The sequence below is a fragment of the Sphaeramia orbicularis genome, chromosome 12, assembly GCF_902148855.1.
Source record: "Sphaeramia orbicularis chromosome 12, fSphaOr1.1, whole genome shotgun sequence".
Classification (NCBI taxonomy): domain Eukaryota; kingdom Metazoa; phylum Chordata; class Actinopteri; order Kurtiformes; family Apogonidae; genus Sphaeramia; species Sphaeramia orbicularis.
Window position 1 is genome coordinate 74552433 of NC_043968.1, and position 57511 is coordinate 74609943.

General features: G+C 34.6%; 1 protein-coding gene across 1 annotated transcript; it reads right to left on the reverse strand.

The window, feature by feature from the left end:
- Positions 1-23215: 23215 nt before the first annotated feature.
- Positions 23216-56173, reverse strand: oacyl (O-acyltransferase like). The gene is made up of 15 exons (XM_030148385.1): positions 56014-56173; positions 45895-46028; positions 45739-45817; positions 43015-43150; positions 39779-39939; positions 38379-38603; positions 35956-36058; positions 35758-35859; positions 35454-35619; positions 29887-29966; positions 29656-29766; positions 29440-29563; positions 25766-25952; positions 23434-23576; positions 23216-23326 (listed from the first exon to the last, which is right to left on the reverse strand). The coding sequence occupies exons 1-15, from the start codon at positions 56171-56173 to the stop codon at positions 23216-23218; spliced, it is 2022 nt and encodes a 673-aa protein (XP_030004245.1).
- Between the last annotated feature and the right edge of the window lie 1338 nt (positions 56174-57511).

Consider the following 57511-nt stretch of genomic DNA (forward strand, 5'->3'; position numbering starts at 1 on the left):
CTTTGTGGACTGTGTGATTTGGGGGAAGTGGAAAATAAATCACATTTTCTTTTATATTGTCCTCTATATGATGAACTGAGAGCCCCTTTGATGATATGTGTATCCGAAATCCTGATTTGTTCTGGAGCACTGATGATGACAAGATGAAATGGTTGTTTAGTTCTAATATACAGGGTGGGGAAGCAAAATTTACAATATTTTGAGGCAGGGATTGAAAGACAGTGTATGACCAGTTAGTTTATTGAAAGTCATGAGAATTTATTTGCCACAAGAAAATGTACATAATAGAAAATGTTTTTATTCTATGTGTCCTCCTTCTTTCTCAATAACTGCCTTCACACGCTTCCTGAAACTTGCGCAAGTGTTCCTCAAATATTCGGGTGACAACTTCTCCCAATCTTCTTTAACCCTTTCATGCACGAATTATTAATTAATCAAAAATTTTTTCCTGAGTGTTTTTATTCCTCTTTAGGCATGAAAAAAAACAATGCGATTAAAAATTTTCTTCTGAAAAATAAATAATAATTAAAAAAATAACAATAATAATTTGAAAATTAAAAAAAAACAAAAAAAAAAAAAACATAAAAAATAATAATGAGAAAAAAAATTCTTATGAACCTATTTTTCATGAAGTTGCAAAAATGTCCACTCAGCTGGACACCACACGTTTAATTTTTGACACGCAGAAATATGTATTTACTGATAAATTGTGTGAAAACTATGAGGACGGCTCGTGATTCTGGGGCTTTATGCTCAGGAGAGATCTACATAATGTTACCAATTCATGCCAGAAAAGATATGTAGTGTCTTAAAACTTTAATAAAGATATGTGTAAAAAAACAACAACAATGAAAAGAACAACAAAATCCATGAATATACCAGAGAACAGCTGTAGAATAGCTGTCCACTGTGGTGACCAGTGTGCATGAAAGGGTTAATAGTATCTTCCAGACTTTCTCGTAATAGTTTTGCTCATAGTCATTCTCTTCTTTCCATTATAAACAGTCTTTATGGACACTCCAACTATTTTTGAAATCTCCTTTGGTGTGACGAGTGCATTCAGCAAATCACACACTCTTTGACGTTTGCTTTCCTGATTACTCATATGGGCAAAAGTTTCTGAAAAGGTATGGATAATAGTGTTAAGTATGATTATGACATCAATATATGTTTGGTTTCAAAACAATTGACGTAGTGCCTGCTGAGAAAAAACAACTAATTGTTCATTGTTTGCTTCCCCACCCTGTATATAAATTAGCATTATTTGTTTGTAAAGCCTGGAAAAAGCGGCAGATGTGTTTGTTTAGGTCAGCATTTTGTTTTGTTCATATCTATTGTGCCTATTGTCTGGTGTTTGATTTTTGGTTTGTATTTTTGGTGTCTTATAAGCCCATGTAAGGGCTGGGCATGTTTGTTATGCAAGACACAATAATAAAATCATTCATTCATTCATTCACGGTGTCCAGCTTGGTGGACATTTTTGCAACTCCATGAAAAATAGCTTCATAAAATAAAATAAAAAAATAAATAAATAATCGCATTGTTGTTTTTTTTTAATGTCCAAAGAGGAATAAAGAAAAAAAATCTTGATTGATGTTCTCATAATTCATGCATGAAAGGGTTAATATAAATACAGAGCAGTTACGTTGGAATTAAACAGGAATTAAATGCGCTCTAACCTTAAAAGCACAATAAAGCTGTCGACACTTGTGTGACTGAAGGCAAGAACGTGTTGTTCAATTTCATCTCCAATCTCTTGCGCCAAAATAGATCCATCCTCTGACACACACACCCCCCCCCCCCCCCCCGGACCTGCAGCGTCTCAGACTTATCTGTGTGAACTTCTTCAATTTAAAACCAGACTGACGACACTCAGGATCACACTTAAGAAAACTTTGAAATAAGCCGGCGCAAAATGTGACATACCAAAAGAAATTGTACATAAAAGCAAAGTATTTCTCCAAACTTCATTAGAATAAACATTTAAAGGATGAACTTTTATCCTTGGCAGACAGTCTTACGGGACTCATGCAGTAATCCGGTGGCATTCAGAGTGTGAGTGTCGACCTATCAGCAGCCGTGTAACAGAGAAAGCAGCGTAGCCCAGTGTTTACCATTCCCAAACAACCAGGAACAAGTGCCTCACAAGTCACCTCGCGCATGAATCACAGACGATAAATAATTTCTATTAACGCCTGTGACTTTGGTAGCAGTTGTCCAACCAACGATGGGGATTTCCAGCCGTGCATGAATAGAAGACACGTACCTTTTTCATAGCAGTGAAGTCGAGGTAGGACTTTGAGTTGGAGCTCAGGCGGAGTGGACGGACTCGGGGTGTGAGTCTATTTTTAACTGTCGTCCCCCCACAAGTACAAAGTCAGTTACCTGATATTGTAGACATGTGCCGATCTTGAACATTTAACACTCGATACCTATATTTACCGGCTGTTTCAGGGATGGCCTACTTTTTTACTCATGGACTTTTAGCTTCATTAAAAATAAACAGTGGGAGCATTTAGACTGGTGGTTGTCGTATTAACCCGTAAAGACCCAGTGCTTCTTCTGTGGCAGTTTCCAAATTAATTTTTCCATCTATTTATTCATTTTTAATTGATTTTTCTCCATTTATTATGATATTATTAGTGCTGGGCAACAATTGAAATTCTTAATTGCAATTAATCGCGTGGATTTCTGTGATTAATCATGATTAATCGCATAGTTATATGCAGGGGGGGGTTGCCGGCATCAACAGCGGATATTGCCTTTAAGTGATATTTCAGACTCAAAGTACTATGATGATAAAAAAAAAAAAAAATTCCACACTGCAGTGCTTCCGAACAACTGTGTCCTTCTCTACCCCACCGTCTGAAGACATTTAAACTGAAAATGTCCATGGAAAAGACCGCTACTTTTCTCCATGTTTATGTCCCCACCAGTTGTGAGTGACTGACTGGAGTCTTAAGCCCACCCCAAATGCTGTCATTGGTTGAAACGCAGGATGACGCCGATTGTCAAACCAACCCTGATCAACCTCCCCCTCTTCCTGTGACCCATGGTTTACCTACGTGTATTCACAGAGCGAGAGCAACGGACTTTCAAAATAATATGTGATGTTCAGTTGTTCAAAGCAAGCAAAGGGGGCCCTCTAGTGGTTGGAATAAGTTGCACTAACGTATGTTTTGTACTTGCGGTGTTACCGTAGTCAGTTCAGACATAAGAAGGAACTAACAGACACGTTTCTTTCACTCTGTTTGTATGGTCCGAAAAACGTTTGCCTGTGAGTATTTTATGTTCAGTTGTTGTACGAATGAATTGTATAAAATATCTCTGATGTGAACCTTTGTTGCTGGATAAAAAGACGCTGTAAATCTTAAATTAATCTGTAAATACTAATCGTTAGCGTGTCTATGGATTTTCCCATTCAAGTTAGCATCGAGCTAGCGATCTTTTTCCCATTCATTTAAATCAGGGGTGTCCAAACTTTTTTTCAAGAGGGCCAGATCTGATAATGTGGACATTGCCAGGGGCCAGTGGTCCCTTCAGACATTTTTTAAACAGTAAAAATTACATATAAATGTGCTGATCTACAACAATTTTATTTTCATTGTCACAATATCATTTTTTAAAATGGCAATGTAACCAAATCTAAGCCACTCAGGTGTGAACAAATTAAAAAAAAAAACAAAAAAAAACAAAAACAATTCTGCCTTCCTTTCACATCTGGGGTCAGATCACAGAACAAACCGTGTGGAGTATCTTAAACTTCCAAGTTAACAAAAATCTTAACCCCACATTCATTTTAAACATGACTTACATGAGTAATCATTACTCATATATTACTCAGTAATGCAAAGTCTGTTAACGTTTAAGATGTAAACATATGACCCTTACTCTCGTCTTTCACAAAATCATTCAGAAAGTAATATTTGTGTCACATCTACAAGTACATCACACCAGCAGTTAGAGGCAACTAACCTGGCAACTTGGTAGCCTGTCCTGGTGGTGAATTCATTGAACTCCCAGGTTCACATGAAGAGTCACTGTTGTGAGTTTAAAGCAGCTTGAATTTGCTTCACTTTTTCGGAGCGCTCACTCCCTGCTAGCTTGTCGTATGCGTTAGCATGTTTTGTCTGCTCGTGTCTCTTTACATTGAATTCCTTAAACAAGGCAACAGTCTCTTGACAAATTAGGCAAACATAATTGCCTCGATTTTCAGTGAAAAAAAATTGTAATTCCCATCTCTCCTGGAAGCGGCGGTCCTCACTGTCAACTTTCTTTTTTTTATTTACAGGTGCCGTGGTTAGAAATTAGCGAAAAAGGTTCACGGCGAGGTCACAGAACCAGATAGGGTTAAAGTGGTGCTGCCACCATGAGGTGAAAGGAGAAACTGCATTTTGAACCTTTTATGATTCATGTACTCGGTTCAACAGTCCAAGAGGGCCATAAATAATATAATATAAAACCCAAGCTGTGGGCCGTACACTACCAGGCAAAAGTTTGGACTCACCTGGTTTTTCTTTATTTTTATGACTATTTCCATTGTAGATTCTCACTGAAGGCATCAAAACTATGAATGAACACATATGGAATTATGTAGTTTAAAAAGGTGTGACAAAACTCAAAGCATGTTTTATATTTTAGATTCTTCAAAATAGCCACATTTTACTTTTATTACTGCTTTGTGCATTCTTGGCATTCTCTTGATGAGCTTCATGAGGTAATCACCTGAAATGTTTTCCAAAAGTCTGGAAGGAGTTCTAAATGATGCTGAGCTCTTGTTGGCCATCTGTGGTCCATCTCATGTCATTTAAATAAGAAGGTGAGTCCAAACTTTTGCCTGGTAGTGTATAAAATCTGACCGTGGGCCGTGATTGGCCCCCGGGCCGGACTTTGGACATGCCTGATTTAAATGTATAATGACATGTAAATGTACTAAGGCAATGAACAGAACTGAGACATATTTTGTATGTATGTTGCAGTTTTACAGTGAGTCTCAAGTAAAAGATTTGGAGAGAAGTTTTGGGCGTCCAGCTTTTCTTGGGAAACCAGTTGTCTATCTGCCGAGCTAATCGCTACACGCACACAAGCAGAGGCAGAAGAATAAGAGTTATAATAAAACGGCATTAACGCGAGATAACAAAAAAATTGTCGGCGTTATTTAATGAATGTGCTAACGGTAATAACGCATTAACTTTCCCAGCCCTAGATATCATACTCTGTAATTTGTGTTTTTTTTACATTTACATTTATGCATTTGGCAGATGCTTTTTTTCCAAAGCAACTTACAGGGGAAAAACCAAAATAAAAGAATAAAATAAAGAAGAGATTAAAGACATAGAACAGCTGTACAATTAAAAACAGTGTCGTACGGAAGAATAAAAAAGCAAAACCTCTCCATTTATTATGATGTTATACTCTGTATTTTCTGTGTTTTACATTTACATTTATGCATTTATTTGGCAGACGCTTTTTTCCAAAGCAACTTACAGGGGAAAAAACAAAATAAAAGAATAAAATACAAGAATGGATTAAAGACATAAAACAGCTGTACAATTACAAACAGTGTCGTACAGAAGAGTAAAAAAGCAAAATGATAGACTAAGTATAAATGATGTCTTTTCCTTTTTTTAATTTTCTGACTATGTAATGTTCATAGAAGCTCAGATTAAAGTTGTGTTTTATTATATCAGAAACTAAGAAAACTGAAGAAAAGGTGACTTTTTCAACAAAATATATCATTAATTGAACATAAAACAAGTGTGTCCATCCACTGCCGTCGTTCCAACTCCATGGGTTTTACTGTAGTTCATTTAGTTGGCTATTTAACTATTTTTCCTTCATTTTTAGTTTTCTTTCTTATTTTCTCCATTTTATTTATTATTTTGTAAATTTTCTTATTTGTTTTTGTTCATCTTAATTTATTGTATTTGTTTTTGTTCTCTTTTTTGCCTATTTTGGTGCCATTCAAGGGAAATAAAAAGGCTGTAAAAAGTTTTATAAAAGTTTCATTAAAAAAAAAAAAAAAAAAAAAAAAGTGAAATATTCTACATTTTCAAAATGTTACTGGTAAAATTTCTTTTTGTGTCTAAATTTCATTTGTGAGCAAAAAGTTGCCAAAAATTTATCAAATGTGAAACAAAAAACAAAACAAAATGGCAACATTTTTTTGTTTGGATTATGTTAAAAGGGCTAATAAACATTTCAATTCCAAAAAAATGTAAATTTTGTGACTAGTTTTTAATGGGTCAGGTTTTACAGGGTTAAGAATTTTCAAGGGCAAAGACAGAAGGAAATCTGAGTAATAAAGCAGGTATAAAAGTCTGACGTTTGCTCGGTCTTCGCTGTGAATAGAAGTCATTTTACAGTTTGGTTTTCAGTGTCTGATGTATCACATTTTTACGTAGGCTAAATATAACCACTGTAAAACCCGAGCTTTACATTTTTAGTCTTATATAGAGTATGCGCATAGAATTCCAGTTGACATTTATGCTTTTAAATGTACAATTAAAACTAAGCCAGTGAACACCACCTGTAGGCTCAAGGTGAGGGTGTAATATCATGATGAAATTCTAGTAATTGACAAACTGTCATATTCAAAGTCACATACATGATTCTATTCTCATTACTATTACATATACTCATTCCTTTCTCTCTGTGTATTGTTTTTCACCTTTTAGAATACATTTCCATCTCGCTCTTACAAAATAAGGTGAAATGTGCAGAGGTAATGACAAGGTAATTATTGCTGTTGGTGACGTACATCATACGCAGTACAGTGAGCTGTTTCTGCACAACACCAGATGTGGCTTTATTATATGACAAACTGGCTCTTTCTCAACTTAAACATACAAACATATCTTTTAATTTGACAAATGTTACTGTAAATGGTGACAATATTAAAATGGAAATAAAAAAATAAAATAAAAAATGATCTCTCTCCACTGATGCTGTTCATATTTGTCTGATTTTAGGTCCCATGGGACACAGTGGAAAAGATGGCACGACTCCATACAAGTCTGAGTTAAGGGATTTAGACTAAAACCGGACCAAAACCAGACCAGATACAGAATGGGATCATTGTGGTCTGCCTATCTCGTCACTATCACAAACACTAATGTAAATTAGGAACCACAGTTTGTCACCACATATCCTGTATCATTAAAGTCTCACAATGCTAATACTGCACTGTTTAAGCTAATACTGTACTGTTAATACTGCACTGTTTAAGATAATACTGTACTGTTAAGCTAATACTGCACTGTTAAGCTAATACTGTGCTGTTTAAGCTAATACTGTACTGTTAATACTGCACTGTTTAAGCTAATACTGCACTGTTTAAGCTAACACTGTACTGTTACTACTGCACTGTTTAAGCTAATACTGCACTGTTTAAGATAATACTGTACTGTTAATACTACACTGTTTAAGCTAATACTGTACTGTTAAGCTAATACTGCACTGTTAAGCTAATACTGTGCTGTTTAAGCTAATACTGTACTGTTAATACTGCATTGTTTAAGCTAATACTGTACTGTTAATACTGCACTGTTAAGCTAATACTGTACTGTTAATACTGCACTGTTAAGCTAATGCTGTACTGCTAATACTGTACTGTTAAGCTAACGCTGTACTGTTAATACTGCACTGTTTAAGCTAATACTGTACTGTTAAGCTAATACTGTACTGTTAATACTGCACTGTTTAAGCTAATACTGTACTGTTAAGCTAATGCTGTACTGTTAATACTGCACTGTTAAGCTAATGCTGTACTGTTAATACTGCACTGTTTAAGCTAATACTGTACTGTTTAAGCTAATACTGTACTGTTAATATTGCACTGTTTAAGCTAATACTGTACTGTTAATACTGCATTGTTTAAGCTAATACTGTACTGTTAATACTGCACTGTTAAGCTAATGCTGTACTGTTAATACTGCACTGTTAAGCTAATACTGTACTGTTAAGCTAATACTGTACTGTTAATACTGTACTGTTAAGCTAATACTGTACTGTTAATACTGCACTGTTTAAGCTAATACTGTACTGTTAAGCTAATGCTGTACTGCTAATGCTGTACTGTTAATACTGCACTGTTAAGCTAATGCTGTACTGTTAATACTGCACTGTTAAGCTAATACTGCACTGTTTAAGCTAATACTGTACTGTTAATACTGTACTGTTAATCTAATACTGTACTGTTAATACTGCACTGTTTAAGCTAATACTGTACTGTTAAGCTAATGCTGTACTGTTAATACTGCACTGTTAAGCTAATGCTGTACTGTTAAGCTAATACTGTACTGTTAATACTGCACTGTTAAGCTAATACTGTACTGTTTAAGCTAATACTGTACTGTTAATACTGCACTGTTAAGCTAATACTGTACTGTTAAGCTAATACTGTACTGTTAATACTGCACTGTTAAGCTAATACTGCACTGTTAATACTGCACTGTTTAAGCTAATACTGCACTGTTAAGCTAATACTGCACTGTTTAAGCTAATACTGCACTGTTAAGCTAATACTGCACTGTTAATACTGCACTGTTAAGCTAATACTGCACTGTTAATACTGCACTGTTAAGCTAACACATGTTCATTGAACATTATTATTTCTGCAGCACAAACCTTCCATGCTCCAGTGTTGAGTTTCTCTTATGTTCAAATGTATGTTGCATGGGGTGTAAGTCAGTACGAACCCGCTTTCCCGTAGGACATCAGGTACTAATTTGCTCTGACTTTTGCAGACATTTTTGTTGACAAATGAGCTGCATTTTTCATCATCTTGCAGCATTTTTTCTGAGGCTCACGGTTAATTTACCTTCTGTGTACACGTGGGTCAATGACATTGTGCATCACATGTTACATCACTACCTGGGTAAGTTACAAAGCAATATTTTTTAAACTTTATGTGGAAAAATGCAGGGAGTATGAAATCATGCGAGGCCAGCATATTTCACCTATTTTGTGCGGAAATATTCGATTATTGCGGTGAATATGTGCTCTTTTTGACCCCCGCATAATGTGCATTATTTGCTTGACTATGACTATGAATTGTGTGATTGCATAATCACATTTTTCTGGAGGGACTGTTTTATAGTCTATGCTTCACGCCTCAGATCTGTGTTCAAAGCTCATGGATGAGAAGATTGGTTTAGTCTGATCATTTTATAAACATTTGATCTGATGGTCTTATGACATACTTTATTTGTAGTGTTTAATACATTCTTTCTGGTGTAAAATGCAGTTATAGTTCATTTTATTCACTGCAGTCAAATGTCTGCACACACAACACCTACTGTAGTCTTTGTCTGTCCTTGCAGAGACACCCCTGTAGATATTTCTGGGGATTCTACCATTTATTTTCTTTTTTCTGGTTAATGTTTGTTTTTATGACGTGAGTTCTTCTGAGGGTCTAATGCAGTGATTCCCAGCCTTTTTTGTCTTGTGACCCCAGTTTAACATCACAATTTTTGGTGACCCCAGACATTCAAAACGGAACCTTTTTTTTTTTTTTTTGTTTGGTAAAATTAATTTGTTGTTAATCACGTAATAGTTTGCTATATTATGTTGCAAATAAATGTTAATTTTAGATGACATTTAGGCTATATAATGTATATTATTGTGGACGGAGGCAGAAAAAACAATAACTCAAACTATAAATTATGAAAGAGCTCCAGGATCTTAAACTGTCCACAATGAACATTTTAAAGATAATAAAGAGTACCACAGTGCTTCGCTGTCAGCTTCAGAGTTTGTCATGTCTTTTATGGATTGTGATTGTCTCTGTAAACTCACCATATATTTTTTAATAGTAAGTTTTTATTTTTATCAATTACTAGAAATTTCAGGCGACCCCATTTGAATTCCAGGCGACCCCACATGGGGTCCTGACCCCAAGGTTGAAAAACACTGGTCTAATGACAGAAGGTCTTGTATTTTATTTTAGTTCGTTTTTTTTTTTTTTTTTTTCTTTCCAGTTGTAAATCTGTTTGAGACAGTTCTCTGATTTGTGATACAAGGCTGAATAACTGAATTAAACTGAACTGAATTGAGCCCCCTTTTCATAACACAACTCAAATATTTCCCAGAATACAAAGAACCCTAATATACTTTTCTTCAGTCTGATAAAGGACATGTTAACACCTGTGAATGCTCTCCATACTGTTGTTTATGATCATATCCCACCTGTTGCCCTGCGTTATGTTTTCCGAAAACTGATCACAAAATGTTTCATAACATTCATGAAGGACAGTTTAACAACCAGCAGTAGTCTATAGGCATTGCGTCACTGTTCTTACCTCAGAATAATCTAGTTGTAAATAGAGGATTAAGCACAGAGACCCTCCAATAAAACACTGATGTCTTCAGTCTTAAAAATAAGACAATATGCTGTTAAGTATTTTTAGTTGCCGTGTTTGTGAGAACACTGATACTCCTACAACTTCATGAGCAAAGTGTTACAGGACTATTGTTAGTTTGTGTGTAAGATATCAATGACAAGTCTTATGAATGAACCCCCTCCCCTGAAACCCACCCATACATACACTGCACTACAAAATGTATTAATACCAAGTACAATAAACATGGAGTGTGAGGTTAGAAACTGTTAAAATGTTATGTCCTTTAACTGTTTTCGTGTTGTTATGTAACCTTTGACGTCCTCACACCTGTTCTAGTGGTGGGTTGTAAATCTACTAAGCAACGAAGGGAATATTATTGGACCATTGGTGTAAGTGGACGGTGACAGCGAGGGGTGGGAGACTAATGTGAATATCTGTTTATACATGAAATATTTGTCAGAGCTCAACTTTATGTCATTTAGTTTAGATATAAAATGAACCAAGACTTTGTAAAATCCAGTAAATGCATTATTTATAGTTACGATGCATTGTTTGGATGGGATTTCAATGAGGCAGGTGGTGTAAGTTTGTAGCTGTTGGAGTATTTGTTTGTGTGTGTGGCTGTGTTTGTCTAAAGTTATGTGCTCCCTATAATATGAATCATTAAATTTGAGAGTAAACATTTGTTTTAAGGTTAGGGTCAGGTTAAAGTCAAGGTTAAGGTTAAAATTAAAGTAAGAGTTATGTTTTCGGCAGGCTGTGGTCAAGGTAAGGTCAAGATCAGAGCAAGTCCCTGAGAAAGTCATGTCAGTCTACGCAGTTGTACCTAGGGATGGGAACTGAGAACCGGTTCTTTTTTTTAAAACCAGATCCCAGTAGCTCGATTCCTTGGAATCGTTTGCCTGCCTGCTTAACAATTCTGCTTATCAATTCTGCCTTTGTTGCGCATGTGCGATGACGTCACATTGTTTTGGTCTGAACGTAGCCAACATGGTGCTGAGGCAGAAACGGTCCAAAAAGACAACACCAGGTCCACTGGAACACTGTCAAAGCTTCCATGTCTTCAAAAGGGTGGAATCCCTCCAATCTGCTCAAACATTTGTCCACAGCATGTGAATCATTTACAGGAATGTCACGTATTTGATTCTCTACTTAGCAACGCTTGTGAATGTAGCGGCAGAGTGAACGCCAGGCCCAGTTCTGGTTCTGGTGTGGGCAACAAACGCTGTATCCCCTCAAATACAAGTTTCCGAAGGTAGGGGACAGAAAATGAGGTGCACAACAACAGGAGACGAGTCGAGTTGAACCGGTTCCACGAGGTAGAAATGCGACAACAGAGGAATTAGTAAAGCGTCTTTAGTTTCACTTTCACTGCACGCCGCTACCCCCCCCCCACACACACACACACAAACTGGGCCCGGCGTCATCTGTTATTATTATTTGTACATAGTGTATATGTTATATTTTCTGTGCAGAGATGGAAATATAAAAGACAGTTAATGCAACACACACCTGTTTGTACTCTTTTATTGCCTCACCCAATGAGAATCAATAAGGAATCGGATCGATAAGCAAAATCGATAATGGAATCGGAATCGTTAAATTCTTATGGATTTCCATCCCTAGTTGTACCTGAATGCATATATTATTTTACATTATATTTAATACAAAAATCTGCATGTAACACAGTCAAAAGGACACGAAAATTATGCGCTACTATTTTTTAAAAATATCTTTATTCTCTCACAGGTACATTTTGTGAATTTAACTAATTATGCAAGGCAGAGTGTTTCACAAAAATGACCACTGTTGCAAAATCATTTGCAATTTATATGTGTTTAACTGGGCAGGTTCTGTATGTAATGCAAGTGGACACGATGGATTCCACACCAAACCTAGAATGAGACTGAGATTGATGAAAAACCCACATGTGTGGATTAGAAAAACCACTAGGATCGACACATTTAACACAGTGTCTTTTTTTATAGTCTATATAAGACCATTTCAAGCGATGTTTTCAAAATAAAACCCACTGACACCTAGGTAGTTTTTCATGTCCCGATTTCAGTCATATTTTTCGCCTCAAAATTTTATTAAAAATTCATCAGTTTTGGGATGGCTCAGAGGAAGAGTATAATTTTTTTGCATTCATCTGAAGTCATCATTAGGTCCATCCAGGGGGGAAATATGTCTAAATTTCTCTTTTATTATTGGGTCTAAAAAGCTGGAAAAGTGCCAGATACCAAAATGTACCCAGTTTCATAGAAGCACCCTGATACATGGACCAGTTTAGTGAAACAACTTAACAAACAGAATGAAATCTGAATATTAGTATGACCGATCCATGACCCAGATTTTAGGGATACTGCCCAGGATGGAGGATTCAACCAGTGGGTTCGACAAGGAGTCACAACATTGTGTCTTCTGATTAATAACTCTGAATTTCTAAATTTCAAAACCATATCAGAAAAAATTGTGAAAAATAAAGTAGAAGGAAAAAAAAAAAAAAAAAGACAATCGAGGAACATAAACACAGACTGTAGAGAGATAGCGGACGAAGCCTCCATGATGTCACCCACCTGTTTATGGATGGTCATTTTGAAACCTTGAGCTCAATCAATTGTCTTTTTGTGGAAAAAACACTTATATTAGATAAGAGGTGGAGCTTAAGAGAACTAGTGTTGAAACAAAGTGCATTCAAGGTCTCTGGGTGGAGTAAGTGGAATGCTGCTCAACCAATCAGAATACTTGCTGCATGCCATGTCATTCGAATGATAAATAACCCTGTAAATATCTTTTAACCCTCCGGTATCCGGGTGTGCTTTTTAGGCACACTTTGCACTTTGTTTTAAAAAACTTCATATTATTTTTCACAATTTAAATAAGGTTAGAATTCAAAAGTTGTTCATTTTTGCATGGTCTTTAAAATTCTGGCCACCAACTACAATGTGCACACTGTAAACTAAAGAAAATTACAAGACCAGCATCTGTCTCCCAAGTGTGCCTAAAACGCACTATTTCTGCCATTTGATATGTATGATTAGGGCTGACCTTGATTTACAAAAATAAAACAAATTAGAGCAGAAAAATAAATCAATATATAATATTTAATAGTTTGATTTATAGGTGTGCATTTTACACACACTTGGTGACAGATGCTAGTATTTTTGAACATTTGACCTAGCGACAAAAATAATAATGCAAATTAACCCTTTCACGCACTGTCCACCCCAGTGGACAGTTCTTCTCCAGCTGTTCTCTTGTATATTAATGGGTTTTGTTGTTTTAGTTCAATATCAGCCAACACAGTGGACGCTTATGTACCATCCCATACACTGTAATTCAGATCATTACTGTAACTTTGCTGTTCTTGATAAACCTGATCTGCACTAACATGTTTGAGTGTAAATCAATTGTTATTTGTTAGACAAGAAGGTTTTTTTTTTTTTGCATATTATCTCCATGAAGTGAGTAATTACTAGCATTAGAATATGTTAAAATGTGAGAAGACATCAGATTAGCAGCATTAAAAATGTTTTTATTTCATTGTTTTCATATCACTTTCTGATATTGGGTTTTAAACACATGTTTCTTTACTTCAAAAATTAAATGCATGGATATTTTTGTAACTCCATAGAAAAAAAAAAAACTCAATCACATTGTTTTTTTCATGGCTAAACACTGGAGAAAAAAATCTTGACTAAGGTTCTCATAATTCGTGCATGAAAGGGTTAACTAATGTTGGAGTTAATCATTGACATATGCCAGGCTGCAAAAATCAAATAATATGTGATCCAAATTTATTTTTTGTGTTTTTTGCATCCAAAAAAATTGTTTGTTTACATTACAAACACGGCATTTAAAGGGTTAAAAAATGTGACAATTATTGAGTATTTGGTATTTTTATTTACGGCTCAAGTTGATGAAATAGAAAAAAAGTGTAAAAGAATTAAAAACAAACTGTATGAACATTTTTTTTTTTTTTTTTACATTATTCCACAGGTGTGCGAAAAAGACACACTTGGTGCTTAGTAAGGGCCTTACTGGACGGGATACCAGAGGGTTAAATACAAGAACAAATGTGGAATTAAAAAGGATTAAATTCACTTGCAGGACTAATAATCAGTGTTCATTGCCTTTTTTTTTTTTTTTTTTTTTTTTTTTTTTTTTAACATGTGACGGCTACGTTTTGGTAGCTACATGCATTTGACTACACATTTGAAAATGCTCCAACAGCCTCAGCCATCTTGCACCATCTCGAGCATGTTGTTGTGGGGCTTTGGATTGGACGTGGCTCTGTGGAACCATGCAGTCATGGAGAGAAAAGTGTCAGCTTACCAAAAGCAAGATATATTTTTACACCATGTTGTTGCACAGTCTGCCCTCAGTCTGGCGTCTGCTGCCTCCTTCCCTTAGAACTCTGTGAGCAGGAGGTGAAGAATGGTGCCACACATGTAACAAGTGTGCGTCATAGCCACGTTTTGTTTTTGTAGATGACTGGGAGAGTCAGCTAATGGATGCTTTTCTAGAAGCAATTAAGGAAGGAATGCCAAAGCAGCTAAATAAGATGTATGAGACACATCCACAATAATCCAATGTTATGGAAGAAATCCCAACCCATATTTGGTGTTGAGCATACTGAGCACAGTGTCATCTAGCCTGAAGGATGGTTCATATATGTACAGAGAATACTGAAAATGAATTAATGACAAATAAGAAAATTAAAAAATAGTGATTTTTAACCCATAAAGACACAATTTGACTTTTGTCGCAATTCACAAACAAATTTTTCTCTGTATTTACCCTTTCTTAACTGATTTATCACCGTTTATGGTAATATTATCCTCTTTATTTTGCACATCTTCAGTAAAAATCAGGTATTTTTCTATATTTAATCTACTGATCATGTAGATGTTCATGAAATCTCAGAGTAAATTCAAAGGTTATTTTATCAGAAACAGAGAAAACTGAAGATAAAATGACTTTTTTTTAGTAAAATATATCTTTAACTGAACATAAAACCAGTGTGTCCATCCACTGTCATTGATCGAACTCCATGAGTTTTACTAGTGAATCAATGTTGTAGGAGATGACGATGTTTCCATGGTAACTACAGAGCCTCTGAACGTCCAAAAGGGTCATATCTGATGACCATGAAAAGACGATGAACTGCATTTTACACCAATTATTTACATGTATTGATAGAATTAGTGGATCAACAGGTATTAAACAGTTTAGATCAGTGGATGGTTTTGGTCAGTGGTGGATGTTTGGGTCTTTATGGGTTAAATGCCAAAAAGACCCACTGTAAAAAAAAAAATCTGTAATTTAACAGAATTTTCACTGTTTATTTTACAGATTTGTCCTGTATTTTTAAGATACAGGAAAATATCTGTGAAATTACAAAAATAGACTGTGATTTTACATGTCAAATGTAAAATAACACAAAAAAAAAAATGTAACTGTGGATAACCATAAAATTTAAAATTTTTAAAAGAAATTTTTTTCTTTTTTCACAGAAAAATACAGTTAAGATACATTTGCAAATGTATCATAATTTCACAAATATTTATTTTCTATTTATGAGATTAAACTGTTAATTTTAAGTTTAATACTGTAAAAAATAAACAAATAAATAATAAAAGGAGATAAAATTACTGACAATTAACCGTAAAAGAAGTATTTGTTCTGTACGTTTAACAAGACTTGTTTGTTAATTGACAAATATCTTGTGTAATTACAGGTTTCAAAACAAAAATGTTAAATAAATGTGTTTTTGTGAATGTATAACATGTATAAGCACTGATAAACTGTCCAAATACAGTTTTTATCAATGGATTGTACTACTTAGTCTCATTGAAAATTATTTATAAATATATTTATAGGTAATTTGATTGTTTTAATACATGAAAATATTCTTTATTAAACATTAAAAAAAAAAAAATGCAAAATATCATGTAAAATTAGAGCAAAAAACTGCATTTTAATTATGGAAAATTACCATATTTTTATGAGATGGTTACTTTCCGTTATTTTACAGTATTTTTTCGGCACCCCTGCTGCCAGAATATTACTGTTTTTTTTTTTTTTTTTTACAGTGTACAAGTAGATAACGCTAGATATACAATACACATAGAGTTGCGGAAAAAATTATTAGACCACCAAAAGTCATCAAAAACAATGGTTATGCAATCCAGTACTAACTCCTGTATGAATCATGTGACTAAAACAGACAGAAAAGAAAACATGGAATGTCTAAAAGCACTGTTTTTGTCAGTACAATGCCATAGATATTGATGGAAGAACTGAAGTGATTTTGGTTATTATCAAGAAAACATGGAAAAGAAATAGATATCAGCTCTGAAATTAAACTAGTATGAGCTATTTTTGTTGTTATCATTATATTTGTCCGAACAAATGTACCTGTTGTTGGACCAGGCATTAGTGGATCAAAAGGTATTAAACAGTTTAGATCAGTAAATGGTTTTGGACGACGGTGGATGTTTGGGTCTTTATGGGTTAATATTTCATCCTGGTATAATGATGCGTGGATACTGAAGATAACGACTGAATTTACATAAAAGCAACAGGTTCTACGCTAAAACATTTTGCAGTAGTCCAGTTTCACCATGTGTTTTTACCACTAAAACCATCTCTTCAGAAGAGTGTGTGTGTGCAGACCAAGGTTCTAATAGTTTTGGATTTTTCATTATAGTTTAGTTTTATTTAGTTTTGACTTTTTTTTTCTCTAATTCAGTTAGTTTTAATTCGTTTTTAGAGCAGGTTTGCTAGTTTTATTAGTTTAAATTTTTTTCTAAATGCTTAGTTTTAGTTTAGTTTTAGTTTAATTTTATTATTATTTTTTAATATCTTTTATCTTCTTCTCCGTCGTATTCAAATAAATCCCAGACAGGACTCTGCTGCTTTCTCCCAACTTTAGTCTCTATGTTTCCAGGTAGAGTGGGGACAAGAAGACAACTCTAAACCACAAGTGACGACAAGTGACGGACCGTTAAGTACCGTATGGTCCCGCGAGCTAAAATTGCTAGAGCGAAATAAATCGATTTCGTATCAATCCGACATTGACAAAGACAAAAACGAAGGGAATTTTATCCATAATTTTTATACATTTTAGTTAGTTTTGTAAACACACAATACAGTTTCACTTAGTTTTCGTTTTTTTCTTTTAATTATAGTTCTTATTTTTTTCAGTTAACGAAAATGTTTCTTCAATTCTAGTTTTCGCCATTTCATTAGTTTTCGTTAACGATAATAACCTTGGTGCAGACATCAACACTTCTTTCTTTGAAGCTGCTCACAGGCAATATTCGATGCTCCACATGCCACGGTGACAGAATGGACATGTACAAATGGGCTTTTGCGTCATAAGAAACTGAAAACCTTCATTATGATCTCATCGGCTGAGTCACAGTCACAGTAAATTCTGACTCACTGCCATGAGTTTTGCCGTGCAGTCATGTTCCTGTGTAAGTGTAGTGTTTCTTATTAGGACAGTTTTTATAAAGGGAAGGAACGTTGGCAGTGGAGCCAAATGAGCTTATGATCAGAGACATGAAGCCAGCCAGTCACACCAGTCCTGTGCTATAATAAATTCACCTATAGTTCAGTAATGGAAGCCGCTTTCTCTCAACAGATTTCAAATAAAAGCATGGAGATGGATGCCATTGTGGTTTTAAAGCAACACAATGGAACTTTTACTTGTGGGGTCCCCCTAAAGCAGTGGTTCCTCACCTTTTTTGGCTCGTGACCCCATTTTAACATCACAAATTTCTGGCAACCCCAGACATTCAAAACGGAAACTTTTTTTTCTTACTAAAATTAGGGATGTCTGATATTGGCTTTTTTGTCAAAAACCGATATGCCAATATTGTCCAATGCTTAATTTCCGATTTTGATATCTAGCGATACCGCTGCCGATATATGTGGGATATTAAACTAATTTTAGGTAACATCACATATCTCCTGTCATGGAATTAACACATCATGCCTAATTTTATTGTGATGCCCCATTGGATGCATTCTCAAATGCAACAAGGCTTTCAAAATGTAAACACTGTCTGTGCAAAGAATACATACTTCAACTTAAGTTGTGGAAAAAAATGCCATATTTACACTGAACAAAAATATAAATGCCCCACTTTTGTTTTTGCTCCCATTTTTCATGAGCTGAACTCAAAGATCTAAAACTTTTTCTATGGACACAAAAGGCCTATTTCTCTCAAATATTGTTCATAAATTTGTCTAAATCTGTGTTAGTGAGCACTTCTCCTTTGTCCTTTGCTGAAATAATCCATCCACCTCACAGGTGTGGCATATCAAGATGCTGATTAGACAGCAGGATTATTGCACAGGTGTGACTTAGGCTGGCCACAATAAAAGGCCACTCTAAAATGTGCAGTTTCACTGTATTGGGTGGTCCAGGGGGGTCAGAAAACCAGTCAGTATTTGGTGTGACCACCATTTTCCTCGCACAGTCTTCTTCATGAATTCTCTGAAACAGCTTTGGAGATGGCTTATGGTAGAGAAATGAACATTCAATTCACAGGCAAAAGCTCTGGTGGAGATTCCTGAAGTCAGCATGCCAATTGCATATTCCCTCAAAACTTGTGACATCTGTGGTATTGTGCTGTGTGATAAAACTGCACATTTTGGAGTGGCCTTTTATTGTGGCCAGCCTAAGGCACACCTGTGCAAAAATCCTGCTGTCTAATCAGCATCTTGATATGCCACACCTGTGAGGTGGATGGATTATCTCAGCAAAGAAGAAGTGTTCACTAACACAAATTTAGACAGATTTGTGAACAATATTTGAGAGAAATAAACCTTGTGTGTACACAGAAAAAGTTTTAGATCTTTGAGTTCAGCTCATGAAAAATGGGAGCAAAAACAAAAGTGGGGCATTTATATTTTTGTTCAGTGTATTTATTTTCTCTCCCTCCCTCCATGAGTCTATTACAGTGTGGCAACTCTGCTGTACAATTTTGAAAACTGCACATTTCTTTCAGCTACAAACAATGCTTCATTTACGTGTCGGTAAATGCTGGCGAAATCAAGGCATTATTTTATCGGTTTTAATGATAGGCAAAAAAAAAAAACGATAATGATATTCACTGATATTACATTTTTATGCCAATATCGGGCCGATAATATCGGTGGGCCGATATTATCGGACATCCCTAACTAAAATTAATTAGTTTTTGATCATGTTATAGTTTGCTATACTATGCTGCAAATAAAGATTAATTTTAGAGGACATTTAGTCTATATAATGTATATTATTCTGGACGGAGGCAGAAAAGCCAGGTGTAGATTTCTGCACAAAGGGAGAATTTTTTTTTCCTTGGTCAGGATATGTACAGTCAGTCCAGCTTGGATTTACAAGGCTGACAATTAATACTGAACAAACAAGAACTCAAACTATGAATTATGAAAGAGCTGCAGCATCTGAAACCGACCACAAAGAACATTTGACAGATAAACAGAACCACAGTGCTTCAGTTTCAGACTCACAGTTTGTCATGTCTTTTTTGGATTGGGATTGTTTCTATCAACTCACCATTTATTTTTTATTGATAAGGTTTTTTTGTTTTGTTTTGTTTTGTTTTATGAATTACTAGAAATTTCAGGCAACCCCCCTGTGGGGTCCTGACCCCAAGATTGAAAATCACTGCCCTAAAGTCCCGAAACAGTATTGTCTGTCTGAAGAAAACATAACCTCCACCGTTACACTTGGTGGAGGTAATTAAGTTATCAGTAGCCGCCGTAGCATTCAAGAGTAGTATGAAGTGCATTTTGGGATATTTTCACAGCCATGTCTACATAAGTCTCCAACCAGTGCATCCTTGGTTTAAGCTAACTGACAAGAACAACATACAGGTATTCCATGCCTACTTGGTTTATGTAAACTTTAAATTGGAGCAGTATTTACTGTGTGAATGATGATGTTTCACGAGATCTCCAGAAAGGAAGAACAGACAAGAACGCATATTGAGAAACAGCTTATTTCTTTCTTATTTCCTGTTGTCGTCCATTACCATAACCATGTATATGTGGACTAGAGTTCATAAACCTTTTACTACTCCTTTAGCACGTAATTCAGCTTCACCACTAGACATCACCAAATACCACACACTGACTTGAAGTAATGACTTCTCACCTCAAAATTGAACTTCAGATGAATAATATCAGCATAGTCTTTTGTAGAATGATGAAAACCTTAAAACAACACGTAATGGTCAGCAGTGTCTTTGTTGGAGAAAGGGAACTTTGTTATGAAGAGGTTAGAGTTCACTGTTTAGTTAGCTACATCAGGATTTCAACATTATTTGTGAGAATGTCTTTAAAAATAGTATAATAAATTATAAATGATAAATGCTCCGAACTCAGATTTTTCACAAGACACAATATTGCAAGGTTGGAGCTGTAGCTCATTGCTTTCACATTTCATTTTGGTACTTATATTTTGAAATATACTAAGATGAATTATTTTCTAGTGAGATTATTTTATAATTTCACAAAATAAAGTGGTGGGCTGGTGAATGTTGCCCATAATAACCTGCCGTGGGAGTTCATGGAGGATCATGTTCCCTCTGTTCTGCTTTTTCCCAGATACAGAAAACATTTCATTCTGAAGTTTGGGCTACAAGGATAGACACTGATACCCTCTACAAGAATTAAGCAGTTTGGAAAAAGAATTAATGAATGAACTATAAAAGCACTCAGAGAGTGCAGACCTCCGCCAAGGTAGATCAGCCCCCCGAATCACCAACAAAATGTAATCATTTGTTCCTTGTGCCGGTATCAACATTTCCTGAAAATTTTATCAAAATCCATCCATAACTTTTTGAGTTATCTTGCTAACAGACAAACAAATCCAACGAAAACCCAATGTATTTGTATGCAGATGACATATTGTTATATTAACATTTTCTCTGCTGATCATATGTGTTTGAATATAAGTTACTATAGTATACGAGATGTCACTCAACCTAAAGGGTCATATTTGTCTAAACTTACTTTTAATAGTCTGTGGAGCATTTATTTGTGTATTTGGACCCTAGTAACAACAAGTTGGACTGGTCCTGTTATATGGAGACTCTGCACAAGAAGGGGCAAAGTAGACTTTATTTCCTACGGAGATTAAAGTCTTTCAAGATCTCCAAGCCTCTTCTGTGCAGCTTCTACCAGACTGTGGTGGCTGGTGCCCTGTTTTTTGGTGTGGTGTGTTGGGGGGAGGGAGCTTGCATTTCTGACAGAAACAGACTGAACAAACTCAATAAGAAAGCGAGCTCCATCACTGGGACTGGACTGGACACAGTTCAGCAGGTGGCTGGGGTGAGAATGCTCAGGAAACTGGACTCTATTTTGAAGAACGCATCTCACCCACTGCACCATCTGGAGGTGTTCAGAGAGAGCACCTTCAGCCACAGACTGATTCCCCCTCGGTCCAGGACTGAACGCAGTAGAAGGTCCTTCCTGCCTGCTGCCATTAGACTTTTTAATATCGCTGTGTGATAAATTATTGTATGCTGTGCATACTTAGGTGTTTGGGTTATTGTGTTATTTACATTACTTGTATTGTACATATTATATATATATATATATATATATATATATATATATATATATATATATATATATATATATATCTTTTATTCTATTTACTTCTTCGTTCCATTGTTGGTTGTTGTGGGATGTTCATGTGATGGGTCAGTGTGTTTTTCTTGTACTGCTGCTGTAGTAACGAAGCAATTTCCTGCAAAGAATCAATAAAATATCTATCTATCTATCTATCTATCTATCTATCTATCTATCTATCTATCTATCTATCTATCTATCTATCTATCTATCTATCTATCTATCTATCTATCTATCTATCTATCTATCTACAGGGTGTTCCATAAGCCTCCATACATAGGAGACATAATACATATGGTTCTAACATGTATTTCTTTATATTTCTTCTTTATAGTTCTTCAGCAGTGGAGGACACTCATTGAAATGTGTTTCCGATAAAATGGCAGTCATATAGAGCATATTATATAAATAAAAATGGTTTATGTCAAGAAACGTTTATTTTTCCTATGTATGGAGACTTATGGGACACCCTGTAGTTCAAAAAGTTTGAATTTGAACCCTCCAGGTGCTGCTAAGGTATCTTTATATTTATTTTTGGCCTTTTCCAGTGGATTTCTACAACTTGTTTTAATTCCTGCTTAATTTGTTTCACCTATAACTAGTTACGTCACGACATTTGCACAAACTGTATATGGTCATGACTTCAGATGAACATTTCTCCAGTTCGATGTAACTGTTTGTCAGCAGCAGTGGTTGTAGTCCATACTGAAAATATGTCCAAACTTTGAGCCAATTATCTAAAATGTTCAGTTGTTGGTTGAACAGAACAGAGCAGCACAGCCAACAACCTGGGAGGGGCGGGGGGGGGGCTTAAGTGGCTCATGTGCATTTAAAGGGCCAGCACTCCAAACCACCTTTCTGGTGTCATTACTCAGAAATAGCGTTGAAGATGGACCTGTGGAGTTGAATTAATGAAGAATTCAGACCCAAGCAGAGCATTTACAGTTTATGTAGACCACAGGGAAATGTTGGAAAATAAAGAATTCTATTTAAAAAAAAAAAGAGCAAAATATCACTCCTTTAAAGGTTAAAAGTAAAAGTTGCTAAAAGAAAAAAAAATTGTAAACAAAAAAAAAAGAGAAAAAAAGTAACCTTGACCTTTACTATTGTATCAGATTGCATCGTACAAGCAAGAGTACAGACGAAGCTAACAAAGCACAGACAGACAGGATTTAAGGTGTTAAAACCCCCAAAGTTCTTTAATATGTGCTGATTTATCTCTTTGTCATGTTCAGTTTTAGGAGAAGGTATGGTTTTTCCACCAACACAGTAAAGGCATAGCTCAGCACCAATGTGAGCATCAGGTGACCAAAAAACATGTACATCTAAAAATGAGAAGACACACACAGACATCGTTAACTTAATTAAGGAACCATGATTATGACATGATAGAATACATCAATGAATGAAATATGTAGCATGAAATACTTACAAAGTTAATGTTGGTGTAGTGAATTGGAGTTTCCTGCAGGCCAATATAAATGATGATGAAGACCGGATGTGTCAAATAACAAGCAAAACTGATGTTGGAAAGTGGAATCCAGAAACGCAAAGACAAAAGGCTCTGGATAAAACCTTGAGAATGAAAGAAAAGATACTTATTATATACATCTTTTAAGGTTTTCAGTGTAAAAAAATATTTCCTAAATATATTCAGCATTTAAGTATTTATTTTTCTCAACCCTCCTTGACAGACATGTTTTTAGAAGTTAAATAAAATACATTCTAAATACTATGGAAAAGCTGTAACTTAATGTTACCCAATTATTTTTTTTATGAAAATGAAAGGATTTTTACCTCTGAATTTTATCTTTGGTTACAAAGGTAATATATAAAACAGTCACTTCAAATTTATAAAGTCTACAAGAAGTTCCAATCAAGTCTTTTATCAACTCAAAATACACACATGAATAAGGTTAATGTTGGGGTTAAGTTTAGCTTTCTTTATTATCCCTGTAGAGAAATTAGCATTTTACCCATTCTTATCCACACAGCTTAAATTATACAAACATACATTATAGCTGAACTACCATTACAGGTTAACTATGCAAATTCATTATAATTTTTTATAGTTTGTGTTGAACAATAATTAATATTACAGATTTTAACATATTTCAGTACCTAATGGACCTTGTTAACTTGCTGACAGTGTTTAGAAAGGTGTAATTTTAGGCCAAACTTCACCCCTATTTAAATTTCTTAATCATGAAGATCACTAGATGACTGTTAACATTTCAGTTTGCAGATTACAGAAGGATGAAACAATTAAAAAGATGAAAGATTAGAATGTGTTTTTATTGAGGACTAAAAACATTGTGGGGATGGAGTTGGACTCTTATGGTGAGTGTCAGAGAAGACAATGTTGTCCAAGATCAAGACAATGTTGGTCAACTCCACTCACCCACTCCATGACAGGAGGACGTCCAATATTAGACTGATTCCACTCAAATGCACCACAAACCACACAGGACATGCCTGCCTGTGGCCGTCAGACAGTTTAAGTCCTCATTATAACCACATCATTTTTAATAACACAACAGTAGTTTTGCACACTTAGTTATGTATATTTCTTTAATTATCATATTGATAATATATTGTCTAGGTCATATCGTACAAATTGCTGTTGTAATTGTGTCTTAATAGAATGTTTATATGTTTATATATTCATTAACTGAACCCGCTTTATCCTCACTAGGGTCATGGGGGTCGCTTGGAGCCTATCCCAGCTACATAGGGGCGAAGGCGGGGTACACCCTGGACAAGTCGCCAGTTTATCGCAGGGCTGAACATATAGAGACAAACAATCACTCTCACATTCACACCTATGGGCAATTTTAGATTAACAAATTAGCCTATCAGTGCATGTCTTTGGATGGTGGGAGGAAGCCGGAGTACCCGGAGAGAACCCACGCAGACACAGGGAGAACATGCAAACTCCACACAGAAAGGTCCCACCCCCCCGTCGACTGGTGTTGGAATCGGAGTGCTAACCACTGCACCACTGTGTCGCCCCATGTTTATATATATATATATATATATATATATATATATATATATATATATATATATATATATATATATATTTTTTTTTTTTTTTTTTTTTTTGTATTGATAATGTCTGTCCTGCTACTTTTAATTATACTTGAATGGAGAAATGTTAACACACAATAATTTCCTCCTGGGATTATTTAACCCTGTAAATCCTGAATCATTAAATTATTGACAGAAAATTCCAGTTCTTTGAAACTGGAGCCTTTATTGGTCCTTCTGAACAACCCAAATATATTTTTTCCAAATATCAATTTCCATGTATGAGTTTCAATTTTGTATCATATTTGATACATCGGGTCTCAGTGGTCAAATATTATTATTTTTGAATAAACAAAAACATAAATAACACACAAACATGTCTAACAAATTGGTAATTCCTTTTCAAAATTGTCAAAGTTCTTCCTCTTTCCTCATAGTGTCACTGGAAAGGCCTCTGGTGAATGAACTCCTCCCCCTGGTGGATTATCTGTGTATTGCATGTATCTAATTGTATACATCAGATTTTTCAAGAAAAAAATATCACACTGATCATGTAGAGGGCTTCAAAACTCACGTATCAAATATGATACGTTTGGCGTTATATGGTGATGCATTATTATTCTGCTAGTTGTGCACATTGAAACAAAAGTCTATATAACATCTGTGCTTGGGTTTAGTTTCAGAGGGTTCATTATGTTCCTCAGGCTTTCAGGGATACCCATACTTTTACTGACCTCCATAGCCCTCTTCACATGCCAGTATAATCCAGGCAATAGCCAGTGCCCACAGCGGTCTGTGCAGTCCCTGGTAAAGAGCATGTGGCACAGATGGAAAGGCTGGAGTCTCCTTGAGGATGTAGGCTAGTCCAACCAACAGGGCCAGGACCCACAGACAGCAGAACCAACCAAGCAGCGCCTGCCACTGACACAACAGCAACACACCACAGTGAACATGTCAGAGTGGGGACAGCTTTTGATGGCATATGGTAAAAAAAAAAATAATAATAAAAAAAATTGCAAATTGCAATTTAGCCATAAAGCCAACCCAGACAGACCCAGTACTACTTTTGTGGCAGCTCCAAAATACTTTTTTCTTTTATTTTAACATTTCTTAATTTATTTATCACCTTCGCTTGTAATATTATCCTCTGTATTTTGCATTTTTTCTCCAGTGAAAACCAAGTATTTTACTGTATTTAACTGACTGACCATGTAAACGTTCATAAAAGCTCAGATTAATGTTGAGAGTTATTATATCAGAAACAGATAAAACTAAAAAAAAAAAAAAAAGACTTTTTCAGCAAAATATAGCCCAATATAATTTCAGGTGGGCTGAACCAATAAAATAATAATGGTGAAAAATGCACAATTACCTTATGAAAGTGTTTATTTCTACATAGTATCCTTTAGAAATGTGAATAACTTGAACAACCTGAAGTTTCTTAACCCATAAGGACCCAGTATGACTTTTGTGTCAGTTTCCAAATGAATTTTTCTCTCTATATAATCTTCCCTAAGTGATTTATCACCATTTATTATAATATTATCCTCAGAATTTTGCATTTTTTCCACTGAAAATCATCTACTTCCTATGTTTAATTCACTGATCATGTAGATGTTCATAAAAGCTCAGAGTAAATTCAAAGGTTATAATATAAAAACAGAATAGCTGAAGAAAAAGTGACTTTTTCAGTAAAATCTATCATTAACTGAACATGAACCCAGTGTCCATCCACTGTCATTGATCCAGCTCCATGGGTTTTACTGTTTTAGAATCAATGTTGAAGATGATGTTTCCACGGTAACTACAGCGCTTCTGAGCGTCCAAATGGGTCATATCTGATGACCGTGAAAAGATGACGAACTGTATTTTACACCAATTATTGACATGTATTGATAGGATTAGTGGATCAACAGGTATTAAACACATTGGATCGGTAGATGGTTTTGGTTGACAGCAGATGATTGGGTCTTTATGGGTTAAACAACTTGAGACAAGACTAGACTCATGCATCCCTTCTTATGTGCGTTTACAGACTTAAGAACATCTAGTCAGTAGCAACAGATTTGGACCAAATCTAGATCTTCTCAGAGGTGGAGGTTGATATAAAAACAGTATATTAACAGCTGTAATGACCAATTACTGTGCATTACTGTGAATACATCACTGCATCGTCCATCTTTACATCCTACTATATAATGCACGTTTCGGCCCCGCACTGTGTCCCATCGATGTGTGATCGATGTTTGTTGCAGCACAGGAGGGCGTTTGCACAGGTTTTCCTCAGCCTTCACAGGCCCAATCGCCACCGAACTCGCCAAATGAATTGAAACATTACCTGACTATCTACTAGGCACAATTTTATGTCCGTATTCAAATGTTGTGAGGTATGCTGGGTGATTTTATCCGTCCTGGCACGCTCAGCCAGGCACAAGAGATGTGACGTTCGCGGACGAGTAGAGTCTTTTTAACAGCTCTTTTCAGTGAACGAGAAGAACCGATTCGTTGTGAGCCATTCTTTTACATGCCGTTCTTATATTCAAATTACCCACGCTGCCTTCATGCTTCATCTGTGTGTCCATGAGTCTGAGTTGTCCACGCTGCCTTCACCTGAACAACTAATGACATGTCCGAATTTGAGTTGTCCCAGCACACCCTATTCACTTGAACGCAGCTGTGTGTGCAGCTAATTTAGGGGAGGAGTTATCAGTGAGAGTCTGATTGATTGGACTGGAGACATTTACTGCTGGATCAGGGAGGAACGACTGAAAAAAGTGGAGATGTGGGATAAACTGGAGGAGCATCTTTTTCCTATAAATGCAGATATGCATTCATGTGGTGGAAAAGCCGGGCCCTGGTGGACCCCAGCCTCACCACCGTTATAGTATGAAGTACCTGTCTGCTGTTCTACTCTATGAAAGTGACCCGTGAAACACGCTCACAAATCTGTTTCTTTTTACATATTTGAAGGTTTTTCAAAAAAAAGTCACGCAATAATTACTTTCCCTGGTAACTAATTACATTTACAGGGTGGGGAAGCAAAATTTACCATATTTCGAGGCAGGGATTGAAAGACAGTGTATGACCAATTAGTTTTTTGAAAGTCATGAGAATTTATTTGCCACAAGAAAATTGACATAATAGAAAATGTTTTTATTCTATGTGTCCTCCTTCTTTCTCAATAACTGCCTTCACACGCTTCCTGAAACTTGCGCAAGTGTTCCTCAAATATTCGGGTGACAACTTCTCCCATTCTTCTTTAATAGTATCTTTAAGAAAGTCAACATTGCTGTGTGATGTTCTATTGGTAGCATGTTCTAAAACGCCCCAAATAGCAGAATCCAGAGGGTTTAGATCTGGGCTAGAAGGCGGCCATAAACACGATTCCCAAAAATTGCTATAGTTGGATTTGTTGCTGTTGTCAACAAGTGTTTTGGTGTTCTTGTGTCAGATTTTAACTTCAAATCATATTTTACTGCATTTCTAACGGTCTTGTTGTCTACCTCAAGTTCAATTGCCATTTTTCTCATGGATTTGCTTGGATCCTTTAGGATTTTGGATTTGACAGCTTTAATAAAAGCTTTGGTACATTTTTTGTTGCTTCCTCCACTTCCAGACTTTCTCGTAATAGTTTTGCTCATAGTCATTCTCTTCTTTCCATTATAAACAGTCTTTATGGACACTCCAACTATTTTTGAAATCTCCTTTGGTGTGACGAGTGCATTCAGCAAATCACACACTCTTTGACGTTTGCTTTCCTGATTACTCATATGGGGAAAAGTTTCTGAAAAGGTATGGATAATAGTGTTAGGTATGATTATGACATCAATATATGTTTGGTTTCAAAACAATTGACGTAGTGCCTGCTGAGAAAAAACAACTAAATGTTCATTGTAAATTTTGCTTCCCCACCCTGTATGAAGAAGTAATTCTGTTACTAATTCAATTACTTTTTCAGAAAAGTAATTAGTAGCGATAACCAATTACTTTTAAAAAGTAATTTGCCCAACACTGGTGGTTATGCTGCCTTTCATGACATTTCTACTCCCACCAGACGATGCTACAATGTGAAGGCTGCAGTTCACGACCGCTGTATGAATTTAATCATGCTTGACAGGCCAAACAAATACATGCTCTTCCCTACATTCCTCGCATGTTGCCTCAAATTATTACCTGCACAATACACGATTAAATGATAGTTTACAAATGGATAGTGGTGGTGGACAGCTTCTACTTATCATGCTATTGTACAATGGCACCACGGGTACAATGCCACTAGTACATAAAAATGAGAAATCTGCAGGAGGAGGGGGAGTGTTTTTAACCTCTTGCTTTTTTTCTGATTCCTGCCTGCTGCAGTTTTTATTTTAGGTAAGTAAAATGAACTATGTATGTCGGATATTCTCACCTTTTGCTTTAAAAGCGGAGTTTTCTTTGTTGTCATGTAAATTCCGGTCACCACCCCTATTAAATACGGTCCATATCTGGTGTAGGGTCTGACATAGTAATACAGGACATAATTTTCAGATGTCCTGCAAAACAAATAAAAGGTTTTCTCATCTTTCAGTGGCACAGGAAGAGTATTTTCTACTGTTGCATGCTTTAGTCCATTGGTCCGCCTTACATTGTGGATGGCTGGAACACTGGCAGTTGCATTACTGCAGTTGTAACAGAACTGGCTGCAGTGGTCATCAGTAGAAGACCACCTGCCACAAACGCAAACGCATCTCTGTTCCTAATAAACAAAATGGACACAGACAGAGTAGATATTAGAAGTCAGGTCAAATTAAAGGATATGGTGTGAATTTCGTGCAGGTGTTAATCAAATCTGAATAACAGAAGACAGTGGGTGTACAGTCTGTAGATGTAGACCAACAGAGGAGTGGTGGCATAACACTGGAAGTCCAGGGACAGGTACCATGTCCAAGGAACACACTGTAAAGACAATGAGCATGGGTTGAGTCAGTGCGGAAAATGTCCAGCCATCTGAACCTCTATATCAGGGGTGTCAAACTCAGGTAGGTTCAGAGGACACATACAGTCCAACCTGATCTAAAACTAGCCAAAACAGTAACACAATAGCACAATAACCTATAAATAACTAGAAAAGCACTCAGAGAGCGCAGACCTCCGCCAAGGCAGCTCAGTCTCCCATGCTGTGATCTACTAAAAATAATACCTGGACTTTGGACTTAGACCCTTAGCATTGATATTATTGTCTTTTTTATTGTGTTTTCCTCTATTTCATGTAATGTTCTCTCCTAGTAAAGACATATATCGGTTGTTGTCAAATCAATTCTATTTGTATGGATCAAATGTTTTTATTTTGGAAGATGTTACCTGTATGTCATGTACACTGCAAATTTGAAAAGGCAAATTTAACACCCTCAGAGTTGAAATTAACACCGAGCCAGGGTTTATATGGGAACCACCGGTTAAGTGTTAAATTAACACTTTTGAAAGGGTTAAAATGATTAACACTATGACAGTGTTCAGACAAACTCTTTAAGTGTAAAATATTAACACCACAATAGATGAAAAGAACACTAGATTAGTATTCAAAGCTCATTAATTAGTGACACCAACAGAGTTAACCATTCAACACTGCACCAGTATTCAAGTAACATTCTGTGGTGTTAAATGTAAATTTAACTAGTGTTTACTATACTACTCATAAGGTGTACATTGTCCACTGGGATTAACACAATTAGAGTTAAAAATGTACAATCTGTTAGTGTTAAGTCTAACCATCCACCACACATGTGCAATAATCACTCCAAAAAGTACTGCAATAAAAAAATATATATATTTATCAGGCCTGTAACAGTACACGTACCGAACCAAACCGTTTCGGTACACACCTGTTCGGTTCGGTACACAGCTGTACCGAAACGGCACAGTATGTTGAAAAAAAGAAAAAGGAATGAAAGACATTGTTTGATGCGGAACTTTAAATCCATGCAAGTTTCACACGGACATATTGAAGGACGTACACATTGACCCGAAATACGAAATAGCGACTAATATAAGGTTAAAAAAAAAAAAACAAATATGATGTCAACCTGGAGGGAAGAGACCGAAGACACTCTGTCATCATTACTGTCCAGTTTGGATCAGTTCAGGTCCCGGTGAAAGACAACAACGAAGAGAGAGACGTTGATAAGACGGATGTTGTTTGGCCCCTAGGAACTACGGTAGTTCTAAAACACACTAGCTCTGTCTGTGTCTCTCTCTCACACACGCTGTATAACAGAGGAATAGAACTCGGAGTTGGCCATTGAAAGTACATAAAAATAAAGTTTCACTTTCGTTTCATGCCAGCATTAGTTACGTTAGTTATGGACCAGACCCCCCCCCTCCCCCCCCGGGCTCCGACCCAAAAAACACAACAAACAAACCATCCCCCAGGCAAATCGCACCTTGTACGCACGCATGCACGCACACACACACACATACACACACACACACACACACACACACACACAAGTACACAAAGGGGCCTAAACAGTTTGTTCTCTGTCCTAAAATAAATAATTTGGTTAAGTTTGTTGTCAATGTTACTCTTCAGTTTGTTAAAACAGAATACCAGTTTACCCTCCTGTTAATGTTGCACTTCATGCAGAATTTTTTACCTCTGCCAAGGAGGTTATGTTTTTGCCAGGGTTTGTTTGTCTGTCCGTTAGTGTGCAACATAACTCAAAAAATTATGGACAGATTTTGATGAAATTTTCAGGGTTTTTTGGAAATGGGATAAGGAAGAAATGATTAAATTTTGGTGGTGATTGGGGGTGGGGGGGCCCACGGGGGGGGCCACTGATCAGCCTTGGCGGAGGTCTGCGCTCTCCGAGTGCTTCTAGTTTGTTGATATTTTTCTGCAGAATGTGAACTGACAGAACTGTGATTAGATTTTTCTTGTTTGTTCAAAACTACCTTTCAGGGAAAAGTGCAATACTAATGTTTAAATACATTTAGTAATATTAATAATTTATTTTATTTTCTATTTGATTTGTAGCAGCAGAATTATATTATTCCTGTTTTCCTATATTCTATTGTGTCCAAAAATTGGGGGAAAAATGTCCAAAAATTCATAAATGTATTAAAGACATTTTGAGGGGTTTTCTTTCTTCCCGTACCGAACTGAAAAAAAACCGAACCATGGCTTTGAAAACCAAAAATGTACCGAACCGAAAATTTTGTGTAACGTTACAGACCTAATGTATATTTTTCTTTAACAGGGCTCCTAATGCAGATCTGCTCTAGGTGTGACAGGTGCCAGCAGGTGAAGTTGATAATGAGTCTGAGGGAGGGGTCTGTGGCAACGCAGGGGTGCACCATGACACTTACTATTCGTTCAATAGCTTTGCTCATTAGCTCTTGTATGAATTTTATGAATTACCTAAAACTACAATGCAAGAGGCTGTCGAGCTAAAATTAACATGTTCGAAGTTCTAAGTTTGCAGCAAGAGCTAATTTTAGCAGCTGGTTAGCAAGTTGGTCCGAACAGAAATATACACATTACTGACGGAGCTGACAGAAAAGTTACCTCCAGCCTAATAAATAGCCTTGTTTCAGAAGTAAAATGGTACTTATATGACACCTCATATGACATCCATGAGCACACTTGTCTTCTCTTTCCAGAAATCAACACCCATTATGGCGTTCAATCATGCTCCTCAACATCTGGTAAATGTACCCTGAAAAATGACACCATCAAAGACACAAGCTGACTCTGCGGGTGTTAGTTTTTATGGATCAAACTTTATATTAACTCTGAATGGAGTTAAATACAAGTAACACTGGAAAATCAACACTGGCAGATTTGCTGGGTACTAATGTGGTCTTCTACTTAAACACATATAGATCGGTTGTTAATAAATTGCATAAATTGTATAGTTCAACTAACAATAACAATATTTGTTATTTTTATATCTTGGCAAAACCCATGAAATAGAGGAAAACACAATTAAAAAAATGATTAGTTCAGAATTTATTAACGAAAATCACTTTTTCGGTAATGGCGGTTTTCTTCTGGATCTACCTCTATTGCTTTGATTTACTCCAAATATAATAGTTTTGCATTCATTTAATCTGCATTATTAGATTCCTTAACCAAGAAAACGTATCTTTAGCAATTGGATTCACTTTGATATCATGATTAGTTCTGAATTTAACAACAAAAATCACTTTTTTGGAAATGGCGGTTTTCTCTTGGATCTACCTCTATAGTTGTTGAAAACAAATCCGTTGGCACACTTCAGATTTCACACTGTCATGGCTATATTTTGGTGTTTGTTGCATGCCAATACCATAATTTGTTCCTTTGTTAGGATGAAAATTCCAAAACTCTGCTATTTTTTCCTGTTCTGGATCATGGTATCCAGAATTTTGTGAGGATCCAGATCAATCTTCAATATCTTGTAGAACCTGTTGGGAACTTATTTTATATTTTTTTTTACCAAGCACTCTGACCATTCATTGTGGAGTTGCACATACATATGTTGGAAATATCCCTATCTCCCAATGATACAGAATCCTTTTAAAAATTCCTGGATCCAGACAGTGATTCGGATCATTCCCAAAACCTAATGATTTGTTACTCGTCCCATTTCAGACATTTCCTGAAAATTTCATCAAAATCTGTCCATAACTTTTTCAGTTATGTTGCTAACTAACCAACCAACCAACCAACCTACAAACAAACCCTGGCAAAAACATAACCTCCTTGGTGGAGGTAATAATCCACATTTTTGTCTTTTAGTGTGAAAAAAGCAATATAACATTTTAAAAATATCAATAACCTGAAAAACCATATACAACCTGAGTGATAATGTGCTTCTTTAAATGGAATTCTTCATATTTCATGGTACATATTTCATTCATTTATGTATTCTATCATGTCATAATCATGGTTCCTTAATTATAAATTTGAAGTTACTGTTTTATATATTACCTCTGTAACCAAAGATAAAATTCAGAGGTAAAAATCCTCTAATTTTTATTAAAAAAAAACCCCAATTGGGTAACATTAAGTTATAGCTTTTCCATAGTTACCTCCGCCAAGGAGGTTATGTTTTTGCCAGGGTTTGTTTGTTTGTTTGTCTGTCTGTCTGTCTGTTTGTTTGTCCGTTAGTGTGCAACATAACTCAAAAAGTTATGGACAGATTTGGATGAAATTTTCAGGGTTTGTTGGAAATGGGATAAGGAAGAAATGATTAAATTTTGGTGGTGATCGGGGGTGGGGGGGCCCACGGGGGGGGCCACTGATTGTTAGTGTGCAACATAACTCAAAAAGTTATGGACAGATTTTGATGAAATTTTCAGGGTTTGTTGGAAATGGGATGAGGAAGAAATGATTAAATTTTGGTGGTGATTGGGGGTGGGGGGGCCCACGGGGGGGGGGGGCACTGATCAGCCTTGGCGGAGGTCTGCGCTCTCCGAGTGCTTCTAGTATTTAGAATGCATTTTATCTAAATTCTAAACATGTCTGTCAAGGAGGGTAATATTAATGTCATTGATGTGAGATTGTTCAACACAGACTATAAAGAATTATAATGAATTTGCATAGTTAAAACTGTAATGGCAGTTCAGCTATAATGTATGTTTTTATAATAAGTGATTGGGGGGTGGGGTGGTAGTGGGGGGGCCACGGGGGCCCACTGATCTGCCTTAGCAGAGGTCTGCGCTCTCCGAGTGCTTTTCTAGTTTGTTGTTTTTAATTGTACAACTTTTTATGTTTTTAATCTATGCTTGTATTTTATTCTTTTATTCATGTTTTATCTATTCTTCTGTATTTTTATTTATTTATTCATTTATTTATTTATTTATTTTAATCTATTCTTTTATTTTACTCTGTTGTTTTGTTTTTTATAAATTTTTCTGTACAGCATTTTGGTCCACTGTGGTTGTTTTAAAGTGCTTTACAAATAAAGTTGGATTGGATTACCTCCGCCGAAGAGGTTATGTTTTCATCGGGGTTTGTCTGTTTATTGTCTGTCTGTTAACAAGATAACTCAAAAAGTTATTGACAGATTTTAATGAAATTTTCAGGAAATTTTGATACTGGCACAAGGAACAAATGATTAAATATTGGTGGTGATTGGGGGTGGGGGACTGATCTGCCTTGGCGGAGGTCTGCGCTCTCCGAGTGCTTTTCTAGTTTCATCAAGTAATTTAAAAAATTTTTTTACACTAAAATAAAGAGAAAACTTTGTCATCGTCATCATTTATCGGTTATTATGCTATTATTTTACTAGTCACATCCACTTTTCCAGCTGTAGGTGACCTCTTGAATGTAAATATCCCAGTCTCATTTTTGTATTTTACAGATTCCTCCCACATGCTGGACTGGACCCTTTGGTGGACCGGTTTTGGTCCACGGGCCATATGTTTGACACCCCTGCTTTATATCATGGTGGAACTTACTATTTCGTGAACAGGGAGCAGATTACTAATCAGCAGTACGTTGGCCCACCAGTATGACTTACAGTCCATCATTGTGTCTATGAATGGAAACCAGTAGGGCCCCCACTGGACCACAGAGATGAGGCTGATGGTCAGACACATAATGAAGATATGAAGTGGTTGAATCCTGGAACGAAGGGCAGGAAATGACAGTTCACTGATTCAAGAACTGGTAGAGAAACCTGTTTTTCCATGAAACAGATTATCATAAGTTTACTTCTTCAACTGTTGTTTTTTATTTTTTTTATTATGAATAAAGCTGAACCTTTTAATCCTCTTCAGAAGGTAGTAGACCACGGTGCTGGGCTTCAGTTTGTCGTCAGCTGTGTGAATGGAGCCCAGCAGAGACCTGGCACTGAGCAGACCCCTACAAAACATTAGGTGATCTTCAGACTACTTTCAGTGTTCAATAAAATACACCATGTGACTGTAGAAGAGTAAAACAGTGGTATTGACATCTCACCCCAGCAGCAGGAAAGTGTCCACAGCCAGAAAAACAGGCCCACTTATAGTGAACACGTACAGGGGGCTGCTTTCAACAGCCTTCTTCCAGTTTTTGTAGTTATCTGCAGCACCAGTCAAAACAAGAGTAAATAAACCAGTGATTTACTGACTTTATACATACACACATATACACGTACATATACACATACATATACATGTACATATACACATATACACGTACATATACATACTCATACATACCATTGCATATACATATACATACAGATATACGCGTACATATACGTACTCATACATACACATGCACATACATACATATACATACACATGCACATACACATAAATACACATGCACACACAAACACAGGCACATACAAATACATATACATACACCTACATACACTGAACAAAAATATAAACGCACCACTTTTGTTTTTGCTCCCATTTTTCATGAGCTGAACTCAAAGATCTAAAACTTTTTCTATGTACACACAAGGTTTATTTCTCTCAAATATTGTTCACAAATCTGTCTAAATTTGTGTTAGTGAACACTTCTTCTTTGCTGAGATAATCCATCCACCTCACAGGTGTGGCATATCAAGATGCTGATTAGACAGCAGGATTTTTGCACAGGTGTGCCTTAGGCTGGCCACAATAAAAGGCCACTCCAAAATGTGCAGTTTTATCACACAGCACAATACCACAGATGTCACAAGTTTTGAGGGAATATGCAATTGGCATGCTGACTTCAGGAATCTCCACCAGAGCTTTTGCCTGTGAATTGAATGTTCATTTCTCTACCATAAGCCATCTCCAAAGCTGTTTCAGAGAATTCATGAAGAAGACTGTGCGAGGAAAATGGTGGTCACACCAAATACTGACTGGTTTTCTGACCCCCCTGGACCACCCAATACAGTAAAAGTGCACATTTTAGAGTGGCCTTTTATTGTGGCCAGCCTAAGTCACACCTGTGCAATAATCCTGCTGTCTAATCAGCATCTGGATATGCCACACCTGTGAGGTGGATGGATTATCTCAGCAAAGGACAAAGGAGAAGTGCTCACTAACACAGATTTAGACAAATTTATGAACAATATTTGAGAGAAATAGGCCTTTTGTGTGCATAGAAAAAGTTTTAGATCTTTGAGTTCAGCTCATGAAAAATGGGAGCAAAAACAAAAGTGGTGCGTTTATATTTTTGTTCAGTGTATATATATACACATGCACATACATATACATATACACATAGACATACATATACATACACATATACACGTACATATACATATACACATTGACATACACATACATATACACATAGACATACATATACATATACATATACACATAGACAGAAACACACATATACAGGGTGGGGAAGCAAAATTTACAATGAACATTTAGTTGTTTTTTCTCAGCAGGCACTACGTCAATTGTTTTGAAACCAAACATATATTGATGTCATAATCATACCTAACACTATTATCCATACCTTTTCAGAAACTTTTGCCCATATGAGTAATCAGGAAAGCAAACGTCAAAGAGTGTGTGATTTGCTGAATGCACTCGTCACACCAAAGGAGATTTCAAAAATAGTTGGAGTGTCCATAAAGACTGTTTATAATGGAAAGAAGAGAATGACTATGAGCAAAACTATTACGAGAAAGTCTGGAAGTGGAGGAAGCAACAAAAAACGTACCAAAGCTTTTATTAAAGCTCTCAAATCCAAAATCCTAAAGGATCCAAGCAAATCCATGAGAAAAATGGCAACTGAACTTGAGGTAGACAACAAGACCGTTAGAAATGCAGTAAAATACGATTTGAAGTTAAAATCTTACACAAGAACACCAAAACACTTGTTGACAACAGCAACAAATCCAACTATAGCAATTTTTGGGAATCATGTTTATGGCCGCCTTCTAGCCCAGACCTAAACCCTCTGGATTCTGCTATTTGGGGCGTTTTAGAACATGCTACCAATAGAACATCACACAGCAATGTCGACTTTCTTAAAGATACTATTAAAGAAGAATGGGAGAAGTTGTCACCCGAATATTTGAGGAAGCGAATATTTAAGGAAGCGTGTGAAGGCAGTTATTGAGAAAGAAGGAGGACACATAGAATAAAAACATTTTCTATTATGTCAATTTTCTTGTGGCAAATAAATTCTCATGACTTTCAATAAACTAATTGGTCATACACTGTCTTTCAATCCCTGCCTCAAAATATTGTAAATTTTGCTTCCCCACCCTGTATGCACATACATATTCATATACACATACACACATACATACATACACACACACATATACATATGCACATACATATACACATACGTACATGTACACGTACATATACACATACACATACACACACGCACATACATATCATTAATTAATATTAAAGTTTATAACCAGTTAATACCCAGGGTACTTATTACAGGGAACTGTGCAGAGTGCCCACATATGATCCATAGCAGACTGAGAACACGGATGCCATTCAGTGAAGAGTATCGTCCTTCCCTGATGGATGAGGTGATGCTTAGGACACCTGGAGTGGTCGTCTGCAGAGAAAAGGCTTGCAGGCAACTTTGCAAACAGCTTTGAGGAACACACTGCACTGTGTGGCTGGTCCTGTCTACTGAAGAGACTATTAATAAGACAATAAAGATGCTCAGGAAAACATTGAGGTGCTTAGAGGATACAATATTTACCATCATACTTATGATTATTTAACCTATGAAGACCCACTGCTACTTTTGTGGTAGTTCCCACATTAATTTTATCCTCAATTTTAAACCTTTCTCAAGTGATTTATCATCATTTATTCCAATATTATCATCTGTATTTTATGGAAGCATATTGCATTCACATGAAAAAATAAAAATCGGCTCTGTTTTTCTGAATTAGCAAAAGAATTATCTTGTAATTATGAGATAATGATCTTATTAATTCAGAAAAAGAGACAATTTTCATTTTTTCTTGTGAATGCAATACACTTCCATAGTATTTTGCATTTTTAATTTACTGATCATGTAAATGTTCATAGGAGCTCAGATTAAATTTAAGGGTTAATCTATCAAAAACAGAGAAAACTGGTGAAAAAGTGACTTTTTCAGTAAAATATATCATTAACTGAACATCAATGTTGAGGAAGATGACAGTGTTTCCATGGTGACTACGGAGCCTCTGAAAGTCCAAATGGGTCATATCTGATGACCATGAAAAGATGACAAACTGTATTTTACACCAATTATTTACATGTATTGATAGGATTAATAGATCAACAGGTATTAAACATTTTAGATCAATAGATGATTTTGGTTGCTGGTGGACTTTTGGGTCTTTACGGGTTAACAAGGTAACATTTGCTTGTTTTTGTATTTTGGACGAATTGAAGACAGTATCATTACTGATCACAAAAGGTAAAATGTACAAAGGGATAAATGGAGAATGTAAATGGACCCTGACCATACTCTGACTATTCTGATGCACAGACAAATGGATGGTTAAGGCAACACTTGTCAGAGAAACAACACTGATTATTTTTTCCCATATTTGATTACCTTGAATGTTCAGTGTTTTCAAAATGCATATAGTTCTTTGTTAGTTTGAATTCTTACTTTGTATTGTTCATTATCTTTTTTATTACAATATCTCTCCTCACTAGTTGATCAGGACAATCACAGATGCCCGTCATACTCATTAATGCTGTATTTAATTACATGTATTCAGACCAAAGCACCACATATCCGCTGCACTTACTGTTGTCCTTCAGTGAACTACAGGCTGTCTCCATCTTTGCCGGGCTGTTACATCCGTGACCAGAAGAGGGGTTAGCCCTCAGGGTCCCATAAAGGTCCAGACCAGTGTTTAAACAGGACGACTCTCCTACTGGATCCACTTCTCTGTCACGTTTCCTCCTGATTATAACAGTAAGGAGGGTAGCTGCCAGAGGAATGGCCACCATTATGCAACACACAAACCTGTAGGAGGACAGAACTGTTATTTAGGCCAAGACTCAGTAGTGTTAAAGATTTGTGAAAAATGAGATGAAATTCTGCAGGACAAAATACACTCAAAGGATTTAAAATTGCACCACCAGAATTTTTGAAAATTTTCCGAGATGAATTTAAGATGTAATAAAAAAAACAACAAACTATTTGTCCCTTAGTGATTTTTATTAAAAATATCATTATATTAATAAAAACAATTAGAGCATTATCGAAACAATATGTGATGCACCACCCTCAGCGGTGCTAGTAATTTATGTTAGTTGGTTTCGTTCATTTCCTGTTTTATTTTGGTGAGGGGTTTTGTTCGTTTGTGTGTACTGTGTCCGTCTTCTCTGCGTCCTCCCTTTATCACAAGCAGACATACTGGCAAATAACAAAACACGTAAACACGAGTCCAAAGAAAAACATGATATAAAGCAACAGTTCTGACTTCCTGGATCCAGATAGCGTGCCTACCAATATGGCGTTGTAAACAACAATCACATGACCAGTGACGTCAGCTGCAAGTCCTCTATACCCCCCTCTCCTCGTGTCTGTTGTCAGTGCGTCTTTCATGCTTTGTCAAAAAAAGAACTCCCTCGACCTTCTCCTGTTCATCACATCTGCTTGTTACGTTTTGTAAGTTTGATTCCACATTTTGTGAAGATTTTTTGTTATATTTTTGATACCTTGAATAAGAAGATTTTTGTGTTAGATTTTTGATACCATGTTCGTGAAGAGTTTTTTTGTTACAATTTAAATATCTCATTTGAGAAGATCTTTTTGTTCATTTTTTGATTCCACGCTTGTGAAGAACTTTTTATTAGAATTTTTTTATTCCTCGATTGAGAAGATTTTTGTTGACTTTAATTGTGAAGAAATTTTTTGTTCCTTTCTTTTGAGTAATAAATACTCAAACTAAGTGGCACTGTCTGTCTCGTGCATTTGGGTCCAAGCCTTGTGATTTCGTAATACAACACATTCAACATAGGCACCATCAAATACCACAAATGACCAGTGTAGGGTCTTCAGGCCCTGAGTTCCTCCTGGTGCAGATGATTTCTAATCATTTGGGATGTTCAGGCCTGTTGTTGGTACCAGTGCTCTCTGCTGCAGTGAACGTCCAGAACCTGCAGGTGGATATGTCACCAGTGTTGGGGATACTCAAACTACATGTAGTTCAACTAAATTTTGCCATAACTTGCTGGTAGTTAAACTACATCCATATTTTGTGCTGCGTCAAGTAGTTCAAGTACTTTTTGGGTAATTGTTACCTCCGCCAAGGAGGTTATGTTTTTGCTGGCATTGGGTTATCTGTCCGTCTGTCCGTGTGCAAGATAACTTAAAGAGTTATGGACGGATTTGGATGAAAATTTCAGGAAATGCTGATACTGGCACAAGGAACAAATGATTAAATTTTGGTGATGATCGGGGGATGGGGGGGCCACAGGGGCCCACTGATCTGCCTAGGCGGAGGTCTGTGCTCTCCGAGTTCTTTTCTAGTTTGTAATTTAACTACTCAATTTGCGAACTACAATTTTGGGCAACAACATAAAATTAAGGAGTTTTTTTTAGATTTATTTTTACCTTCGCCAAAGAGGTTATGTTTTTGTCGGCATTGGTTTGTCTGTTTGTCTGTCTGTTTGTGTGCAAGATAATTCAAAAAGTTATGGATGGATTTGGATGAAAATTTTGGGAAATGTTGATACTGGTACAAGGAACAAATGATTAAATTTTGATGGTGGTGGTGGGGGGGACTGATCTGCCTTGGTGGAGATCTGCGCTCTCCGATTGCTTTTCTAGAAAAGACAACGCAGACCTCTGCCAAGGCAGATTAGTGGCCACCCCACCCCCGATCACCACCAAAATTGAATCATTTGTTCATTGTGCCAGTATCAACATTTCCTGAAATTTTCATCCAAATCCGGGGCACTGATCTGCCTTGGCGGAGGTCTGCGCTCTCTGAGTGCTTCTAGGTTGTAATGTAAACTGTATTTCATCATTGAACACAGACAGTCCCTTTTTCTTTCATACTAAATGTCTTTGAAGCCATGATCATGTGATGACATCACAGCCAACGCTGTCTCTGATTGGCTGGCCCTGGCACCACTCCAATGCTTTGCAGATGTTCAATCATGACTAACATCGTGTGCTCGTCACCACCATGGACAACCCTCCCATCGGCCCCACCCCTGATAGCGATGGACCACCCCAACCATGGCCATATTTAGTTTCATATTCACCACATGTACATTCTTAATTTAACGCTGAACATAAAAAGTAGTTTCTAAAACTACTTTTTCTAGCCATAGTTTTACAAACTTCATTTCTCCAGGGGTGGAAATGTCATTAGTTTAACCCACTGCATTGATGAACTACTGTGGTTTTATAACCTACACTTACAAAGTTTCTTCTCCATCACTGTATGCTGGTCTTGGTTATGGGTGGTGACGTGTGGTCGACCAGGGTGAGGACAGTGGGAATGAATTTTTATCTCTATTTAATCTTTCTTAAGCAGTTTATCATCATTTATTGTATTACCCTGTTACCCCCTGTCTTACTCTATTTTGCATTTTTCTACTGCAAATCATGCATTTTCCTATATTTAATTTAGATGTTCAGGAAAACTCAAAGTAAATTCAAAGGTTATTTTATCAAAGCAGAGAAAACTGAAGAAAAAGAGACTTTTTCAGTTCATTCCATCATTAACTGAACATAAACCCAGTGTGTCCATCCACTGTCATTGATCCAACTCCATGGGCTTTACTGTTGAATCAGTGTTGTAGAAGATGACAGTGTTTCCACGGTAACTACGGAGCCTCTGAACGTCCAAATGAGTCATATCTGATGAGCATGAAAAGATGAAGAACTGTATTTTACACCAATTATTTACATGTATTGATAGAAATAATGGATCAACAGGTGTTAAACAGTTTAGAGCAATAGATGATTTTGGTCACCAGTGGATGTTTGGGTCTTTGCAGGTTAAATTTAAAGTTGAGTGGTGCATTTTTAAATCCCTTGAGTGTACTTGGCAGTGATAAATAAATCCAGGTGTAAACTAACAGGCAGGTGACATCCGATGCATCTGGAGTGATTGTGTTGGACAGACAGTGGGTCATGATCATCTCCTGCGTGGACTGATTGATCAGAATCGAGGGTAAAGGAGGAATGAGGGACGTCTGACCCAACTGAAATATGTCTGTTAAAACATGATAAAAAACAAAATAAATCAACAAAATCAAATCACTAAAAGAGTCACCAGCACCTGCACATCCTCCCCACAGGAGTCAGGAATGCAAATACTAGCAAAATACTAGCAGTATGACTTTTTACAGAAGAGGATTAGGGCCACTGGGGAAAAAAAATAAAATGAAGGTCCAATATATATTTATTATTATTATTATTATTATTATTATTATTATTATTATTATTATGAGAAAAAAAGTCAGAATTCTAAGAAAAAAGTCAGAATCCATAATTTGTTTCTCAGAATTCTGACTTTAATCTCAGAACAATCACAACAAAAATGTTTTAAAAAGTCAGAATTTTGAGATTTAAGTCAGAATTGTGACTTTTTTTTTCTCAGAATAATATATATATATATATATATATATATATATATATATATATATGACCCTAATTTTTTCTTCTCCAGTGGTCCTAATCCTCTTCCGTGAGCGCTTCAATAAGCCCCCTTTTTTTTATTTTACCAAACTACACAGTACAGTTTAACAGTTTAAACTGATAAACTGCATATATGTATGATATTGTAACTGAAATAATAAAATGAATCTTTCTTCCCTTTGAAAACATATAAAAGTAATCAATGTGTACATAGTAACCCTTTAAGTGCCAAAGTTGCAATATTGTGAAAGCAACAAACGAATGAAACAGACAGTTTTTTGAAATCTTTTATGTCAAAATTGAATATTTCTGTAAAAAAAAGATGATAAATCTGACTTTATTATGGTCATGAATCTGTGCATTATCTTTAGTAACCACACAAATTTACAGACTTAAACTGCAATCCCAATATTCAGTGCAATAATAGCAATATGACTTTTTACAGAAGAGGATTAGGGCCACTGGGAAAAAAAATAAAAATAAAATTAAGGTCCAATATATATTTTTATTATTATTATTATTCTGAGAAAAAAGTCAGAATTCAGACTTTGTTTCTCAGAATTCTGACTTTAATCTCAGAACAATAATAATAATTTTAAAAAAAACTATTTAAAAAGGTCAGAATTCTGAGAAAAAAAAGTCAGAATTTTGAGATCAAAGTCAGAATTCTGACTTTTTTTCTCAGAATGATTAAAAAAAGACAATATTGGACCTATTTTTCCCCAGTGCCCGTAACCATCTTCCGTAACTTCTTCAGCCCCACTTTTTTTTTTTTTACTAAACTATATAGTACAATTTAACAGTTTAAAATTACAAACTGCATATATGTTTATGTTTATGCATTTGGCAGATGCTTTTTTCCAAAGCGACTTACAGGGAAAAACTAATCAAATCACTCAATCAATCTAATTTTATTTATATAGCGCCGGACCACAACAAAAAGGTTATCTCATGACACTTTATATATAGAGTTGGTCAAAACTAGACTCTAAGCCAATTTACAGAAACCCAACAGATATATGTACAATATTGTAACTGAGATAATAAAATTGTAACTGAGATAATAAAATAAATCTTTCTTCCCTGTGAAAACATATAAAAGTAATCAATGTATGCATATTAACCCTTTAAGTGTCAAAGTTGCAATATTGTGAAAGCAGCAAACGAATGAAACAGTTTTTTGAAATCTTGATCTCAAAATTTAATATTACTGTTAAAAAAGATAATAAATCTGACTTTATTATGGTCATGAATCTGTGCGTTGTCTTTAGTAACCACACAAATTTACAAATTTATACTGCAATCCCAGTATTCTGTGCAATAATAGCAATATGACTTTTTACAGAAGAGGATTAGGGCCACTGGGAAAAAAAATAAAATAAAATTAAGGTCCAATATATATTTTTATTATTATTATTCGGAGAAAAAAGTCAGAATTCAGACTTTGTTTCTCAGAATTCTGACTTTAATCTCAGAACCATAAAAAAACCCAACTATTTAAAACAGTCAGAATTCTGAGAAAAAAGTCAGAATTTTGAGATTAAAGTCAGAATTCTGACTTTTTTTTCTCAGAATAATAAAAAAAGACTATATTGGACCTATTTTTCCCCAGTGCCCTTAATCATCTTCCGTAACTTCTTCACTAAGCCCCTTTTTTTTTTTTTTTTTTTTTTTTTTACTAAACTATATAGTACAATTTGACAGTTTAAAATTACAAACTGCATATATGTATGATATTGTAACTGAGATGATAAAATAAATCTTTCTTCCCTGTGAAAACATATAAAAGTAATCAATGTGTACATATTAACCCAATAAGTGCCGAAATCGCAATATTGTGAAAGCCACAAACGAATGAAACAGACAGTTTTTTGAAATCTTGATCTCAAAACTTAATATTACTGTAAGAAATAGATAGATAGATAGATAGATAGATAGATAGATAGATAGATAGATAGATAGATAGATAGATAGATAGATAGATAGATAGATAGATAGATAGATAGATAGATAGATAGATAGATAGATAGACTTTATTTATCTTAATCTGGGAAATTGCAGCAACAGTATTTGACACTGTAAAAAGTAGAATATGAGAATAAAAATCAAATCACTAAAAGAGTCACAGTGTTTTTTTTGTTTTGTTTTTAAGGAGTCACTGACCGTTGAGAACCAGCACCTGCACATCCTCCTCCCCACAGGAGTCAGGAACGCAAATACCCACAAAGTACTGGAGTGTTCCCTGCAGTGATAAAAACACAGTCAGCCTAATCTGCCTGAGTGGAGCTCTTCCACAGTGAGACGTCCTCTGTGTTGTACCTGTCTGAGAAACACTTGGCAGTACCGTCCAGAGAAAGTGGGAGCACGGGCAGAGCGACACTGCAGCAGCAGACCGGGACGGTTGGCATTACCTCCTTCAACGTTGCTACCCATTTTTCCAAAAGCATCGTACACTGATAACACATGCACAAATACACACACAAGCAACTGTAAACCAGCAATAATGGCAATCGGATGTCCAGTGTGTGGTCAAGTGTGGATAAGTCACACTGACCAGAGAGTAATACTGAATTAAAGATGATGTTTAGATATTTTACAGTCTTTGTACCTTTTTTTTTTTTTTTTTTACCAGATTATGTTAGTGCATTAAAATGGGAAAAAAAATCTGACTTTATTATGATCATGAATCTGTGCATTGTCGTTAATAACCACATAAACTTACAGACTTAAACTGCAATCCCAATATTCTGTGCAATAATAGCAATATGACTTTTTACAGAAGAGGATTAGGGCCACTGGGGAAAAATTTTTTAATTAACGTCCAATATATATATATTTTTATTATTATTATGAGAAAAAAGTCAGAATTCAGACTTTGTTTCTCAGAATTCTGACTTTAATCTCAGAACAATAATAATAATAATAATAATAATAATAATAAAAACATTTAAAACAGTCAGAATTCTGAGAAAAAAAGAAGGAATTTTGAGATTAAAGTTAGAATTCTGACTTTTTTCTCAGAATAATAATAAAAAAAAATTGTGTTGGACCTTAATTTTTTTCCCAGTAGCCCTAATCCTGTTCCGTAACTTTTTCGCTAAACCCCGTTTTTTTTTTTTTTTTTTTTTTTACCAGATTATGTTAGTGCATTAAAATGGGAAAAAAAATCTGACTTTATTATGATCATGAATCTGTGCATTGTCTTTAATAACCACATAAACTTACAGACTTAAACTGCAATCCCAATATTCTGTGCAATAATAGCAATATGACTTTTTACAGGAGAGGATTAGGGCCACTGGGGAAAAATTTTTTAATTAACGTCCAATATATATATATTTTTATTATTATTATGAGAAAAAAGTCAGAATTCAGACTTTGTTTCTCAGAATTCTGACTTTAATCTCAGAACAATAATAATAATAATAATAATAAAAACATTTAAAACAGTCAGAATTCTGAGAAAAAAAGACAGAATTTTGAGATTAAAGTTAGAATTCTGACTTTTTTCTCAGAATAATAATAAAAAAAATTGTGTTGGACCTTAATTTTTTTCCCAGTAGCCCTAATCCTGTTCCGTAACTTTTTCGCTAAACCCCGTTTTTTTTTTTTTTTTTTTTTTTTTTTTTACCAGATTATGTTAGTGCATTAAAATGGGAAAAAAAAAAATCTGACTTTATTATGATCATGAATCTGTGCATTGTCTTTAATAACCACATAAATTTACAGACTTAAACTGCAATCCCAATATTCTGTGCAATAATAGCAATATGACTTTTTACAGAGGAGGATTAGGGCCACTGGGGAAAAAAATTTAAATTAAGGTCCAATGTATATTTTTTTATTATTATTATGAGAAAAAAGTCAGAATTCAGACTTTGTTTCTCAGAATTCTGACTTCAATCTCAGAACAATAATAATGATAATAAAAAAAACATTTAAAACAGTCAGAATTCTGAGAGAAAAAGGCAGAAATTTGAGATTAAAGTTAGAATTCTGACTTTTTTCTCAGAATAATAATAATTAAAAAAAATTGTGTTGGACCTTAAATTTTTTTCCCAGTAGCCCTAATCCTGTTCCGTAACTTTTTTGCTAAACGCCGTTTTTTGTTTTTTTGTTTTTTACCAGACTATGTTAGTGCATTAAAATGGAAAAAAGTGACTTTATTATGATCATGAATCTGTGCATTGTCTTTAATAACCACATAAATTTACAGACTTAAAGTGCAATCCCAATATTCTGTGCAATAATAGCAATATGACTTTTTACAGAAGAGGATTTGGGCCACTGGGGAAAATTTTTTTAATTAACGTCCAATATATATATATATATATATATTTTATTATTATTTTGAGAAAAAAGTCAGAATTCAGACTTTGTTTCTCAGAATTCTGACTTTAATCTCAGAATAATAATAATAATAATAAAAAAAAATATATTTAAAACAGTCAAAAGTCTGAGAAAACAGTCAGAATTTTGAGATTAAAGTTAGAATTCTGACTTTTTTCTCAGAATAATAATTTTTAAAAAATTGTGTTGGACCTTAATTTTTTTCCCAGTAGCCCTAATCCTGTTCCGTAACTTTTTCGCTAAACCCCGTTTTTTTTTTTTTTTTTTTTTTTTTTTTTACCAGATTATGTTAGTGCATTAAAATGGGAAAAAAAATCTGACTTTATTATGATCATGAATCTGTGCATTGTCTTTAATAACCACATAAACTTACAGACTTAAACTGCAATCCCAATATTCTGTGCAATAATAGCAATATGACTTTTTACAGGAGAGGATTAGGGCCACTGGGGAAAATTTTTTTAATTAACGTCCAATATAAATATATATTTTTATTATTATTATGAGAAAAAAGTCAGAATTCAGACTTTGTTTCTCAGAATTCGGACTTTAATCTCAGAACAATAATAATAATAATTAAAAAAAAACATTTAAAACAGTCAGAATTCTGAGAAAAAAAGACAGAATTTTGAGATTAAAGTTAGAATTCTGATTTTTTTCTCAGAATAATAATAAAAAAAAATTGTGTTGGACCTTAATTTTTTTCCCAGTAGCCCTAATCCTGTTCCGTAACTTTTTCGCTAAACCCCGTTTTTTTTTTTTTTTTTTTTTTTTTTTTTTACCAGATTATGTTAGTGCATTAAAATGGGAAAAAAAATCTGACTTTATTATGATCATGAATCTGTGCATTGTCTTTAATAACCACATAAACTTACAGACTTAAACTGCAATCCCAATATTCTGTGCAATAATAGCAATATGACTTTTTACAGGAGAGGATTAGGGCCACTGGGGAAAAATTTTTTAATTAACGTCCAATATATATATATTTTTATTATTATTATGAGAAAAAAGTCAGAATTCAGACTTTGTTTCTCAGAATTCTGACTTTAATCTCAGAACAATAATAATAATAATAATAATAAAAACATTTAAAACAGTCAGAATTCTGAGAAAAAAAGACAGAATTTTGAGATTAAAGTTAGAATTCTGACTTTTTTCTCAGAATAATAATAAAAAAAAATTGTGTTGGACCTTAATTTTTTTCCCAGTAGCCCTAATCCTGTTCCGTAACTTTTTCGCTAAACCCCGTTTTTTTTTTTTTTTACCAGATTATGTTAGTGCATTAAAATGGGAAAAAAAATCTGACTTTATTATGATCATGAATCTGTGCATTGTCTTTAATAACCACATAAACTTACAGACTTAAACTGCAATCCCAATATTCTGTGCAATAATAGCAATATGACTTTTTACAGGAGAGGATTAGGGCCACTGGGGAAAATTTTTTTAATTAACGTCCAATATATATATTTTTTTATTATTATTATGAGAAAAAAGTCAGAATTCAGACTTTGTTTCTCAGAATTCTGACTTTAATCTCAGAACAATAATAATAATAATAATAAAAAAAACATTTAAAACAGTCAGAATTCTGAGAAAAAAAGACAGAATTTTGAGATTAAAGTTAGAATTCTGATTTTTTTCTCAGAATAATAATAAAAAAAAAATTGTGTTGGACCTTAATTTTTTTCCCAGTAGCCCTAATCCTGTTCCGTAACTTTTTCGCTAAACCCCGTTTTTTGTTTTTTTTGTTTTTTTTTTTACCAGATTATGTTAGTGCATTAAAATGGGAAAAAAAATCTGACTTTATTATGATCATGAATCTGTGCATTGTCTTTAATAACCACATAAACTTACAGACTTAAACTGCAATCCCAATATTCTGTGCAATAATAGCAATATGACTTTTTACAGGAGAGGATTAGGGCCACTGGGGAAAATTTTTTTAATTAACGTCCAATATATATATATTTTTATTATTATTATGAGAAAAAAGTCAGAATTCAGACTTTGTTTCTCAGAATTCGGACTTTAATCTCAGAACAATAATAATAATAATTAAAAAAAAACATTTAAAACAGTCAGAATTCTGAGAAAAAAAGACAGAATTTTGAGATTAAAGTTAGAATTCTGATTTTTTTCTCAGAATAATAATAAAAAAAAATTGTGTTGGACCTTAATTTTTTTCCCAGTAGCCCTAATCCTGTTCCGTAACTTTTTCGCTAAACCCCGTTTTTTTTTTTTTTTTTTTTTTTTTTTTTTACCAGATTATGTTAGTGCATTAAAATGGGAAAAAAAATCTGACTTTATTATGATCATGAATCTGTGCATTGTCTTTAATAACCACATAAACTTACAGACTTAAACTGCAATCCCAATATTCTGTGCAATAATAGCAATATGACTTTTTACAGGAGAGGATTAGGGCCACTGGGGAAAAATTTTTTAATTAACGTCCAATATATATATTTTTTTATTATTATTATGAGAAAAAAGTCAGAATTCAGACTTTGTTTCTCAGAATTCTGACTTTAATCTCAGAACAATAATAATAATAATAATAAAAAAAACATTTAAAACAGTCAGAATTCTGAGAAAAAAAGACAGAATTTTGAGATTAAAGTTAGAATTCTGATTTTTTTCTCAGAATAATAATAAAAAAAAAATTGTGTTGGACCTTAATTTTTTTCCCAGTAGCCCTAATCCTGTTCCGTAACTTTTTCGCTAAACCCCGTTTTTTGTTTTTTTTGTTTTTTTTTTTACCAGATTATGTTAGTGCATTAAAATGGGAAAAAAAATCTGACTTTATTATGATCATGAATCTGTGCATTGTCTTTAATAACCACATAAACTTACAGACTTAAACTGCAATCCCAATATTCTGTGCAATAATAGCAATATGACTTTTTACAGGAGAGGATTAGGGCCACTGGGGAAAATTTTTTTAATTAACGTCCAATATATATATATTTTTATTATTATTATGAGAAAAAAGTCAGAATTCAGACTTTGTTTCTCAGAATTCGGACTTTAATCTCAGAACAATAATAATAATAATTAAAAAAAAACATTTAAAACAGTCAGAATTCTGAGAAAAAAAGACAGAATTTTGAGATTAAAGTTAGAATTCTGATTTTTTTCTCAGAATAATAATAAAAAAAAATTGTGTTGGACCTTAATTTTTTTCCCAGTAGCCCTAATCCTGTTCCGTAACTTTTTCGCTAAACCCCGTTTTTTTTTTTTTTTTTTTTTTTTTTTTTACCAGATTATGTTAGTGCATTAAAATGGGAAAAAAAATCTGACTTTATTATGATCATGAATCTGTGCATTGTCTTTAATAACCACATAAACTTACAGACTTAAACTGCAATCCCAATATTCTGTGCAATAATAGCAATATGACTTTTTACAGGAGAGGATTAGGGCCACTGGGGAAAAATTTTTTAATTAACGTCCAATATATATATATTTTTATTATTATTATGAGAAAAAAGTCAGAATTCAGACTTTGTTTCTCAGAATTCTGACTTTAATCTCAGAACAATAATAATAATAATAATAAAAAAAACATTTAAAACAGTCAGAATTCTGAGAAAAAAGACAGAATTTTGAGATTAAAGTTAGAATTCTGACTTTTTTCTCAGAATAATAATAAAAAAAAATTGTGTTGGACCTTAATTTTTTTCCCAGTAGCCCTAATCCTGTTCCGTAACTTTTTCGCTAAACCCCGTTTTTTTTTTTTTTTTTTTTTTTTTTTTTTTTTTTTTTTTTTTACCAGATTATGTTAGTGCATTAAAATGGGAAAAAAAAAAATCTGACTTTATTATGATCATGAATCTGTGCATTGTCTTTAATAACCACATAAATTTACAGACTTAAACTGCAATCCCAATATTCTGTGCAATAATAGCAATATGACTTTTTACAGAGGAGGATTAGGGCCACTGGGGAAAAAAATTTAAATTAAGGTCCAATGTATATTTTTTTATTACTATTATGAGAAAAAAGTCAGAATTCAGACTTTGTTTCTCAGAATTCTGACTTCAATCTCAGAACAATAATAATGATAATAAAAAAAACATTTAAAACAGTCAGAATTCTGAGAAAAAAAGGCAGAAATTTGAGATTAAAGTTAGAATTCTGACTTTTTTCTCAGAATAATAATAATTAAAAAAAATTGTGTTGGACCTTAAATTTTTTTCCCAGTAGCCCTAATCCTGTTCCGTAACTTTTTTGCTAAACGCCGTTTTTTGTTTTTTTGTTTTTTACCAGACTATGTTAGTGCATTAAAATGGAAAAAAGTGACTTTATTATGATCATGAATCTGTGCATTGTCTTTAATAACCACATAAATTTACAGACTTAAAGTGCAATCCCAATATTCTGTGCAATAATAGCAATATGACTTTTTACAGAAGAGGATTTGGGCCACTGGGGAAATTTTTTTTAATTAACGTCCAATATATATATATATATATATATATTTTATTATTATTTTGAGAAAAAAGTCAGAATTCAGACTTTGTTTCTCAGAATTCTGACTTTAATCTCAGAATAATAATAATAATAATAATAATAAAAAAAAAAATATTTAAAACAGTCAAAAGTCTGAGAAAACAGTCAGAATTTTGAGATTAAAGTTAGAATTCTGACTTTTTTCTCAGAATAATAATTTTTAAAAAATTGTGTTGGACCTTAATTTTTTTCCCAGTAGCCCTAATCCTGTTCCGTAACTTTTTCGCTAAACCCCGTTTTTTTTTTATTTTTTTTTTTACCAGATTATGTTAGTGCATTAAAATGGGAAAAAAAATCTGACTTTATTATGATCATGAATCTGTGCATTGTCTTTAATAACCACATAAACTTACAGACTTAAACTGCAATCCCAATATTCTGTGCAATAATAGCAATATGACTTTTTACAGGAGAGGATTAGGGCCACTGGGGAAAATTTTTTTAATTAACGTCCAATATATATATATATTTTTATTATTATTATGAGAAAAAAGTCAGAATTCAGACTTTGTTTCTCAGAATTCGGACTTTAATCTCAGAACAATAATAATAATAATTAAAAAAAAACATTTAAAACAGTCAGAATTCTGAGAAAAAAAGACAGAATTTTGAGATTAAAGTTAGAATTCTGATTTTTTTCTCAGAATAATAATAAAAAAAAATTGTGTTGGACCTTAATTTTTTTCCCAGTAGCCCTAATCCTGTTCCGTAACTTTTTCGCTAAACCCCGTTTTTTTTTTTTTTTTTTTTTTTTTTTTTTTTTTTTTTACCAGATTATGTTAGTGCATTAAAATGGGAAAAAAAATCTGACTTTATTATGATCATGAATCTGTGCATTGTCTTTAATAACCACATAAACTTACAGACTTAAACTGCAATCCCAATATTCTGTGCAATAATAGCAATATGACTTTTTACAGGAGAGGATTAGGGCCACTGGGGAAAAATTTTTTAATTAACGTCCAATATATATATATTTTTATTATTATTATGAGAAAAAAGTCAGAATTCAGACTTTGTTTCTCAGAATTCTGACTTTAATCTCAGAACAATAATAATAATAATAATAAAAAAAACATTTAAAACAGTCAGAATTCTGAGAAAAAAAGACAGAATTTTGAGATTAAAGTTAGAATTCTGACTTTTTTCTCAGAATAATAATAAAAAAAAAATTGTGTTGGACCTTAATTTTTTTCCCAGTAGCCCTAATCCTGTTCCGTAACTTTTTCGCTAAACCCCGTTTTTTTTTTTTTTTTACCAGATTATGTTAGTGCATTAAAATGGGAAAAAAAAAAATCTGACTTTATTATGATCATGAATCTGTGCATTGTCTTTAATAACCACATAAACTTACAGACTTAAACTGCAATCCCAATATTCTGTGCAATAATAGCAATATGACTTTTTACAGAAGAGGATTAGGGCCACTGGGGAAAATTTTTTTAATTAACGTCCAATATATATATTTTTTTATTATTATTATGAGAAAAAAGTCAGAATTCAGACTTTGTTTCTCAGAATTCTGACTTTAATCTCAGAACAATAATAATAATAATTAAAAAAAAACATTTAAAACAGTCAGAATTCTGAGAAAAAAAGACAGAATTTTGAGATTAAAGTTAGAATTCTGATTTTTTTCTCAGAATAATAATAAAAAAAAAATTGTGTTGGACCTTAATTTTTTTCCCAGTAGCCCTAATCCTGTTCCGTAACTTTTTCGCTAAACCCCGTTTTTTTTTTTTTTTTTTTTACCAGATTATGTTAGTGCATTAAAATGGGAAAAAAGAAAATCTGACTTTATTATGATCATGAATCTGTGCATTGTCTTTAATAACCACATAAATTTACAGACTTAAACTGCAATCCCAATATTCTGTGCAATAATAGCAATATGACTTTTTACAGGAGAGGATTAGGGCCACTGGGGAAAAAAATTTAAATTAAGGTCCAATGTATATTTTTTTATTATTATTATGAGAAAAAAGTCAGAATTCAGACTTTGTTTCTCAGAATTCTGACTTCAATCTCAGAACAATAATAATGATAATAAAAAAAACATTTAAAACAGTCAGAATTCTGAGGAAAAAAAGGCAGAAATTTGAGATTAAAGTTAGAATTCTGAGTTTTTTCTCAGAATAATAATAATTTAAAAAAATTGTGTTGGACCTTAAATTTTTTTCCCAGTAGCCCTAATCCTGTTCCGTAACTTTTTTGCTAAACGCCGTTTTTTGTTTTTTTGTTTTTTACCAGACTATGTTAGTGCATTAAAATGGAAAAAAGTGACTTTATTATGATCATGAATCTGTGCATTGTCTTTAATAACCACATAAATTTACAGACTTAAAGTGCAATCCCAATATTCTGTGCAATAATAGCAATATGACTTTTTACAGAAGAGGATTTGGGCCACTGGGGAAAATTTTTTTAATTAACGTCCAATATATATATATATTTTTTTTATTATTATTTTGAGAAAAAAGTCAGAATTCAGACTTTGTTTCTCAGAATTCTGACTTTAATCTCAGAATAATAATAATAATAATAAAAAAAAACATATTTAAAACAGTCAAAATTCTGAGAAAACAGTCAGAATTTTGAGATTAAAGTTAGAATTCTGACTTTTTTCTCAGAATAATAATTTTTAAAAAATTGTGTTGGACCTTAATTTTTTTCCCAGTAGCCCTAATCCTGTTCCGTAACTTTTTCGCTAAACCCCGTTTTTTTTGTTTGTTTGTTGTTTTTTTTTACCAGATTATGTTAGTGCATTAAAATGGAAAAAAAAATGAGATTAAAAAAAAAATTAAATTGGACTTTAATATTTTTGTCAAGTGGCCCTAATCCTCTTCTGTAACTTTTTCACTAGCCCCCCCCCCCTTTTTTTCTTTTTCTACCAAACTGCACAGTACAGTTTAACATTTTAAAGTGATAAACTGCATATATGTAGGACATTGTAACTGAGATAATAAAATACATCTTTTTTCCCTGTGAAAACATATAAAAGTAATCAGTGTGTACATATTAATCCTTTAAGTGCCAAAGTCACAATATTGTGAGAAACAACATAAAAGAATGAAACAGACAGTTTTTTTTTGAAATCTTGATCTCAAAACTGAATATTATTGTAAAAAAAAAGATGATAGATAGATAGATAGATAGATAGATAGATAGATAGATAGATAGATAGATAGATAGATAGATAGATAGATAGATAGATAGATAGATAGATAGATAGATAGATAGATAGATAGATAGATAGATAGATAGATAGATAGATAGATAGATAGATAGATAGATAGATAGATAGATAGATAAAAATGATGGATGAACGGACAGACTTTATTTACCCTAATCTGGGAAACTGCAGCTACAGTATATGACACTGTAAAAAACAGAATATAAGAATAAAAAATTGAACTCAAGAGCAAACCCACTGTATAGAATAAATTAGAAGTAAATACAAACAGAACTGGGTATGAAATGTGGATAATTTCACGGTAAGGTGCAATAATAAACTGTAATGTGTAAGTAAAATGTAATTTTGCAGTAGGTTGGAGGTGCGTACGGACTCACTGCGAACTGCATATTCCTTCGGAGCGTGCTGGTTCATGTCCAGGAGGAAAGTGTTGGTGTCCTCCAAACATCTGGGAGACACAGCTGTGGCCTGTGTTTGTTCATCCAGCGCTGAGCTGCACCCTGAGCACAGGAGGAGCACCACCAAATCCAGGACCATTTTACCACTGAATACAGCTGTTCACTGGAGAAGGTGTTTAAATAGAGTCAGAGGTGACACATCATGGAGAAGGTGGCATGAAATTCATCTTGTACAGACCGGATTGAAAAACACACCTGTCTTTGTTCACAGTGTGAAAAGGGGTTTGGGTTTCAGCACAGAGGATGAGACCACAAACGTACGCTATGTGGTACGTATGTTATTTGTATGCTTGGCTGCACTCAGACAGCTACTGTACAGGCTTTAAAGTCAAAATACAAGTTAATCTGGCGATGTCTACTGCCACAGTACTGTGGCACAAAATATCAATTTGTCTATTTCCACAGACTAATCACATGTCAGCATTTGTACTACAGGGTGAGTCAGAAAAAACGCTCTTTCCATTTAAAGAAATTGTACTGCTAAAACGGAAACACTGATTTTTCTTTTGACCATACAGTCATATTGATGTGGTTATTGAGCATGTCTGGTGATGTAGTCATAGATTTATTGCATTGCATAAGAGAGAGAAGGTCCGTTGTTTATTGGGCACTGAAATACCTGCCAACACAATGTATGCCACAGTGAACAAACTTGAAATTGACAACAATTACAGGAGTCGGGGCTTTGCTTTCACACTCAGGACATAGGCCTACATGACAGTGCCCAGGGAGTTTTCATCATGGCAAGACCACAGCGATTGCAGGTATTATTTCCTCATCGAGTTGTCTGTTTGGGTCAGGAGAGAGAGTGGCCACCTAGATCCCCGGACTTGACCCCCCTTGATTTTTTCTTGTGGGGGTATCTTAAAAACCGTGTGTATCAGACTGTTCCACAAACTCTTCAGGAACTCCGAAATCGCATCACGGCTGAAATCCAAGCCCTACGACGAACACGAATGGCGAGAAGAGCTGTGTTAGAGATGCGACAACGAGCACAGATTTGCATCAATCTGAATGGTAGCCAGGTTGAAGGTCGTGCCGGACGACTTCGTTGAGACAAAACATTTTGATGGCGAGTAAACATGCTGTAATGGTTGACAATTTCAGTTTCATTCACGGTGGCATAAACTGTGTTGGCAGATATTTCGGTGCACAATAAACAATGGACATTCCCTCTGTTATGCTATGCCGTAAATCAATGATTCAATCGCCAGACATGCTCAATAACCACATCAATATGACTGTATAATCAAAAGAAAAATAAGCATTTCCATTTCAGTGGTACAATTTCTTTAAATCAAAAGAGCGTTTTTTCTGACTCACCCTGTAGAGCCAATCAGGGATACTGTTCCATGAACTCATTCGTCTCTTGTTTTTTTTTTACTCATTATCCTCTTGTTGCCACAGTACTGTGGTC

Excerpts from the sequence above, each read along its gene's own strand:
- oacyl (XM_030148385.1), bottom strand. The coding sequence starts at position 56,173 with ATGGTCCTGGATTTGGTGGTGCTCCTCCTGTGCTCAGGGTGCAGCTCA. Across the intron at positions 36,059-38,378 it reads CCCTGTAATAAGTACCCTGG|ATAACTACAAAAACTGGAAG; the intron begins GTATTAACTGGT and ends CTGGTGCTGCAG. Across the intron at positions 25,953-29,439 it reads CTCCGCTTTTAAAGCAAAAG|TGGCAGGCGCTGCTTGGTTG; the intron begins GTGAGAATATCC and ends CTGTTGTGTCAG.